Here is a 72,089-nt window from a genome sequence, read left to right as displayed (position 1 = left end):
GATATGAGTGATGCTCCATACACAGTAGATTCTCTCACACACACTACTCTTCTCTCTTCTCTAACTTTCTCTCTCTACCATATGCTCTCTCACATGCATCAACCACTCCTCACCCACCTAACATCTATTTATATACTTATGGGGAACATGGTCCTTAAATGGGTTCACGGCCGTTGGTTTACGGCCGTAAACACTCACTTGGCCGTGAACACAGCCGCAAATATATATTACATTACAGAAAAATATATTTTCCTAGAAAAGTAAAGTATAAACCATATTTTTGACCCAACAACTAACATGCAAGGAAACTACCTTAGGGACTAGGAAACACTTGAAATGAAGTGTTAAAATCACATGTAATTGATCATAGTGAGTTTACGGCCAACGGAAAGTGTTCACGGACCAAATGGATGAATGGTTCACGGCCATGTATGAATTCATGAAGGGTTCACGGCCCTATGAAGGGTTCACGGCCGTGAAGACCTCAAGCTCATGAAGATGGTGATGAAATATGAAGAATCAAGGCTAGGATCTAGTAGTCTTTCAAGTATAACAAGATAAATGATGAAACACTTACGATTTGGGATCCCTTGGGAGTTCACGGCCACCAAGAACAAGTGTGTGTTCTTGGTGTTCTTGGTGAAAGATGATGATCTTGAAGATCTAGACAAAAGTGGTGAATTCATGGATGAAATCATAGGGCTGTACTAGATCAAGAAGGATATCAAGGAACAAATGGAAGAATCACTTACAACTTGGACGAGAAATGAGAGTAATTCTTGATGATACTTGAGAAAGAATGGACGTTCTTGAGTTGGGATTGTGAAGAATGATGAAGAAATGAGGGAAATCTATACATAATGGGGGAAGATCACGGCCAGAAGAGAGTTCACAGCCGTGAACTAGGTTTGTGGCCGTGAACCTCAAATGTTTGGTTCTCTGGTTCGGGTGCAGCCTTCTGATCTCGAGTTAATACTCCCTAACACTCAACCCTTGAGTATACTAGGCTTAGAGCTCATTAGAATGACCCTTAACAAGGCCAAAAGGCATTATAATTAATTCTGACTTCTGGTTGATTGAATTGACTTTACAAGATAAAAAAATTTGGGTTATCACAGGACTATAGGCAAACATAGTGTGCATGCTTGGAGCATGGCATAACTATTGTTTTAATTCAAGTATTAAGTTGATTAATCGAAACATTATACAAGGAATAATGTGTAATCAATATGGTGATTAAATAAAAGGTGTTTTATTTATATTCATAAGTTCTGAGACCATATTGGATTCTATTATTCTTGTGTTTCACTTTGCATGTTTTGACTTCCAGAATAATAAGATTATTCAAACTATCCACAGTCGATCATACTTTGGAAGTACGTATTTAGGAAAGATTGTCATGAATCTGACTGCAGATTGTCTAGGTGTTTTAGACATAGCACAAGTTTGTTGCAGTGTTCATGAGTACTCCTGAAATAAGATTCGAGTATTGGATTAAACCCACGCTCATCTGAATCACTTCTTGGATTTTATCACGAGTGATTATGAGATGATAATATCTTATATTCTTAAAACAGAGACGTATGAGTTCTAGCTTGCAAATCGGTTGCACATTGATGATGCATAAACGCACCAGTAACTTGGTGTTATAAAACACATTGTTGTGTGTGATTTGATGAGTAAATATAGCAAGCATATGAGTCGAAGTTTATCCATTCCTTTTACCCTTAGAGGGATAAAAGCGATATATGTGGGCCCCTCGATGATTTAGTGATGACAACCCTATGCGCTTGGCCAAGCCTGGATTGATTTTATTTGTTCAATTAGCCGATCGTCATAAATCGGAAATCGGGAAACAACATAGGGACAGAGAGAATGATTATAATCAATGTCTTAGACCATATGATATCTTGTAGAATGGAGGAATATATGATCCCTTATCTAATGGGCGCGTCACTGAATAAGTCATATTTTGACAACGGCTTTTAAGAGCTACGATTGCTAGTCGGGTTGTGGAGTCGTACTTGCAATAATAGTTATTAGACTTATCCAAGTGGGAGACTGTTGGATTAGGTGTCTAAGCACATAACTATAATTGGTATGTACTTGACCCGAGTATAGCATGGTCTATTTCGGGTTGCATATCACCAGGACAATGTGATAGGATGGATATTTGAGTAAGAGGTTATTTATGATTTACTAATATATTATAAGTATAATATATTAATGGAGAAGTCATATAATTTAATTATTATTGATCAAGAATTAATTTGGAATTAATTTAGTGATCAAAAGAGACTAATTAAATTAACGGGGACTGATTATGTAAATCAGTGATATATATATATATATATATATATATATATATATATATATATATATATATATATATATATATATATATTGTTTGGGCTATTGATCCATGATGGGCTAAGTTTATGTAAGTATCCATGAAGAGTTAGCCCACATTAGATATGGATCATAACCTAAGTGTATGGATTAGGGTTTACCCATGACCCTTGGAATCCTACACTATATATATGTTATCCCATAGCCTAAAATCGGACACTAGGGTTCTTGTATAGCCGATTTTGTGCCTAGTAACCTCTCTCTCTCAAGTTCTTTGTTTGTTCATGGTGTGTTGTGAACCGTTTGAGGCATCACACTTGCGGTGCTAAGTTCTTAAAGGCCAAAATTCAACAAGCTACAACAAGAGGTAATCTTCTAACTTACTCTTATGATTCATATGCCAAATTGGTTTTAAAATTTGATCTAAATGTTTTTAAGAGTTACAAAAATTGCCATCAAGTTTTGGAACTCAAAAGTTTTTTATGGAGTTACATATCTTGTCATCAAGTTTGGAACTCATAAGGTTTTTAAGAGTTACAAAATTTCCCACAAGTTTTGGTACATGAAAAGTCTCAAATTATGAAACATTGATTTTTAAAACTCTTGTAATTAAAAGGTGCAACTCTTGGGTTCATAACTTAAAATTAATTAAATAGTTTTAATTTTGTATTTATGTTTAGAACCTTAATGTCTTTTAAATAGTTCAAGTGACCTCTTATGGATTGTATTAGATTAATTAAAGTGTTTAATTAAAGGAGAAGTTTAATAAATCCATAACAACATGGTTTAAGTTTAATTAAATTAAGAGTATAATTTATTAATAGAATTAAACCACCAAATATTTTAAAAGTTTAAAATACACCCTTATACTAACATAAAATTAAAAGTTTAATATATTATATATGTATAAGTAAAAGGTCAGTCTTACCGTTAGTAGGCCTCATTCACGAAGTCGGTCTATAAGGGGGTATAAGGTTACTGCCTATAAAATGGTGGTTTAATGGGTGTCCACTCTCACCCATCGCTTCCTTGACTTGTGGAGGGTCGTTAGCCGAACGGGTAGGATAGGACACTAAATCCTCATTAAAAGTATAATGAAATATAAAGTAACTAAACCTTTTATAAATTCCCAATCTTAGTTACTTTAGGAAAAATGTGAATTTGATGCTAACCCATGGAATTGCACTTTGCACCTTGCCAAGTCGTTAGTGGAGCGTGTGTAGTTAACCGACACACTAACTTGGACTAACAAGGGTGGAAAAGGGTAGCTCGATGTTTGTCATAGATCAATGGAGCGTGTGTGGTTAACCGGCACATTGATTAGGTGATAAATGACATCGAGAGTACCAAGATAATTTGCATGGTTATTCACACATTGTTTGTGATCCTTGGTATCCCAGTCACAAACTTGAAGGGCATAATGGAGATTAAACATGCCATTGAAAATTTCAATGAATCTCAAAAGATCTTGGAATTTCAATTCATTTAAAACCTAAAATTTATTTTCGTTTTTCATGGTGGAAATTGGTAAATCGTCATTTACCTACCTTCAAATATTTTGCAATTGGATTACGGCATCCCTCTTCCGAATTATAGAATATTGTGTTGGGTCTTAGCCTTAATATTTCATTTTGGGTGTTATATTAAGGACTTAAATCAACTTACTTCAATTTCTCCCTTGTAGATGCCTAGTTCTGACAACTATGATCTTCCCGAATCTTTTGGAAAAAGCTTTCCTCATGAAGATGATGTCCCAGGATTCGATCGTGGAGATGGAATTCATGCTTCACTTCCTCCACCTCCTCCAATAATTCTCCCTGACCCATAATTTTGTCGACTTGAAAAGTTCAAGGTCACTCAAGCCCTATTGGCTAGCAAACACCAATATGGAAGGTCTGTGTGTGCACATATCTTGGAGATGAAGTCACACATTGACAGGCTACGAATGTTAAGAGTTCTTGTGTCGAGAAAGTTGGCTGTTCACTTGGTTCTTCGGTCACTTCCCAAGTCGTATAATCCGTTTGTTAAAGACTACTATATGACAGACCGCGACGTGACCCTTATTGATCTTACCTATTTGCTAATTGTTGCTGAATCAGAAATGATTTGGCGCAGTGGTCAAGCAAATTTGATTGGAATATCTACCTCCCAAACTTCCATGGACATTGACAATGGAAACATTGGAAGTCCATAAAAGTCTTCTCTTCCCAATGGAAAGGGATCGGCCATGGTCAAGCCAATTGACCTAATGGTAAAGAGAAAGACTAAGTATGAGATTGTCCCGTGTGCCATTCCAAAAGAATATGTTTGCTTCTACTGCCAAGAGAAGGGGAATTGGTTGCAAAGCTGCCGAATTTACTTGAAAGATCGCAAGGATGGTAGAGTCAAAATGTTTGACTCTAGTTCAGGTAGGCCCACTATCTAACTCCATTAAGTTCCTATTTTGAGATTCTTAATACATGATGTAATGTAATTACATTTTGATGTTTTGTAGGATCGAAGAAAAGAAAGGAAGCTTAAAGGAAGAGTAAGCTGATTCTGATCGCGAAGAGATGGATTTCGATCGCATGGTTCGATGATCCAAAATTTTGAGCTGCTGCTTAAGAGGTATGATAGATTGCTTAGGAATAGATAACAACATAGTTTTCATTTGTAATTGCATTGTAAGGAAAAGTTTTTCCTCAATTTTATAAATAAAAGAAAAAATTTTGATTTTATCTTATTTTAAGCTTCCTTGGAATGTCATTTGTGAAAAATTGTTGTTTTTATGTTTCCATTGATAGCAATATTGGAAAAATGGATTTGATTCTTTTGTTTATGGTAGTGTCAAGATTTACCAAATAAGAAAAGATTCTCATCACCCAAGTTTCAATTGGATAGAAACTTGGAATCATGCGACTTGTATTGTGTGAGGAATGAGAACCTTTGTCTTTGGGAAATTAAGACTAATTCCTTGTTCACATGCAAATGTGAGTCAAGTGAAGGACTAGGGGATCGGGTACACTTGGTTGTGCACTGGTCAGGTCCACCACAAAGAACGATAGGACTATTCGTCATGATTTACTAAAAGATTAGTGAATATGATGATGCTTACAAGATTAAGTATAATTCTGAATCATTGAAAAAGTTTCAATGTATATCAGAGCGAATAAGAAGAATCAAATTAGGCAGAAAGATAAAAGTTTCTCCAATCTGAAAGGAAAGGAGAGTACTTGAGTATCGTGTTTTATGATCATCTTAGTGATTATGAAACCATGTCACAATTGATCCTCTAAGAACACCTTAGTGCACTTGTATGGCTAAGAAGAGGAATCAAGAATTCTTTAGATGGTTAAATCAAATAGATGAATCATACTTCATTCCAATATCAAGTCTTAGAGTCATAATCCAAGATTGTACCTTGAGTGACACATCTTAAGTAGGTTTAGAACACATCATGAAATGTGGAGTAAGAAATGGTTCTTGCTCATGCACATTTGAAATTGGTAGTTGTGTTGTTTTGGATAAAACAAAGACCATCTAAGACCAATTATATGAAGTGTTATTCTTGATAAGAATTCGCACTAATTCTTCAACAATTGTTTGTCAACGACAAGATAATCTTATATGTCAAGAGGTCAGTGGGAGTCTTAAAGACCTTGAAAAACTTCAAGACTAGTCAAGAATGAACCTATTGTTTATCACCAGTACACGACTTGAGGTTTGTAACCTATCGTGTTAACATATTCTTGTTTCTGTAACCATTCCAAATGGAAAAAAATTAAGATTAAACAAGTTCAGTCCATATAAGTTTGGATTTGTCATACACCTTGTCTTGTGATAGTGGTTGGGAATGATAGATTTATATGGATAGGAACACATACACCATAAAATCTATGTGTCATAAGGTTTCTCTCCAATTCATGAAAATGATTGTGAGGAAACGCTTTCACTAAGTAGATTTTAAGGAGATATCAATTGTGATATTTGCATTCTCAAATTCTATTATGATTACAGCATCCCTCTTCATAGTTCGAATTGTGAGAAATGGAAAAAGGTCTAACCAGTTGAGACTTATTGATGTAAGTTCTAAAATTGTTTAGACACACATGTGAGCTATATAAGGAAAGGTATATGACTTTGAGAAGCCTAGATAAATTCTTATCGAAGCATTTTGTATCATAAAGCTGAACTTTGGTAAGAAAGTCAATAAGTATTGATTTCTAGAAGTCCAGTTGGTTTCTAGGTACATGTCAAAGCTAGTGGGAGCATAAGTGTTATGCTACTAAAGAAATAATTGTTATGCTAGTGTGAGAATAATCATTCTGGTAAGTCTTGCAAGTTAGCAATGTTAATTATAGAAAACAAAAGTTTAAAATCGCAAATTTGCAGAGTTTGAAAAGTTGTTTTGCTATAATTAAGGGAGAGGAAATCATACTTCATTTCAAATCTAAAAGCTTAGATTGTGAGATTTAATCAAATTTAGTCAAGAACATATATTAATGTTATATGTGGAAATATTATAGTGAGAGACTGGTAAAGTATCATGTCTTTATGTAAAACATTACGTATCGTATCCCATATGCTTCGGGTATAGGATCGATTACGTAAGCTAGAATATTAATCAGTTCTAATTTTCCAAACGCCTAGGGCATTAAGGCCCCGTTTGGTGAGAAGAACAGAATAGAACATAACAGAACTATAATTTTTTGAAGAGTGTTTGGCATACCTAGAACAAGAACTAATTGAAAGTTTGACCAAGTCCAATGGGACAATTCACAAAAAAAATAGTCCCACCCAAAAAGGTGGAACTCAACAGAACACGCATTCCAATTTTTTTTATCTGCCAAAATTAACCGTGGAACGGGTCTTAGGTTGCGTCTCCACCATTATCGTATTCTTATGAAATTATCGGGTTCTTCAAATAGATATCATCGTCTCAGAAACTGATTCTAAATTATTGATTATCGATTTTAGCTTGCGTCTCCACCATTATCGTCTGTGCTCAACATCCCAAGGTACAACTCATTTTTCAAACTTCAGTAGTATCGTCATCTGTTGATTTACTTGAACAAATTATTGATTATTTCTCTCCTAGCTTACCAGCATCTATTTGTTCTTAGTTTTGTGTATTAATTTTCATTAGCTTGAAGTTTTCTATATAATGAAAATCCGATTCTGAAAGTTTTTTAGATTCTTTATCTGCCTATCGTTACCTGCATCTACATATGTTTCTTTAATTATGTGTTTTAACTTCATTAGTTACTTGATTTCTTGATTGTTTCTTGATTAATTTATAATTACCTGTAACAAAATCCTTTTGTTTTATTTGGTGGCTGTAATTCTTGTGACGTTAGTATAAATGGTGGATTCCAATTTTTAGATTCTTTAGATTCTTTATAGTTTTTTAGATTTTGTAACAAAATCCTATCAATTCACATAGTTTTTTAGATTTTTTATCTGCCTATCGTTACCTGTAACTTGGGAATGCATAATTGATAAAGATTCAAAGGCATACTATGTGAATTGATAGGATCATAAGTTTCAAGTCAGGGGTCTGAACACAGGTAAAGTACATATTGCAATAAAAATGATATTTATATATTCAATTTGTTAATATTATTATCCTATTTTCTATAGTAAATAATGCTGGTATATTATTATCTTATGTGTTAGAAATGACAAATGGGTTCCCCTTTAAGTAAAATATGGTAATAATAGTGAGACTTGTATATTCAATTTGTTAATATTATTCTAATCTTCCTGGTACAAAGGTTTTTGACTTCTTGGGAGCCTTAATTAAGCATATTTTCCTGTCCAGATTAAATTATGTCAAGTTTCTGTTGCTCTTTTTCATTTTATGTTCTAGACACTAAATTAAGGACGAAAATATCCCTGCAATTATTTTTTGTTACTACATGTGGAGTTTGTGTTAACAGGGAGTGCATTTGTTAATATTATTATAATCTTCCTGGTTCAAAGGTTTTTGACTTCTTGGGAGTCTTAATTAAGCAAATTTTCCTGTCCAGATTAAATTCTGTCAAGCTTCTGTTGCTCTTTTTTATTTTATGTTGTAGATACTAAATTTAGGACGAAAATGCCCCTGTAATTAATTTTTATTACTACATGTGGAGTTTATGTTAACAGGAAGTGCATAAAAGATGCAATTAGACTGCTAGGTTTGGACTAAATTTGCCCCAAGATTTTGTGTGTGGCTACTTTATTATAATCTTCTTGGTTCAAAAGTTTTTAAATTCTAGGGAGTCTTAATTAAGCACATTTTCCTTAATTCTGTCAAGTTTGTGTTATTCTTGTTCATTTTTTAATGTTGTAGATACTCAATTAGGACAAAAATGCCCCTACATTTAATTTTTATTAATATAATGTTGTTTTTTTGGCTTGTTTTTTATTACTTTTTTTATTATTTTTTTTATAAAATTTGTAAATATGGATCGTAATCATTTGCTCCTATTTATGAAACTATTGGAGAGTTATATTCAGTTGTTGATGTGCCTAGCTACAGTTAGACTTTGGTTAATTGAATGTGAGGAAAAAGAAGCTCAAATGAGAGCTCTAAGTCAAAGTGCATTAGAGAGTAGATTAGACACAATTTCAAAAAGGTCCATAGAAATACAACGTATCACACGTGAAAGTTATGAAAATTGTATAAATGAGTTACGTATGGATAGAAATGCATTTGCACGTTTATGTGAGTTACTACAAACTTGTGGTGGGTTATTAAACGATGGTTTAGTGACCATTGAGGAGCAAGTTTCTATATTCCTAAACATATTAGCACACCACAAAAAAAATAGATGTATTCAAGTTAGATTCTATCGGTCAGGGGAAACGGTAAGTCGGTATGTTCATCGAGTATTGGGTGCTTTATTGCATATTCAAGAGATATTGTTTATCAACCCAACGCCTGTTGCAAATGCTTGTACGGACAATCGGTGGAAATGGTTCCAGGTAACCATTATAACATTATTATGATATATTACAAATTAATATAAGGTTTTAAATAAAAGTTAATATAAGGTTTTAACTAACACCGATTTAATATTTTATTTATAGGGTTGTCTAGGAGCAATTGATGGAACTTATATTGAAGTTAATGTCCTTGACTCAAATAGACCAAGATAACGAACAAGAAAGGGTAATATAGCAATGAATGTGTTAGGTGTCTGTAATCGTGACATGAACTTTGTCTACGTCTTAGCTGGTTGGGAAGGTTCGGCTACTGATTCAAGGGTTTTCCAGGATGCAATTACTAGACATAATGGATTGAAGATTCCAGTTGGTAAGCTAATAAAATAATTACAAAATATTTAAAGTAAATATAGTTACATATTCATATAGAGGATTTTGTTTATTATAGGTAACTATTATTTGGTTGATGGAGGATATATCAATGGTGAAGGTTTTTTGGCACCATATAGAGGTACTAGGTATCATTTACGGGAATGGGAAGGTAGTACACGTGCACCTACAAATAAGGAAGAGTACTTTAACATGAAACATTCACAAGCAAGGAATGTTATTGAAAGGTGTTTTGGTCTACTAAAGAGACGTTGGGCTATATTAAGAAGTCCTTCATTTTATCCGATAAGAATTCAAGGGAGAATAGTCATCGCATGTGCTTTACTGCATAATTTTATTAGGACACACATGGCTCTTGATCCAGAGGAAAACACATCTAACAATTTTGAAGATATGTCTATCGGGGAAGACCAGCCAAATCAATTCCAAATTGTGGATGTTGTTGAATCAAGTAATGAATGGACTCAATGGAGGGATGATTTAGCCCAAGAAATGTTTGAGTCTTAGATGTCAACTAGATCTTAGTAGATTGTTTTTTAATTTTAGAACTTTTATTTTTAAGTTTGTTATTTGTAATTGTTATGAATGTGAACAACTTTGATTTTTGTGTATGTTTTTTTAAAATTTTTAACTAACTTAGTGGATGATTTGTTTTAATATTTTCCATTTATATCTAATTACCTTTGTTATGTATAATATGTCAAAAGCAGATAACAAATCATGCCAGATAGACGTAAATGGACTCAAGAAGAAGAGGATGTGTTGATTACGATCCTTCAAGACATTGTTGTCATCGGTGGCAGAGGTGATAATGGAAGCTTTAGGCCTGGAACTTATGATCAAGTCGTTCTAAAGTTGAGGGAAAAGGTTGTTGGTATTAATATAACAGCAAAGCACGTGCAAAACAAAATCAAACGTTTAAAGGATAAATTTTCTGCTGCATATGATATGCAAAATACAAGTGGGTTTGGATGGGACGATGCTCGTAAATGTGTAGTAGTTGATTCTTCTGAGATATTAGAGGAATATCTAAAGGTTAGTGATTATATATATATATATATATATATATATATATATATATATATATATATATATATATATATATATATATATATATATATATAGTTTTCGTATCAAAGTATTAAATATATGATTTTACATGTAACTTTGTTTGTTTTCCTAGAAACATCCAAACAGAAACTATGTCGCGAACAAACCATTCCCTGCATACGAGCGACTAGCAAATGTTTTTGGTAAAGATCGAGCTACAGGTGGTATGGCTGAATCGGCGGCTGATGTGGCAGAAAATCAAAATATTGATAACAAAGAAGGAGAAAGTTTTCCATCGTCTAATTTTAATCCGCAAAACACTGCAACTTCCTCCAATCCAAATCCCAAAGACTCGGCGCCAAATAAAAAAAGAAAAGCGGCATCTGAAGAAGTAACACATGTAATTCAATTGGGGTTAACTACCATATCCGAGGAAATCCAGAAAATGACTAGGGCTATAACGTCTTCTACTAATGACCTCACGGAGTTAAAAACCATACATGAAGAGTTGAAGACCATGGAGTTGTCATCTTCAGATATCATGCGAGTTTGTTTAAAGTTTACAAAAAACCTGAATTTTTTACCGATGTGGAATAGTTTGGACATAGCTACCAAACCACTTTTTGCGAAGACTATATTGGAAGAAGACAACTGAAGTTTGTTACATTTTTTATTTAAAATTAAGGATTTTGGGAACCATTTTAGTTTAGAACTTTGTTAATCTTGCCGTAATTTTGATTATTTGGTATTAGAACTTGTTTTAATTTGAGAATTTTAAATAATTTTTTTAATAAAAATGTTTATTTTGAAGTTATGTATGTTAATTAAAGTTATTATGAATCTTTTTTACAAAAGGGTAGTATGGTCATTTTTACATCTTGTTCTGTCCAGTTCTATTGTTACCAAACAGTTTCAGACAACTTGTTCTGTTCTGTTCCAGTCTTACCAAACGCTATACAAATTATTTGTCCAGTCCAGTCCAATCCTGTTCAGTCCAGTCCAGTTCAGTTTTGTTCCACCCAGTTCTTCTGCCAAACGGTACCTAAGAGGGAAAAGGGACTAGAATGAGATATGACTAAAATGGTTAAGCAATTGTCGAGGATAATCTGAGGTTTACCAAAGATTGGTTGCTTATGGACAGTTGGAAGCATAGTATAAGTTTTGGAATGTCCATATTGACAAGTTCTGAGAAGAGGTAACTCTTTTTCAGAAGTGCTAGTCATATGTAATTATGGAAATGTTCCATAAGTGGAAGTTAATCATAAAATATGTGTAAGATTAGAAACCATAATGCAAGAAGGATGTTCAAAGGAATGTACTTTGAATATGAGACTTCGCTTCCTTGGAATTGGTCCAGTAACCAAGGTCCAAAGGGAATACTTTGTAATATCATTGGCATAGTCTTGTGACTTTTGTGCATTGACATTACAAAAGGATTATTGCATTTAAGTTTCGAATCTAACAGATTATAGTAAATAGCAAGAATCTGGTATTCTTACATTTACGATAAGGATTTGGAATTGTGAAATGAGCATCATTGAAATGTTGTCAATTGATCTATTTCACAAAGAGAGGACTATAGGCAAACGTAGTGTGCATGCTTGGAGCATGGCATAACTATTGTTTTAATTCAAGTATTAAGTTGATTAATCGAAACATTATTTAATGAATAATATGTAATCAATATGGGAATTAAATAAAAGGTGTTTTATTTATATTCATAAGTTCTGAGACCATATTGGATTCGATTATTCGTGTGTTTCACTTTACATGTTTTGACTTCCAGAATAATAAGATTATTCAAACTATCCACAGTCTATTATACTTTGGAAGTAGGTATTGAGGCAAGACTGTCATGAATCTGACTGCAGATTGTCTATGTGTTTTAGACATAACACAAGTTTGCTGCAGTGTTCATGAGTACTCCTGGAATAAGATTCGAGTATTGGATTAAACCCATGCTCATCTGAATCACTTCATGGATTTTATCACGAGTGATTGTGAGATGATAATATCTTATATTCTTAAAACAGAGACGTGTGAGTTCTAGCTTACAAATCGGTTGCACATTGATGATGCATAAACGCACCAGTAACTTGGTGTTATAAAACGCATTGTTGTGTGTGATTTGATGAGTCAATATAGCAAGCATATGAGTTGAAGTTTATCCATTCCTTTTACCCTTAGAGGGAAAAAAGCGATATTTGTGGGCCCCTCGATGATTTAGTGATGATAACCCTAAGCGCTTGGCCAAGCCTGGACTGATTTTATTTGTTCAATTAGTCGATCGTCATAAATCAGAAATCGGAAAACAACAGATGGACAGAGAGAATGATTATAATCAGTGTCTTAGACCATATGATATCTTGTAGAATGGAGGAATATATGATCCCTTATCTAATGGGCGCGTCACTGAATAGGTCATATTTTGACAACGGCTTTTAAGAGCTACGATTGCTAGTCAGGTTGTGGAGTCGTACTTGCAATAATATTTATTAGACTTATCCAAGTGGGAGACTGTTGGATTAGGTGTCTAAGCCCATAACTATAACTGGTATGTACTTGAACCGAGAGTAGCATGGTCTATTTCGGGTTGGATATCACCAGGACAATTTGATAGGATGGATATTTGAGTAAGAGGTTATTTATGATTTACTAATATATTATAAGTATAATATATTAATGGAGAAATCATATAATTTAATTAGTATTGATTAAGAATTAATTTGGAATTAATTTAGTGATCAAAAGAGACTAATTAAATTAACGGGGACTGATTATGTAAATCAGTGATATATATATATATATATATATATATATATATATATATATATATATATATATATATATATATATATATATATATATATATATATATATATATATATATATATATATATATATATATATATATATATATATATATATATTGTTTGGGCTATTGATCCATGATGGGCTAAGTTTATGTAAGTATCCAAGAAGAGTTAGCCCACATGAGATATGGATCATAACCTAAGTGTATGGATTAGGGTTTACCCATGACCCTTGGAATCCTACACTTTATATATGTTATCCCATAGCTTAAAATCGGACACTAGGGTTCTTGTATAGTCGATTTTGTGCCTAGTAACCTCTTTCTCTCTAGTTCTCTGTTTGTTCATGGTGTGTTGTGAACCGTTTGAGGCATCACACTTGGGGTGCTAAGTTCTTAAAGGTCAAAATTCAACAAGCTACAACAAGATGTAATCTTCTAACTTACTTTTATGATTCATATGGCAAATTGTATGCTAGTTGTAGTCTTCATGCTTTGGAAATTTGTATTGCATGTATAACTAGAGAAAACTTAGATCCAAAGCATTTAGGGTTGTATGTGCACCATAGGATGTTGTAGTATACAAAACCCAACAGATAATGTCAATCCCCCTAGGCTAAGGCATCATGAATCACGCAATTCTAGCTCTAAATTCCTGAAATACCTAGCCTATCATCTAGCATGCAGCTCTAATATCTCATAAATATCTCATAATATAAACAAGTAAGGTATTTTGGGAAATCACTGTTCGGGCTCTGGCTGATTGTACACACTGCTTCATCTCGTTTCCTCTTAAAATCTTTTGCTCGTTTAGAAAATAATCTCTTTTTAGAAAATTTTCTCAAATCCTCAGTTTGAGTCCATACATACCCAAGGGTACATCTGAATCCCTCAAACCAAGGCTCTGATACCAACTTGTAACGCTCTTTTCAAATAAATTTTTCATTTTTAAAACCACCCAAAACACAGTTTCACATTTCTCAAACCCAAATTTATAAGTTGTTCAAAACACAAGATAAAAAAATGTTTGACAATATCCCAGAATCCTCAAAACAAAATCTCTAGCTAGTGTGTACAATCATGTCGGCGTCTTCCCGCGATCCTGAGAAGTACCTGAAACACATTTCACACAACACTGTAAGCACAAAGCTTAGTGAGTTCCCCAAAATACCACACACAAATAATTAGCCTCTCATGGCTATATCTCAATAAGGACCCTCCGGTCATGTGTATCAGTTAGGACCCTCCGGTCTCACAGCTCGGGTTGGACCCTCCAGTCATGTATCTCAGTGAGGACCCTCCGGTCTCGCAACTCGGTTTGGACCCTCTCGTCCTAACTCAATATGGCACAGAATAATATACAGCATAAATCACAAAGACAGAATGCATAATATATCACATAACTCAGTATAAGCACATAAGACCCTCCGGTCAATAACTCAGGCAAGAACCTCCGGTCACACAGTATTACCATTCAGGTAAGTATAGTGAGAAGATTCACCTCGTAAGTAAGCAAATATGTCTCGTACTCAACGGTAGGTCTAGACTCCGCCTACGTATATCATAATCATTTCTAATTAACAATTTATAATAACAACTCCAAGATGTTAAGCTAACTCCTTTTTCTCGGAAAGGGTGAAAGACCATTTTACCCCTCCATGGTCTCCAAAATCCCTAACTTGACCCAACCCTAAAAGTCAACAGAAGTCAACACTCAAGTCAACAGTCCATGTTGACCCAACTCGTCGAGTGCATCTATGCGACTCGTCGAGTTCCTCTTGTTCTCAGAAAATCAGGAAAATCCAACTCAACTTGTCGAGTTTGCACGCGTCCAGGAAAATGGGGAAACCCTAACCAACTCGTCGAGTTGGCTCACCAACTCGTCGAGTTCCTTCAATCCATTCTCTCATTCAGATGTTTTTAAGCAAGGCTAAGGCCCCAAACTCTAGATCTAGCCTTCTAAGGCTGAAATAACACGTAAAGCTACAAGCTTTACGTCCATGCATGGCATCTAGGGCTAAGTTTGCCAAACCAAAGCTCAATAAAGGGTTTAAGGTATGGAAGTTGGCCAAAACTGGATAAAGCTCGAGCCTTTAGATCTGAAGTCTTAGCTCAATAAAGGGTTTAAGGTATGGAAGTAATGTCCAGATCTGAAGTCTTAGCTTCAAGGTAAGCTCAAAGCCAATAAGGACCCAAGGGAAAGGCTAAAAATCTCCATAACTCTCTAATGGAGAGATATAACAATCAAGTGATCAAGTAAATGGCTTTTTACCTCCAAATGACCGCTAACACTGAAAGAATGTCGGATCCAAGGACTCCTTCTCGTTGCAAGCCTTTTGCTTCTCAAGCTCCTTCAAAGAATGCACTAATACACACACTCTTAGCCTCTCTCTCTCTCTCTCTCTCTCATAGATGATAATAGCTCGATTAGGGTTTCTCTCAGGTGTTTAGGTGATGAGAGAGGCGGGGTAAAGGACTTAAGGTTCTTTAAATAGGGTGTAATCCCTGAAAATTAGGGTTTTCATGCTCAGCTCCTACTCATCGAGTTGGGTCCTCCAACTCATCGATTTGACTCTAAAAACCACGCGGCTATCTCAATCTCTACTCGACGAGTTGGGGCCTCCAACTCGTCGAGTTGCCCTGCCAAAATTAATATAAAACAATCTAAATTTGTACCTGGGAGTCGGGATGTTACAAATGGATTTAAGAAACCCTAATTTTTGGGGTTGGATGCTATATAAACACATTATGGCTCATGAAACCCTCATTTCGCAGCCTCCACCGACCTTATAACCTCATACACGAAACCCTAAACCACTCATTTGTGTTTTGAGCTCATTGTGTCCATTTTGGTGTGTTTTGGTCCATAATCAAGAAGTAGAAGCTTGGTGCAAGGTGGTAGATCAAGGAAGAGCTTGTGGATCTTGGTTATCTACTTCATTTCCAACTTGTTTGAGGTAAAAAGCTATGACCTTGCTCATTAGAAGCTTAGATCTAGATTATATGGGTTTTGGACCCTTATTGGCCCCATGAATGAGATCTAGTGGTTTAATACCACTCCAGGAGCTATGAGTTGCTACTCTTGGTGTTTATAAGGTTCAAGGCCCATAAAGTTGGCACCTTTAGGGTTTAGAATCACCCATGCATGACATTATGCCCCTTTATTGAAAGTAGAGTGCTATATCTTTAAGTTGGGACCTTATGGGGCATGCAAAGTCACCAAGTCAGTGACTTTATGGTTCTAGACGCTTATTGGGACTCAGATCTATGGTTTGGACAACTGGACTTAAGCATTAAGTGCTCAAAATGGATTATGGCTTAATGGGTGAGTACATTGCGCGTACAAGTCTGTACGCATGGCGTACAAGCCATATAACGTGTACGCTTAGCATACAACTGAGTACGCCCCGCCTACTTAGTCAGATGAGTGCAAGTGTTTTGGACTAGAAAAAATTGTTGGGCTTTAGGGTAAGGCCCATGTAGTGGTTTGGGCCCAATTTGGAAATTGGGCCATAAGTGGGCCTTGGATGATTAAATGGTCTTGGGTCTTTTAGATTGTGAGTTGGGCCTTAGTCTTGGACCAAACTATGTGAGGGGTAAAATGGTCTTTGATGTGACATGGAGCTCCGACCACCTGCTCTGAGAGTGTGCCTTTGCGCCGAAGAGGATCTGCGAGGTCACAACATATAAGACCGTTAGAGCCGCCCCATGGACTGTGCCCCGGGAGCAGACTCCGGCGATCAAGTTGGATCAGCTGGTAGATCTGTGATGCTTCTCCTCAGCTGGAGAGGACCATCTTGGTGATGGTGGTGGTGTATAGTGGCTGACGACGGTTGGTGGCGGCTGAGCCACCCGGCCGGAGTATAGTGTGGCGGCTGAGCCATGGGCTGAAGTCTAGTGGCGGCTAAGCCACATAGAGAAGAGTCCCCCCTCATGGGGGAGGCACTATTCTATTAATAGGGGACAATTAGGTCAAGGGGAATTAGGTCAGGCCTTGGGCCAGCCCAATTCAGGCCCAACTAGCAAGGAGTTGGGCAAGGCCGCCCGGAGGCGCCGGGTGGGGCTGTCGGGCACGCCCCAGGTAAGGCTGGCAGGTGCGCACCAGGAAAGGCCGACATAGGAGTACTCGGCAAGGGAGCGTCAGGCCGGGCTGGCAGAAGAGTCCTCAGCATGACTGGGAAAGGAGCGCTAGGCCGGGCTGGCAAGGGAACGCCAAGGACGGCTGGCAGGAGCGCGTCAGGCCAGGCTGGCACTCTAGAGCAGTCTAGACCATGCTAGTGGACCATATATCATCAGTCTTCTTACCCCAAGTATGGATTGGTGGATATGGATTGGAACCCAAATGTTAATTGGGTGTTATTTTGTATTGATATCTCGGGGATTCGTCAGACCAGTAGCCAGGGATTTTCAGTGAGATTCAGCAGTCGAGGTGAGTTTCCTCACTGGGTTTAGCGAGTCTAAGGCCCCAACTTCGGCCATTGTTATTTATGTTAGAATGTTAGGAGTCTGCATGACCCCTGCATGTGATATGTGTTGCTATGTCTACCGGGCGGGGCTCGATGCCGGGCGAGGCCCAATGACTGTATCGTATGCTATTGTTTATGATCATTGCATGTGTTATTATGATTATGTGATATATGTCTATGTGTATAATAGGTGGTGCCCGATGTCAGGTGGGGCCTAAGAATAACAGATCTGTATACCGAGCGGGGCTTGAAGTCGGGCAGGGTCCGAAGCCGAGTCGGACTTGATACTGGGCGGGGCCCGATGGAGGGCAGGGGCCCAGTATGTGATTTATTATGTATGGTATGGGGTAGTTTGGGGAACTCACTAAGCTTTGTTCTTACGATTTTCAGTTTATGTTTCAGGTACTTCTGGTTCCAATGGGAAGAGCTTGGGATGACTGCATCGCACACACCATATAGTGTTGTATTTTGTGATTTACTCTGATTGATATGATGTTGATACACTTAGTTTCATTTGGATTGTATTGATGATGTTTTTGGAATACTGTTTTATTTAAATTAAAAAGGAAAATTTTGGGTCATATTTTTGGGATGTTACATGAAATCTGGTTTTCAGGTTCATTTATATTTAGAGATTATATTGAATCATGTATTTCATGTGTTGAAGTATGCTTGGTTTGAACATTATGGCCAAGTTGCAAAACTGGTCAAACTTTAAGAATTCTTTTTCTTGGTGATGGACATGCTTTATAAAATCATAAGTACATTGCTAATATGAGTAATAGAGAAAAATATGTTGCTAATTTCCCTACAAACAAATGAATTTTTACCATAACTATCAAGCTCATTTAAAAGTTCAATGAAATAACCGGTGCCAATTCATCTTCAAAAGCATGAACATTGTCATAAGCTGTCAAAATCAAATCCTTGTATGGCAAGAATTATAAATCATAAATTATCAATCTTATTTAGAAAAAAGAAATAAAGTAAAAAATCTCACCTTACTACATTAGTTTGACACCCTCGTGCATTTTAATACATCAGTTTGACTAAACGCCCGTGCATTTTGTATAAAACAGAAAAAAAAACCCTCATACACAACTCAGGATCCTTCCCAAAATTAGCTAACATATCTCCCTTTAAACCCCACTTAAAATTTAAATCCTTTTTGCCATTAATATTGTTTAATTTCACTTTAAATTCATTTAATCCATCTTCATATTCATATTCATGTTCACTTGAACTATTTCTAGTTTTCTTCAGGTCAAGAATGATCTCATCTAATTTTCTTAGCCTCTTTAAGGCCCACCCCTACTTTCATCTTCTTTAACTTTTTTATGATTGTACAAATTGGAGCATCATCATTATCATCATCACTTGTTAAATCATCGCTTGTAACTATTTTGCAAGATCTTTTTCTTTTTGTAGGAATTCCCTAAATCGCATATCCTGGAAAATGAAAATTACAAAAAAAAAATGAAAACTAAGATGTTCAGTGAAGTTTTTGAGCATTTGACAGAAATTTCTCAGTTCACTCATCTCTATCATATGATTTTTTGGAAAATCAAAAACCTATAGCTCGACAAATAAACATAAAAGGAAGACGGTGAGAAGTATAAAACAGGAGGATATGATCTGGTGTTCATCTGATTGGAAGACGGATAGAAAGGAAGATAGGGTTTTTGGTTGTAGGGTCCACAATCATCGTAAGAAGGCAGGGATCCAACGAAATTAGGAGCAACCAAATTGGATATCCGAAGAGATTTTCGTGCCCTAGGGAAGATGATATGGAATTCGACTCTACTAAGTCAGAAGCAGAAGGCCTATTACGTTGACCCGTCATCTTTCGTCACAAGAAGCAGACATACCCACAAACAATTAGGCAAAAGACAACCAACCAACAAAAAATCCAAACCAAACATCAAATAATGTAACAATCAAAATTACACAGAAGGAAGATAACCCTAAAGGTAGGAAACAAATAAAAGAGCATGGTTGAAGAACATAAACCTGGAGAAGGAATCGTGGAGGAGAAGCGAGGTAGAAGTTTCAACATCACATCACCATAAACGGAAAAAGAGAAAGAACAAAGACACATGGAATAAAAAAAAGGGACAGAAGCGGATGACTAAGCAAAATAAAGTCAAAAAAACACGGGAGAGGCCGATGACTAAGCGACATAAGAAGCAGCCAAAAATTGCAAGCCAATTAAGCAACAACAGTCAGAGGAAAAAAATGTAACAACAAGGGACTGGAATTGTCAAATAATGAAAAATATTAGGGAAAAAATATAAACCTCAAAAGGTTACTATTCATAAGATCAATGAGATTTAATTATATATGTAATAACATAGTGTTCAAAGCTTACTATACAAGATTTGAAAACAATATGGGATGAACAAAACACTAGAGATTTAATTATATATATAATAACATAGTGTTCAAAGCTTACTATACAAGATTGGAAAACAATATGGGATGAACAAAACACTATCTTAGTTTCCTAGTTTATGAATGAAAACATTTGGTCTACAACATATGAAACGTTATTCGGCTTACATGGTAAATTAAACTAGATACCTCAAAACCGATTAACACAAAATCCATTAAAGTAAACCTTATTTGATTTGGTAATGATTAATTTGGATTTTTAAAAACTAATTAAACTTAATTGAATAAAATAAAAAACGATTAAATCAACTGAATGACATCCCTAACTACGCCCTCACATTTGTCCTCTCATAAGTTGTTTTCTCTAAGGTTTCCTTATAGACTCTGAGAAGTTTAATTAAAACATCACTTACATGGCTATTTTAAAATAGATTATAAAAATATAATTTTAATGTTTCATAAAGTTCAATTAATATTCTAAAGACGAAAAATTAGGTCTCAACATCCAATTAAATAATGTTTGTTCGAAAATGTGAGCAACGTAACAATTAACACCAAAAACACAAGTCGCGTATAGACATTACAAATAAATCTCTTCGAAATATTCATAATCCTCTATATCTGGTCTCCATCTAAAATGCTAATATGAGTATGCAGTTATCGCGGTCAAAATTTCAATAGCGGTCACAGGCCGCTATTTGAAATCACGGTTTTCGCGGTGGTATATAGCGGTTCTTTTAATATTATATATAATTTAATAATTTTATATTATATTTAGAATTAATATCATAAAACCTAAAAAGTCTATATAGAATTAATATCATAAAACCTAAAAAGTCATACAAACATAACATAATATTAAAAATATTTTAGTTAATATGTTAGATGTTCCAATCAAACTAATATCATTTATAAATTATAATTATAAAAATACTTGTTAAACATAGATGTAAGAAATAGATCAGTGAAATATATCATATTATATATGTAGAATTGTGTGTATAACAGATTAACAGTATAAAATCAGAGAATGACATCGTGACATCGTGTTGAAACTTGAAAATTGTAAGTGTAAAATACTAAAATCTACTGAATAAGTGAATATACATGTGGGCTGTGGCTAATTCACAAACTATGTTGAAACTTGAAACCGCAATGCAATGTGTATGTCTCTACTCTCTACTGTCTAGAAAAGAAAGCATTAGGATGTGGTTGTTACCTGTTAGGCTGTTGGAAGCCGATTAAGGGAGAATGGAGTCGATGCTATAGAGGTCGATTGAAAGGGGTGAAGACTAAAGACTGAAGAGTGAAGAGTTGAAGACCGAATTCAAGCTTTCTATTTATTGGGCTTCTTAAAATGCAGGTACGGGACTCACTAAAACTTGTTTTTTTCATTTACAAATTAATCAAATGGCCAAAATTTGATTCAAAATCCTCAAATACGAAAGAAAATGAAAAAGCGGCAATATCGGCGCTATCTCGGTCCGGACAATAGCGGTTAATTGCGGCGCAAATTGCGGTACCGCTATTTGAAAACGCTAACTTGAAAATAGCGGTTGTAGATTACCGCGAACCGCTATAGCGTCGTTATAGCACCGCTATTGCGCGCAATCGATAGCATTATTGAGTACATACCAAAATACAAGTGTATTACAATAAATCAACAGTTTAACATTGTTATAAAAAAGTAAGTTTAAACAATAAGAACATATCTTACTCTACCCTCCGTGCTCGGTTTCCTATGTACAAAGGTCCACCACATATATACCATGTGTGGGGTAGAAATTCATATGTATATGTGATTCTTGTCTAGAATTTAATCACCATTAACAGTTTAAACCTCAAGTTCAAGTTGAATCTCCAAGTTTCGTACTTGCCAACCCATCCTAAATGGATTCATATGATCATGGTTAAAACCAAATAAAAATACATAAATTTATCCTTTCTATAATTTTTTTTGATAAAACTCATTTCATGAATGCATACGTGTTACGTGTAATATTCACCTTATGTAGTTTTGATACAAAATGATAGAGAAATCTCTGATAAAATCTTAATATTTTGGGTCAGTTTACGGTTTAATCTCAACATTTATTTTTTGAATAGAAAAGTCATGAGTATATAATATTATACAATAATTTGTCATTTTCTGTTGAAAAAGTTAAGGACGGATTTGTTAATTTGGAAAAAATATAAAATAATCGAGACTTTTCTGTTCAAAAAATAAAGTTTGGATTAAACCGTAAACTACTCCAAAATATTGGGACTTTATTGGAGATTTGCTCAAAAGGATATTACACACGTAACACCTGTGTTTGCAGTTATGAGTTAGTTTCTTGTTGATTTATCTAAGTTTTCAATTTGGCATTTTTGGTATGGTCACGTTGCGGCTTCTTCAGGGTCATCATGCGTGACACATCAATAAGTAGCAATGTGGTACCCATCTGTCCGCGATGTGACACTTTAAGCTCCCAAAACCTAAATCTTCGGCATTGAGCTCTATTTAAGGAATGCTAACTTTAATGGTTTGCCCTATTCTTCAGTCTCCTTCCTCCTAACAAAAACCCTAACCCCCATTGTTTTTTGATAGAGAGTTTTGAAGCTTTTAGGGAGATGATGAAAAAGGAAAAAAAAAAAAAAAAGAAGCTAGTAGAGCTTGGAGAAGTTGGTTCGAGTGAAGTTTCCACCTTGTCACTTCAAGAGCATTGTAAGTGACAAAGTTGACTACTTTATCCGAGTAAGGTTTACATGGGTTTTTGGTTACTTTTGGTCATATTGACCTTATGTTCTTGGATTTTAATCAACTACATAACCATAACTTGCATAGAACACGTTTTTGGCCTATAGGAAGAAGAAAAATGAGTATGCTTGTGTCCTTGTTCAGTCATGCACAAGATTATGAGCTTAAATGGAATTAGTCAAGTTAGGGTTGTAGATAAAAGAAGATTTATCCCTTAGAATGGATAAAGTTGGAAACTTTATCCATTAAAACACTTGAAATAATCATATATGGAAATCTAATTATTGATTTAAAGAGATTAAGTGCTTAATGAATTAAGAATTTTTGCAGAGGAATCACGGTACGACCAAGGAAAGGTCATAACGCGGGGATCGTATGAGATTCGTGACTGATGAGGTTCACGACGCGGGAGTCATATGAATTCGCGACGCACAAGTCGTATCAGGGGCATGAAATTTATCCTATATTTTATTTTATCATATATTGATTTTCAAAACGATACTTATGCTTCTTCAATTTGAAGATACTATGGTTTGCTACGATAATTGTTGAGATATGTTTGATTTCAAATAAATTGATTTTACGAGTGAGGATTTATGTTTTATTAAGATTTTACACTTTGATTTAAAAAATGGATTAAATTTTGGGATGTTACAACATATAAAGTATATCTCATCCAAAATCATGATCTTAGACAGAAACAACACACAAATTAACAATTCGATCTTACACACACAATTTAGAAATCAAAAAAATCACAATCTAAAATTCAATTAAAACAAAATGAAAAGAGAGTACGGCCAAATATATGACATGTACATAAAAGAGGAATGTGTACTCACTTTTATTCTTGTAGATTATTACCACAAATGTTTTTACAAGTATTAGTGAAGTCAAGGAACACATACATTTGAATCTTAAGCATAGTTCAATCATTAACTTAAGTCAAAATACTAAATTAATTTACTTATAACCTAACTATTATCAACTATATCTTACTTCCTCTTAAATTTTCCTTAAGAACATATTAGTAGCAACCAAATCAAACACCGAGTCCAAAATAGAAAAATCATGTATTATGATTAAATATAAGGATACACGACTATGTATGTGACATCCTCTAGTTTTCATAATCAATTAAACTTTTTCTTTACGCTTTTAAAGTCAAAAGATCATTTTGATTATAAATGTTTGTTTCCAAAATGTTAAAATCCTAATGATGTTATAATCAATAAAAATACATAAGTTATAGCGTAAAGACCTGATGGTCCTGAATACTATTGAAAGCTTTCTCTTAATCACTCGACATCTTAATCAAGTTACAGTAGCATAAGTCTTGATACATGTGATGCATATAAACTAAGTGGGTCAGGTTGGGAAAACCTAGTGAGATACATATCGATTTCAATCCCACAATATTGATATGATAATATTACTTAATTATCAGAAGAGCAAAACCAACCGTTACCATAATAAATCTATATAGGCTTACATTCCTACATATCTATTCCTACCGATCCTCACAGATCCTAGTCCAATATTATCAGAGATTATTATCTCTCCAACGAACCATTTAAGGTAAGGATTTGACTACACAGCTAGAGGCTCCTTTGACCGTTGCAAGTCTTAAGGCACCCAAGCCTTCAGAGTAATTTGATGAATAGGGTATTACCTTTCAACTACGTCTGTAGGTTATGAGCCTACACTAACAACGTAATTCACAAGACTTCCTAGAATTATCAAGTGTTGTTACCTACTCTGTGGGGGTGATAAGAAATACCGTTAACAGTTTCCTGATTGAGACCCACCATTTTTGGTCGTCCCGTACGGAGCTACCGTACATCGACGCCTGACACTGTCATGGAACAAAACTTTACTATCTGTTCCTAGGTTACACACATTCTCCTAATGAGACTACCTAATACCAAACTTAATTGAGCTAGTTATATTCCATAAGTCCAAGTTTATCCCTAGACTAGATTACAATATTTGTAACCAACTTTTAGTACCAACTCCATTCTTGGGCGACACTAACCTATCTTAGTTTATATATTCCATATAGAGTGTTAGGTATTATTATTTATTTATCTTCTCAGAAATGCTACTTCTATATTATTATATAACGGTATATATTTATCCTAACATGCAAAATACTACCATATTTGGTTTGCACATAGCACAGTATATATATACACACATGTATCTTAACATATAATCATGCCAATAAGCATATAATTCACATACGAATTCTAGCAAATAAATTATACTTGTATTAAATCATGTTCATGAAAGGGACTGTGCACTCACCTGACTTAGGTGGGTGACTGGTGATCTGGGCAGAGTTTCGCCTAAGACCTTAGATATTCCTTGACATGACCTAAGTAATATTAATATAAAGTTTTAGTCTAATGATCCTGGAGACTAATAATAGTCTAGATCCTCACTAATTCCAATGTCTACATCAAGATCTATGAAGTAAGGATCAGCCAAACATGACAGTTTGGGATGAAGGATCATTTCAGCATAACAACGTTTCTGAAATCAAACAACCAAGCCAACATGACCATTCTTGACACCCCTCCTGTAAGTAGATCAATCAGTATAACGACTTGGAATTACTGATAAATCTTATTTATAGGTTCATAATAATGACTTATGACCATAAATAAAAGTTATAATAAAAGCGATAGAGCGTACCTTACCCTACAGAGATTTTAGCGAAAACCATGAAAACGTGCAGATAGGATCTTAAAACTAAAAGCTTTTATTTTTCAGGCACCTCGATCCCTCAAAACCTTACTAAATACCCCTAGGAACCTTAAGAAAATCTGACTTAAGAACATAGCAAATTGGAGAGTGTTTAGAGTGAAATGAGTGATTAATGAAGTGAAAAACACAACATATATAGGCCAAGGGCATGCGCACCGTGCATAGGAAAGAGGCTTGCCTCACACTATGGGTGTGCTGGCTCTTCTTGCCTTCTGACACGTGTCTTTGCCTCCTTGGTCCACCTCGCCGCTTCTAGAAGGTCTCTATATGGCCTATTCTCGTGATGCCACGTGTCCAAACCTGATGGAGCCATGCCGCCATGTCTCGAAAGAAGGGGGCTGCCCCGACCATGCCACGTGGTTCCCTCTCATGGTGCCACACCATCAACATGCGTCGCGCACTTTCCGACACGGTTTTTCCAAATTTTCAAAATGTCGTAACTTCTTCATACGAGCTCTGTTTTCAATGAATTTTATATCCCCGGAAAGCTCTCGACAAGATCTACAACTTTCATTTAGACTCATTGTGGTAATTTTGACTTTATTTTTAAAGCTATATTTTTAACATGCTTAGACTGTTAAAGTCTATTAAAAATTCATAACTCTCCATATGATAATCGTTCTCAACTATCAATATATCGTCAGAACCATACTGACGAGATCTTCAACTCTCATTTAGGTTGTTTTTCCTAACAATCAACCGATCTCTATTTCGGTTTCTGAGCAGTATACTGATGCGCTGAAACTTCAAAAAATCATAACTTCCTCTTACAAAGTCAGATTTGGACGATTAATATATGCACGCTCTCGGTTTAATGACTAGTACAAATTTCATTTGGACCTATTAGGCTAAAAAGTAATCTATTGAAAATTCACTTTTTACAATATGTAGAGTTGTACGGGTTGAATCGCGAAACTTCGAAGAAGCATAACTTCTTCATAAGAAGTCGGATTTTAGTGTTTTTTATATGTACGACACCCTTGTAACATATGGTTAAGGTTATTTATCCTAAATACCTTCTATCAAAAAGTCATTTTTTATAGCTTATTATATTTAATTGACTAGCCTGAATCTACGGGCGTTACAATTATCTCCCTCTTTAGATGATTACGTCCCAAAATCATCAACAAAACTTGGCTTGTATAATGACTCTACATGTTACCTTTGCATCCCAGGTAATAACTGTAAATCTTGTGTCTTTTATAACTCTTCTCGACTGCTGACGGTACTAAATCCTGCACCTACTCTTTCTTCTAATTTTGATCTTCATTGGAGGCTCTTGCTCCTTCTAGATTTCGACTTACCCTAAGATAAGGTCTTCACTTTGACTATCGTAATAGACTGATGGGTCATGTTCTAATGACCTATTACCATATTATGTAACGGCTAGAATCATGTCTCTTTGAGTCGGATCCTCACATGAAGGATACCTTCCTTCATGTTCTATTATGATATAATCACATTCTAGCAAGTAGCACTTCTATCCACAAGCTGTTTAATCCTAACAGCGACAATGATACTTCTATTGATCGCTTCAATTATCTTTTCCTTCGATCTAAGGTCGGGCGATACGTCGAACTTACTTCGTATATTAGTCAGACTCGATTTGGTTTGACCACTAGGGTCAGAATAGAAATCATCACCGAAACAAAAGGTAATGATGGAAATGAACGATAATGAATGCCATTAGTAGTGTCTTAGTAACCATGTGACTCCTCCTGATCCAAGTACGAGTCCTGTGATTCCGGTAGTACGGGCCTATACTACCTTCCACACCTACTAATACTCGTCCCAAACGTTGTCTTGCAGTTTTCCCAAGTTACTATTTCCTAAGATCAAAAAAGAAATTTAACACATATAGATGTGTCCAAGTAATCATATACAACAAATTTCCTAGACTCCACTAAAATTTCTTCCATGCGTATCTTCAACTGCAATTCTATTTTTCCAACCTTTGGTATAAGTTCTTTCTCGTGTAGTGTCCTGCTTACAGATATTTTATAACTTTTGAAAATGATAACAACATTTATTCATACATTATGCCCCCTTATATTGGGCTTCACATCCTATTGCTATCTATATAGGATGAATACTCTTATATCGATCTTCGGACAAGCATTTTCCTACTCTTGATTTAGTACAATGACATCTGCTTCATCAAGGATTATTTGGTAGCTTCTACCCTTGGGCTTCGCTGGCATGATCCTTAGGGTTTTCTTTTCAGCTTTTGGACACTCCACCTTTATGTGCCCTTCTTTTCCGCAAGTGAAGCATGCATTTCCTTTTACTGGGCAGTTTACAGAGATATACCCCGACTTCTTGCATTTATAGCAGACGACACAGTCTCCAGAATGCCTCTTACCATACTGGTCGCACCACTTCCCTCCCAAGTTACTCCCAGACTCGTTTCTTGGCTTCAAATACTTATTTTTTCTTACGGTTGTTGTTGTTGTTGTTGTTTCCCTCAACTCTCCTCTTTTCACTGAATTCAGCTTTATCGGATATCCTTTTCTTCATCATCCCTTCGATAGAATTTGCAGCCCAGACGGCCACCTCAAATGTACATGCCTGCTTAACTAACATAGTGTACTCCCAAGGTAGCCTCTTAGAATACCTATCAATCTTGGTCAGTTCGTCCAAAATAAGTCATAGGGAGAACTTCATTCTATCAGTGAAGGTGTTGGTGTACTCATCCACTGACATGCTTCCCTTTTTCAAAGCCAGGAATTGATTCTCCAACTCCAACATTATCTTAGTTGAATAGAACTTCCTCTTGAAATGGGTCAAGTTCCACCAACGAAGTGTTGTGCACTTGAACTGCCTCACATCATAGCCGGTTTGTAGCTTACCTATGCATCCAAACATTATGAATGTCGACTCCATCTCTGATATCCAATCCATGAATCCTACAGGATCTTCCTTCCCATTAAATGATGACGGCTTGCAAGTCATGAAATCCTTATACTAGCAGTAGCCTCCGGGTTCATCATTTCTCTGGACCTCTAGTTGCTCCAGTCCTTGATAACTTTATGAGTCATCATTATTTCCTTCCTGGACCATTGTGGCATGCGAAGGAATTGGTATGTTGTTGACTTGTTCCATTACTACAGGTGCTCCTCATCTAGCATTAGCTACTTCCTAAGCTAAGAGCTCCCTAAACTCAAGTCGTTGTTGATCGAGCATTTCTTGAATCATTGCCCGAGCTTCATTCATCAGGATTTGAACAACAACTGCTCTGGCATTCTAAGGTGCAGGACCTCCTTCGTTATTGACGACTCTACCGCTCCTTGTGATTTTCATGATGTTCTATATACCCAAGCAGGAATTTAGCATACCAAAACAAGAATATAGGTAGGGAAGGTTTAGACGCGAAATCCTCCTTATTACTCCGAAAAGTTATATGTCAGTTCTAATACCGTAACTAAACGTTTAGAAATCTGAACACGTAAAATTTCCTAATACTAGGTCGGCAACAAACCTTAACTTTTCCCGTACTTAGCAATCTAGGTAAAAACCTAAGGCATTTTATACATATCATTTAGCTCATATAATGCATTTCTAAAGTATGCTAGTGCATAATATAGCCAATAAATTATTTAACATATGTGATGCTATATATATTAATTTCTTATTTAACATTTAATATAATTTTAAGGCCTATACCCTAAAATATCCTAGTGCTAGTATCTATTCAGGTATACAACCTAAACTATCCTAGACACACACCTTACCATCATTGCTTAACCTCTAAGTTTAATTCTAAAAATACTACCAATTCCTAGTTCGCTTAAACCAATGCTCTGATACCAACTATGACATCCTCTAATTTTCAGAACCAATTAAAACTTTTCTTTACGCTTTTAAAATCATTTATTTATATTTGCGGAAAATTCCAGTACAAAAGATCATTTTGATTACAAATGCTTGTTTCCAAAATGTTAAAATCCTAAGGATGTTATAATCAATACAGATACATAAGTTACAGCGTAAAGACCTGACGGTCCTGAATACTATTGCAGACTGTCTCTTAATCACTCAACATCTTAATCAAGTTTCATTAGCTTAAGTCTTGATACATGTGATGCATATAAACTGAGTGGGTCAGGCTGGGGAAACCTGATGAGATACATAAGGATTTCAATCCCATAATATTGATATGATAATATTCTTTAATTATCAGACACGCAAAACCAACCGTTACCATACTAAATCCATATATGATTTCATTCCTACATATCTATTCCTATCGATCCTCACATATCCTAGTCCAAGATTAACAGAGAGAATTATCTCTCAGACGAACCATTTAAGGTAAGGGTTTGACTACACAGCTAGGGGATCCCTTGGCTGGTGTAAATCTTTAGGCACCCAAGCCTTTAGAGTAATTTGGTGAATAGGGTATTACCTTTCATCTACGTCATTAGGTTATGATCCTACTTTAACAACATAATTCATAAGACCACCTAGAATGATCAAGTGTTGTCACCTATTCTGCGGGGTGACGAGACATACCGCTAACAGTTGCCTGATCGGGACCCACCATTTTTGGTCATCCCGTACGGAGCTACCGTACATCGACACCTGATAGTGTCATGGAACAGAACTTTACTCTTTGTTCCTAGGTTACACACATTCTCCTAATGAGACTACCTAATACCAAACTTAATTGAGCTAGGTATCTTCCATAAGTCAAAGTTTATCGCTAGACTAGATTACAATGTTTGTAACCAACTTTTAGTACCAACTCCATTTTTGGGCGACACTAACCTATCTTAGTGTATATATTCCATACAAAGTGTTAGGTATTATTATTTATTTATCTTCTCAGCAATGCATCTTCTATATTATTATATAATGTTATATATTTATCCTAACATGAAAATAATACCACATTTGGTTTGTACATAACACAATATATATATATATATATATATATATATATAAACACACATGTATCCTAACATATAATCCTCGTAATAAGCATATAATTCACATACGACTTCTAGCAGATATTTGACACTTTAATTATACTTGTATTAAATCATGTTTATGAAAGGGACTGTGCACTCACCTGACTTAGGTGGGTGACTGGTGATCTGGACAGAGTTTCACCTAACACCTTAGATATTCATTGATGTGACCTAAGTAATATTAATACAAAGTTTTAGTCTAATGATCCTAGAGACTAATAATAGTCTGGATCCTCACTAATTCCAATGTCTACATCAAGATCTATCAAGTAAGGATCAGTCAGGCATGACAGTTGGGAGGCATGATCATTTCAACATAATAGCTTTTCTGAAATCCAACAACCAAGCCAACGTGACCATTCTAGACATCTCTCCCGTAAGTAGATCAATCAATATAACGACTTGAAATTACTGATAAATCTTATTTATAGGTTCATAATAACGACTTATGACCATAAATATAAGTTACACCGAAAGCGATAGAGTGTACCTTAACTTACATAGCTTTTAGCGAAAACTGGGAAAATGCGTGGACATGATCTTGAAACCGAAAGCTTCTATTTTCCGGACACCTCGATCCCTCAAAACCTTACTAAACACCCTTAGGAACCTTAAGAAAATCGGACTCAAGAAACAGAGAGAATTAGAGGGTTTTTAGAGTGAAATGGGTAAGAAATAAAATGAAAAACGCAACATATATATAGGCCAAGGGCTTGCGCGACACACATAGGCAAGAGGTGCGCCGCACACTATGGGTGTGCTGGCGCCTCTTGCCTTCTACTACGTTTCGTCGCCTCCTTGGTCCACCTCGTCGCTTCTCGAAGGTCTCCACATTGCCTATTCTCATGATGCCACATGTCCAAACCTCATTGAGCCATGTCGCCATGTCTCGAAAGAAGGGGCTGCCCCAACCATGCCATGTGGCGTCCTCGCTTGGTGCCACATCATCAACGCACGCCGCACACTTCGCGCGCATGATTTTTCTAGATTTTGTAAACGTCGTAATTTCTTCATACGAGCTCCGTTTTTGATTTTTAATATCCCGAGAAAGCTCTCGATGAGATCTACAACTTTCATTTAGACTCCTTCGGCTAATTTTGACTTTATGTTTAAAGCTATATTTTTAACAGGCTTAGACTGTTAAAGTCCGTTAAAAATTCATAACTCTCTCATATCATATCCGTTCTCGTCTGTCTTTATATCGTCGGAACCATATGGACGATATCTTCAACTCTGGTTTAGATTGTTTTTTCTAACAATCAATTGATATCTACTTCGGTTTCTGAGCCGTATATTGGTGCGCCAAAACTTTAAAAAATCATAACTTCATCTTACGAAGTCAGATTTGGATGATCTCTATATGCAAGCTCTCTGTTTAATGACTACTACGACTGTTGTTGGACCTCCTAGGCTAAAATGTAATCTATCAAAAATTCACTTTTTACGATACGTAGAGTTGTGCCGATTTAATTGCAAAACTTCGAAGAAGCATAACTTCTTCATATGAAGTCGGATTTCAGCGTTCTTTATATGTACGGAACCCTTGTCACATACGCTATATGTTTGGTTAAGGTTATTTATCCTAAATAATTTTGTATCAAAAAGTCATTTTTTATAGCTTATTCTATTTAATTAACTAGCACGAATATGCAAACGTTACAATCTATATCTATTATTGGTCATTTGAACAGTTATATAAACCTTCATGTTTATTTTCTTCCATGGAAATACTCCAAAATAACGACTCCTTAAATCTAATTCGATCATAACACTTGGGGAATGATAAATAATGATCTAGAATCGATTTAAGTGTGAAAAATATTGTTGTAACACATAATCCATCCCTAGCATCAATCAAAATCAAATTTATTCACAATCTAATGGTATAATACCATTTGTATTATTTTAAGCTTAAATCTCACCAAATTAGCCAATTGTAATCTATTTGGACAAAATACATTATAATTTACGTCATATTACCTTAGTAATATCAATTTGTTCACCTAATTTGTTCATTTATTTAGACAAAAGACATTATAATCTATGTCATATTACCTTAGTAATATCAATTTGTTTACCTAATTAAATGTGTTGTAGATTAAGGGATGAATTTCTATTAATGAACCTTAAAAACTAAAACCAAACACTTACAATTATAGAGATATGCCATTATGCCTTAGATAACCTCCTTCATGGAATTAATGGAAGATGTCAATTCCAATTTCCGCTGCTTAATTGATGTTTTAATTATAGATTAAGTAATCCTAACCGCATTTAAATGTGTATTAGAAAAAAATAACCAAAATATATATTTAGCAAAAATAATCACCTGGTTCGGAATGGGCATTCTAGACCAATAAAAAATATACTTTTTATGACAAAAAAGTTCATTACAGACTGAATTCCGAAACAACATTCTAGATTCCGGACTGAAATTTCGGATTTCGAAAAAAAACTCCGGAATTTCAAGAACAAATCCGAAATTTGATGAACAATTCCGAAATTTCAAGAAAAAAAATCTGTTTTTACATAAATCTAACAAAAAGTTAAAAAAAACATAGTAATGTGTAACACCCATTTCCCATAATGAATTAGTGTATAACATTAAGGAGTCAAATGCATGTTTTTAGGAAAAACCATGTGTCATGATGTGACCATAGGGAGGTCACGACGTGACGTGCAAAAATGAGAACGTGTATCTGGAAGAATGTTACGACGTGACATGAGTATGGTCACGACATGAGGATATCTGCAACCCAAGCCCATGAATTTAGTGTTTCCTTCGTATTTAAATCACTAATCTCAGATTTAGGGTTTCATTTGCAGCCTCTATCACCCTCTTGAGCCTTGAAGCAAACCCTAATACCCTCATCATCATTTGTGAGCTTAACCTTGGTGTTTTGGAGCTCTTGGAAGGAAGAAGAAGGCCTTTATGGTGTAGAGCACCTCTTGGCAAGCTTGGAGTTTGTATTTGAGCCATTTCTGGACCATTGTAAGTGTTCAAGATCCAAACTTTATGTTGATAGCTTCTAGATCTAGGATCATTGTCCCTTTTTCTTCATGTTGTGGAAGTTTAGATGGAAGGATTCCATAAAGTTTGCAACTTTATGGATCCTTGAGGTCCTTTGAGTGTTATATATGTTGGATCTGAAATTTGGCAAAGTTTTCAAGGCATCCATGCGGGTGTGGTTCCATTTATTTTTATCATTTTGACCAAATATGAGATCAAGACATACATTGGACATGCATGTTTCTAAAGCACTGATTTTTAGAATGATTTTGGAGGAAGAATGCCCTCTGGAAAGTTGGAATGGATGGCTTAAGGGATTAAGGGCTGAATGCATTAACTTGTCACAATTTGTTGTAGTCACGACGTGACCATATGGAGGTCGCGGCGTGACGATGAGATTTTCTCGATTATTTTGGATTGGCACTGTCACGATGTGTGGTCATATGACCATCATGACGTGACGATGGTTTTGATTGCTGTTGAGTTATTCGTATTTGGGGTTGAGCATGTTAGTCACGACGTGACCATGGGTTGGTCACGACGTAAGAATCAACTTTTGGTGATGTTGACTATTGACTTTGACTTTGACCGTTGACTTTTGGCATGTGTTGACTTTTGGTCAAATTTCTAGTTTTAGAAGGTAGACTTAGGGTTTACCTTGTGTTGTTTATTAGGGGGTGTTTAGCATCCATTCGTTGGCTGTGAGAGCTGTTAGTTGTGGACTACATCAACAAGGTGAGTCTTCTCACTATACTATGTATGATGCTAGTTGTCTTTGTGATACTTGCATGGAAGACCAGGTGGTGGCCCCTTACATATGTATGAAAGACCAGGTGGTGGCTCCTGACAATTGTATGCAGGACCAGGGTCTAGCCCCGACATTTATATGTATGATGTTAGTTGTCTTTGTGATGCTTGCAAGGAAGACCAGGAGATGGCTCTTGGCACTTGTACATAAGACCATGATTTGGCTCCTGGTGTAGCAAGGAAAGACCATGATTTGGTTTATGACCGATAGTAATAGTAAGACTTATGAGGAACTCACTAAGCTTTAATTTATGGTTTTGTGGTTTAAACATTTTCAGGTACTTCCAATTCCAAAGGGAAGGGCCCGACTTAACTACACAACATGCCCTGATGGCTTTTTCTGCACTGCTTATTATTGTTTGACTTTGATGTTTGAAAGATTTTTTACTCTGATTAGTTTTGGAACGAACGTTTATATGGATTTGATGTTTTAAAAATAAAAAATTTATTGGTATTTTAGGGACGTTACAAGTTGGTATCAGAGTCTTGGTTTGAGGTATTCATGCGCACTCTCGAGTGTGTCAGAACTCAAACTGAGGAATTGATAATCTTTTGAAAGAAAATAAATTTTATAAAAATATTTTTACAAAGAAAGAGGTACGATGCTTGCAATCAGCCGAGCTCAAGTAGGTGATTAACATAATACTTATACATGTTGATATGTTATATGTGTTATAGAATGTTTTACATGATAGAAGTTAACATAATGATATGTTTAGGGTTACATGCTAGAATGCCTATTAGAAAGGATGCCTTTTGAGAAACTGAAGACATTCTCGAGAACGTGATTATTTTTCAAAAACTTAAAAAAATAGTTATTTTCTTTGAAAATCATTTATAATGAATATATTAGTTAATTTCTCTTTAATTATTTCACTTCGAATATTAGAGGGTGTTTGAGATTACTTTTGAAATGACTTTTGGCTTTAAACTTTTCTAAAAAGTCAAAAAGATGTTTGGTAGGTACAAATGTTCTTTTAAAATAACTTTTGTAAAGAAGGAAAATGTGGGTTTTCAAGTGTGAGTTTTTGTGACTTTCAGCATTTTAAAGCTGAATTACACTCAAAAGTCAAGAAATGCAACTGAAACACTTTTCAAAAACAATTTTTATCTTTTATCTCCTTAAAAGCTAAACTCAAAAATAACTTTTACAAAAATAACTTGGGAAAATGACTTATCAAAGTAATTAACTTTTCGGTATGTTCACATCTGGGTAATTATCTTTTTTTTTTTGTACACATCTAGGTAACAAACTTGTTGGAAATGTTCACATATGACCATTATGACCTGCTGTAGCAGGTTACATCCTAGATGTGAACACTTTCAACAAGTTCGTTACCTAGATGTTTACAAAAAAAGTAGTTACCCAAATATGAACAAAACGAAAAGTAAGAGTAAATTACACGAATGGTCCCTGTGGTTTGGGGGAATTTGTGTTTTTGGTCCCTAATTTATTTTTTTTAACTCGGATGGTCCCTACTGATTATTTTTGTTGCACGTTTGGTTCCTGTCTTACCTAAAAAGACTATTGTTCCCTTATTAATTTATTTTTTAATTAATTTTCTTATTTATGTATTTATTTTTTATATATTTAAAAAAAATTAATAGACCCCACATATCTGTATCTCCTCACCGTAAACTTGAAACCACATTTGAGAAATTTAATTTGGGTCTCACCGGTCACCATCCTATCTCTCATCCTCCTCAACTTCTATTTCCTTTCTATCTTTAGTGACATCGACGTCTTCACCATGCTTCTTTTTTTGGTCCTTCAACTCTGGCGAACCAACACCATAACCCATTGTTTCTTCATCTTTAGTGGGTTCACTGGGTTGTGGTGTTAATTCGACGGAGTTGAAGGACCGAAAAAAGAGGGGATGGTGAAGACGTCGATATCACTAAAGATAAAAAATAAATAGAAGCTGAGGAGGATGAGAGATGTGATGGTGAGGAGATACAGATATGTAGGGTCTATTATTTTTTTTAAATATATAAAGAATAAATACATAAATAAGAAAATTAATTAATAAGGGCACAATAGTCTTTTTAGGTAAGACAGAGACCAAACGCATAACAAAAATAGACAGTAAGGATCATCCGAGTTAAAAAATAAATTAATTAAAAAATAAACAGTAGGGATCATCCGAGGAGATACAAATATGTGGGGTCTATTAATTTTTTTTAATATATAAAAAATAAATACATAAATAAGAAAATTAATTAAAAATAAACTAATAAGGGCACAATAATCTTTTTAGGTAAGACAGGGACCAAAAGTGCAACAAAAATAAATAGTAGGGACCATCCGAGCTAAAAAAATAAGTTAGGGCCCAAAAATACAAATTCCTCCAAACCACAGGGATCATTCTTGTAATTTACTCTTACTTTTGGTTTTGTTCATATTTGCGAACTATTTTTTTGTACACATCTAGGTAACGAACTTGTCAAAAGTGTTCACATCTAGGATGTAATCTGCTACAACAGGTCATAATGGTCATATGTGAACACTTCTAACAAGTTTGTTACCTAGATATGTACAAAAAAAGATAGTTAGCCAGATGTGAACATACCGAAAAGTTAATTACCTTGCTAAGTCATTTTCCCAAATAACTTTTAAGCTCAAAAAGTAATCTCAAACACCCCCTTAATCTTAAACTTTATTTGGAGACGTGTTACCTTGAGTTATTTTAAACATTTTTATTCTTGAAAGACACCTACAATGAAACGTCCGTATTAATCATAAATTAATTATAAATAAATTAATAACTATAAATTTCTAGTTACAATTGTCGGATGTTATAATATTTATATTCACAACATTTATAAAATGAATACATGACAAGATTCTTTTTGATCAATCTAACCTAGATATGAATAAAAAGATCGATCCTAAAAAAAGACTGAGACAAAACCTGTCTAAAACAAGACCGGACCGGCTCGAGACCTTCCTTGACAATTCCGAAACCGGTACCAAAAGAGATCGGGTTGTTCCGAGACTGACATGAGACGAGTCTAAAAAAAGACCGAGTCTATTTTAATCACAAATTACCCAACTTCTTCCTTATTTCTTTAATAAACTTTAGTGCATCATTTTTATTAATTTTAATGTATTATTTTGGTGTTAATCACACATTTTTGATGAAAAAACTCGAAACCGAAACAAAAAAGCTGAGAAATACCGAAACTAAACTGCAAAAGGTACACGCAAAGAACACAAAACCGGACCGAAAAGAATCGAGACCGGTCCCAAAAAGTCTAGTCCAAAAAGGACCGGTAAAAAATCATACTGAGACCGTTTCAAAGAAAAACCGAACCATTTTAAAACCGATCCATAAAAAAAAAAATAGACTGTTTTAAAACCAATCAAAACCAATCAGGACCACCAATTCCGTTCTAATCTAACTTACTTCAATAATGTACGAAAATAACCCATTTTGATTGTTGAATGAACTCGTCAAGCCCACATGTTTTTCAACATCTGCTTCACAGTTGACAGTGACAATAATCATGTTTTTCATGAACTCAGTAGGCCCACATATTTTCCAACCCTTTATACAATTTTTATGACAAATAAATAGGATATTAATGGAATAACCACCACGCACCCAATAAGAGGTGTTTCTACTTTCTAGTTTATAGAAATAAAGTGCACCAATTTTTTGGTTGGGGCACAAGGGCAAATTGCTATTAATAGACATTTTAAACAAAAACCACCACCATATATCCGATACATGTTTTTGAAACTCTAAAAATATGAGTAGAGTTATAGTGAAACTAAGACGTTTTTTTTATTCTATGCAATATTTAAAGAAAACACCAATTTTTTTAATTATATGCGTCTAAGAGATATATGAATTTTTGTTTTGAAAAAAGACAAACTTTGTTTCCGTATATTCATATACATATGTATATTTGTATATGTTGATCATGTTACATATATGGAACCAAAAAAAACAACACCAAACAAACATATAAATTTTGTCGAAGACATTCATTTTTTTTTAAATATGCATATAAAAATGTTTTATTTTTTTGCAAAAAAATCACCGTATCTCTTAGACGATTTGTAAGGGTACTTTTGTTATCATCATTTTTAAAAAAGTTATGTAAAAAAAGATTTACATTTTAAGTGGAGTTTTTAGGATTTATAACTTATTATTGGATGCTAACTCTATAACATATATGCCTTTTTGACTCTTAAGATTGAAGTTCCATGCCTCTTTGAACATATATGTTCTCTCATGATGGTCAAACCCGATAACTAATGTAAACAAAATTTTGAATGATTACCTAAAGTTTGGAAAAACACAACGTGGTGGTCCATTTGAGTTTTGAAAATCCTTTCTTGAAATCACAATCTTCATGGCTAAAAAGGTCTGCCATGTATAAAAGAAGGATAAGTCGACTACTACTTTTAGGGAACATATTTTATTACAAAATTCACACAAAGAGTAAAAGTGAAAACCATTGTCCATAAAAGCATTCATAGTTTACTATTGGGTTTCATTAGAAGATGAATGATGAGGTTTTGGGTATCTCAAAGAGGGACCAAATGTTGTTCCTAACACACTCATTTTGCCTTCAACTTTTTCAATATTCTCAAATGGAGCAACTGTTGCAGGCTGTTTGAGCATGAAAACAGGACCAAAAATGGCTTCACTACTTTTCTAAATCTTGTGTAAAAGCTGCACAAATTCATCAAAAGCCTTGAGAGGTTGTAAAGATTTTCAAGATTTTGTTTTGGGTATTCTCGGAATAATATTATTAAATCATAACAAGTAATGTAATTGAATTCCTGTAAAAAAAAATACTTTTTCCGGTTTCGACATAAAAACGCCACATAATATTAAAGAAAACCCACTTAAGGATTTGCTTCCATATAAACATTTCCGTATTATTTGTTTTTTTCCCCATTTTAGTATTTTTCATCTAAAATTTTTCATTTAATTAGTGATCACAATACAATGAGTGACATAGCAAACGCCTAACAAGCTAACATATTTGTTTCTAATTTGTATTTTACATTTGTATAATTGATTAACTGTATTATCTAAATATATTTACTTTATATATTATGAATCTATAATAAGTTATATTCTTCTTTTACATAACTAATTTGTTAAAGAAGAATATAATTAATTAATAAAAATATATTGCCAATAGTTTTAAAATGATAACAGTATTGAATATTGTTAGTATCTACTTTATTATCATTAAGTTTATTGAAAGAATATATACGTACTTTTTTTTATATAACTTTATTTATTATTTGTTGAATAAAAATAGTTTAATATAGATTTTATGTTTCATTATACTTAATTAATTAATATCTTATTATCTATTTTTTCATATATATTATTCTAGTGTAACTTAATATATGTATGAAAAATAAAAAGTAGACCTTGTGGTAGTTAAGCTTTTGAAAAATATTTAAGTAACCTAATTAGAACAAAACTAAAAGTTTGTTATTATTTAATAAGATTATTGCGAATATATTGACGTATTATTACTCTTAAATTTAGTAATTTTATATGATATTTCACAATATGACAACTTACAAAACAATTTCGATAATATAATTAGGCATACTCGTTCAAATTAACAATAAGAATGTACGAAATTTTGTGATCCAATTTTTTTAATAAATACTATATTGGAAATACTCTATAAAAATTAGCAGCAGTAAAAAAGATTCAAGATGAAACACATAGATAATGTTTCAGAGCTCTAAACAGACAATGTAAAATTGATGTGAAAAAATTATTGTTATAAAACTAACCTAACTAGACCTTATATGATACACAGATAAATATAAGTTTATATTAAAATGGCTGGGCCTCAAACTATTAACACGAGCCCATATAAACCTTTAGCCTATGCTCTAAAACAAACATACAATTGTATCCGGATTTTTTTTGGATCCGAATATCCGACTTGGATTTTATTTTAAAATCCGATCCATAATATTTGGATCGGATATATAAGATCTGACAGATTCAAATTCGGGTTATCCAAATCTGTATCCATCCAGGTATATATACATTTCCAAAAAAAATCTGGTCTGGATTTATCAAATGTCCAATATCTAAAAAAGTGATCCGATTTGAATCGGATATAAAATCTAGTGTCCGACTTTTGTGCACCTCTAGCCAAAGGTACATATACAACAGTTGAAATTGTTATAGTAATAGAAATGGTTGATATACAATAAAAAAAAACATTTGATGAAATTATATCTAAATTACTTCTACAAACATACCTACAAATGCCAAGATTGGGAAAAAAGCAATTTTCCTTTTTAACAATTATCATAACAAATAAATTACATTTACCCAATTTTCATATAAATGTATAAAAATGAAACTTAAGTAGCAAACCTTAACATAACCAAAAATAACAGCAAAAATGACAGACTCAAAAAGCTTACTCTTTGATGCTTGATTACAAGCCCATGCCCAAACATGAATACTTTACCAAAGAGAAAAACATCCATCATTTCCACCATTCTTGACACAAATCATGACCTCTGTTTTCACATGGTAATGCAATATTCATAATAAACCTTAATTTCAACATCCTTTCATCAAAATTCATCAAGTGAAAGCATATAATAATAGGCATATAAAATCATTATTTAACCACACATTACATACACTAAAAGTCTGAAAGAAATGAAGTGAAACCAAACTCCAAAATCACATAAACGATCTTATTTCTCATCTGAAACATGAAATTACCTCTGAACCAATCAAATAACATGGTTCAGAACTCAGAAGAATGCTCTGCTTCCATAAAACACTTTTGGGTTTGACTCTGTAGTATGAGTTGACTCGTTTCCTTTTTCAATCGGAAGTTTCATCTTTGCTAGAGCTTCGGTGAACTGCTTCATGCTTTTCAAGTACATGTTTACAATCTCTTGTTGCATGACTTGATGCTCTGTTTCAGTTTCAGTGTTGTCGTCTTTCTTCTCTGGTGATTTTGAACTGTTTCTTGAAACAATTTCAAGGTTTTCTTGTGGGATACTTGAAAGTAAATGATCCTTTGAATATGAAGTAATAGAATCATCGTTTTCAGTAGCGTGTGAGTAATATTCAGAAACCATGATCTCGTTTTCGTTAATGAGTTTTGGATCTGGAAACTCGATCTTTTCAAGCTCACAAGAAATTTCATCAGATTCATCTGAATCTTGATTACATAAAGAATGAGGAACATAATGAATTTCTGACATATCAAATGGTGAAGATCCGATGTAATTGACGCTTAATTTAACAAACCCAGATGGAGAATGGAGAAGTTCACTCGTTGAGAGTTCAAATTCCTTTTCAAACTTCTGATTTTTGACGATAATTTCACGTAAAGGCACTAATGCAAACCCTAAAAGTTGATCTTCAAGATAGTTTTTGACTCTACTAAGCATCCAAATTTCACATCTCAAAGAACAATCCCCTGTTCGGACATTGATCTTTAGATTTTCGTTAAAAACTGGATTTTGTCCACCCCCGTTGATTGTCTGAGTTGACTCGGTTGATTCCGGGTCACTAGTCAAGAAAATCTTAGCGTAGACATCTTGTTTATGGTAAATACATATATTATGAATATCTCTAGCTTGATGTATGAAAACATCAAGAACACCTATAAATCCGTCTTTTTTCTCCATTATACCATTTGAATTAAATTCTTGCTGACCAACAAATGAGGGGTTTGACAAGACGACATTTTGATGAGAACCCATGAAGATTAACCGAATATAAGATGGGTAGTATGGAGTTTCAAGAAAAAGGAACAATGAACTAAAACCCAAGAGAAATTAACACATTTAGATCTCAAATTGAAGCAATATTGAAATGGGAAGGCTTAAAACTATAACTTACTCAAGTTAGAGGGAAGATCGTGGATCTTTCTCTTCAAGAAATCTTGGAAAACCCATTTGGAATCAAAACCGAATTACTAATGAATGAAGGAGACCCAAGAAAATGTTAAGCGAAAGATCAACACTTTGACTCGTTTTCTCCAAGAAATCTTTGAAAACCAGTTAGAAATGATGAACCCGAAAGAAAACAAACTAAATAAAGAGTGGAATGAATGATCAAGTCTAAGAAAGAGTAATGAGAGTCATGCACGAGGGTTCAAAAAGCAACAAACTTTTTGGGTTAGTTATTAGGATTTAGGACACTTGTCCAGAAAGCATGGCAGGAAGATTATTAAATGGAAGATCTTGGAGAATATTGGCAGAGTTTTTATGACTTTGTTGAAAAGACATGGATACTGGATAGTGTTTTATGACTTGATGCGTAACGGCCCTTTGTGTCCTTTTGTTCAATCAAAGTCAATACTAGGCTCTGCTGTACTAAAAGTTAGTATCTATTCGGGCATATCCCATAATTTTTAAACAATTAAAAAAAATGGTAAATCATATTTTATAGGGTAATTCAATAGGTATCTTCAAATTATTTTGTTGTATAAAATAGAGACGAGAGAGAGCGAGTGGCGTTGAGATCAGGCGAAAAGGCACTTCCAAGGTTACGGCATAGGGCTCTAAGACGGAGGCGGCAACTTTCAAGGCGGCGAACGTAGAGAATCTTACCTCCTTCTACGTTTCTAACCTTCCAGGTGATGCATTAAATAAGGAGATTTGGAAATCTTGTGCTTCGTTGGAAAATCTTTCAGATATCTACATTGCGGGGAGGAGGGACTCTTCGGGTTCCTTCTTCGCTTTGTTCAAATTCGCCACTGTAAAAGATAAGAAGGAGATCGACAACATTGTTAAGGGACTCAATGAAATTACTTGCAGAGGTAGGAAGTTGGTTGCTAACTGTGCGATTCATCCCAAGCGGGCATATCATGTCACGTCCAGGCGATCCTCAGTCATTGCTCCTAGGGTGTTCAAACCAGCCCCTAGAGGAACAAGATCTTTTGCTGAAGTTACAAAAGGAATGACGGAAGTGGCTAAGATGGTTGCAGCTAGTTTGGAGGGGATTTCGGAAGTTCTCAAATGGGCTGACAAATCGGTTTTGGTGGGAGAAGTTAGGAATTACGAATTAATTTGTAACTTTCCTACTTTGTTGGACCTTGAAGGTTATGATGTTTTGGAGGTAAAGTATATAAGGGTAATGCAGGTCGCTGTCAAATTCAGGTCTGAAAGGTCAGTGGAGGTTTTCAAGGCCAATAAATGTATTTGGCTGAAGTGGTTCATTTGGGTTGATTTGTTTGGGAAGGTTCGTTCAAGTCCTGGCAGAATTGCGTGGATTAAAATTGTCGGGGTACCGATTCCGGCTTGGGATGAGTCTAACTTCGCAGCCATAGCCGAGTCTTTTGGAAAAGTTTTGGTCAATGTTGCCCCATTCTGGAACTGTTCCGATGTTTCCAGTGGGAAGCTTTGTATACTTACTCACAGTTTGAAAAGGATCAACGAGGAAATTCCGATATCTTTTGTGGGGGTTATTCAATCTGTAAGAGTTTATGAGGTCGATGATGATTGGGTTCCATTCCGACCCTCCTCTCATTCATCTTCCGACGAGTCTGAGGAGGAATCTGATGATGGTGATGAATTTTCCGTCTCGTCTGATAAGGTCATCCTAGAGGAAGGTAAATTCGTCCCTAGTTTGGGTAGCGGTGGGGCGGTGGCGAACGAACCTCCAGTGGTTGACAAAGAGGGGATACTCAAAAAGCTGTGTGTGGATGTGCATGAAGGAAACAAGGAGGTGCATGGGTTCGATGGGGCGTTGCCTCATGATGACGTGGTTCTCGAGACCGCCTTGGAAATTAATGGGAGAATTAACTCCACTTGTGGTTTGGATCTGGGCGAGAAAGGCGGGTCAGCCGACACAAATTGGGCCAAATATGTTGAACTCCCTCACACTCCTAGGCGTAATGATGAAGCGATCAGTCCAGATTTCGAAATGGGAGGTTCTGGGCTCAAAAGAAGGAGAACCAAATTAAAAGCTTTGTTTTCTTCCTTTGACTCAAGAGTTCGACTTAGAGTTTCCAGGAGCTCTCCTCATGATAACTCGCTTGATCTTAACAGAAGAACTCCTCAATCTCCAAGCAATTATGTGCGTAATGATGGTGTTGGTGTCAATTCTACGGGTAACCCTAATTCACCTTCTCTTTCTTCTTCTTCTATGGAGGTGGATCAAACAATCGAGGTGGGGAAACAAGTGGGATTCCAGATTGCTCGTGGGAATCCGACGCTTAAGGAGACTCTCTGTGGTGGAGGTGTAAAACCAGGTATCCAATGAATGTCCTTTCACTAAACATTAGGGGGTATGTAATTCACACAAAAATGAGTGGTTGGCTAGGCTTAGAAGAGAACTCAGTTTCTCCATTTGTGGGTTGCAAGAGACCCGGGTCTCTTCTCTACCGGTCGGAATCGATAGGTGGTGGGGCTCATGCAGCGTGGGTATTGATTCCGTTAAATCAAATGGCCTTTCTGGTGGTTTGATGTTTTCGAGGACAAAGGAATTTTCTAGGTTATCTCTATTATAAAGAATAGATATTACATGGCGATGGTGGGTTATTGGAATGGAACTGTTTGGGAAACTATCATTGTTAATGTCTATGCGCCTCAGGAAGCTGGAGAAAAGAAACAGTTATGGAAGAATTTATAGAACTTGATGCGGTCTAGGCTCGGTAATTGGGTGTTTTTTGGAGACTTTAATGCCATGAGGAGAGCAGAGGAACGGGTCAATTCTGTTTTCTGTCCTAAAATTGCAAAGGCGTTTAACAGTTTCATCTCAGAAGCTGCGCTTCTAGATCTGAACATAGGAGGGAGAAGATACACTTATTTTAGTGAGGTGGGCTGCAAGCCGAGTAAGCTTGATCGTTTCTTGGTTTGTCCTAATTTTTTATCCGCTTTTCCCTCCGCTTTTGTCACAGCCTTACCTAGGGAATATTCCGATCACTCGTCGATTCTTTTGAGAACGAATTTTTTGGATTTTGGGAAACCTGCTTTCCATTTGTTTAATTCGTGGCTCTTGCGAGATGGGTTTGAGGCGGTTGTAATTAAGGCTTGGAATACTTTTGATGGTAGTAGGGCCCCGGATCTGTATTTGTCTGATAAACTTAAATTTGTTAAGCATGCCATCAAAGTATGGAAACGTGTGGAGTTTGAAAAAGAATGCAAAGATTTGGTTGGGCTTAGAACTAAAGTGAATGACTTTGAGATACTTGCGGAAAGTAGACTCCTTTCTGATTGTGAAATTGAGACCCGGAGTAATTATAAGCAAAAAATAATTGAACTCGGGAAGATGGCGAGATTAGATCTTGAGCAGAAAACAAAAAATAAATGGTTAGCTAATGGGGATGAGAACACATCTTTCTTTCACAAATCCTTAGAAAGAAAAAATAGAAAAAATAATACTCATGGGATGATGGTCAACGGCTTGTGGATTACGGATTGCAACACTATAAAGCAGGAAACCTGGAACTTCTTTAGAGCTAAATTTCATGAAACTTGTCACGACCGCCCCCACTGATTAATCAGAATTTCAAGTCATTGTCTCCGGGGGATCGGGAATTTTTGGAGATGCCTTTTGGTGTCAAAGAAATAAAGGATGCGGTTTGGAATTGTGGGAATGATAAAGCTCCAGGACTAAATGGTTTCACGTTTAAATTTATTAAACATTTCTAGGATTTAATGCTAGGAGACATTATGTGTGTCGTGAGGCATTTCGAGGCTTATGGAGGTTTTTCTAGAGGTAGTAATTCGTCCTTTATTTCTCTCTTGCCCAAGGTGAAAGACCCTATTTCGTTAAACGAGTTTCGACATATAAGTCTTATTGGGTGTGTTTACAAGATCATCAAGAAGACTCTTGCTTCAAGGCTTAAAAGGGTGGTGGGTTCGGTAATTGATGAAGTCCAAACCGCTATCATTACGGGTCGGAACATTCTTGATGATCCTCTGGTTGTTAATGAGGTTTGTGCATGGGCCAAGAAATCCAAACACAAGATCTTTCTCTTCAAATTTTATTTTGATAAGGCTTTAGATTCCATAAGTTGGAATTATTTGGATTCGGTGATGATGCAAATGGGTTTCGGGGAAAAATGGAGATTTTGGATTCGTGGTTGTCTCTCCTCGGCTAGGGCCTCAGTTCTTCTTAACGGCTCGGCTACGAAAGAATTTCAAGTTACGCGTGGGGTGCGCCAAGGGGACCCTCTCTCCCCGTTTCTCTTCATTATCGCCATGGAAGGACTTCACGTGGCTATGAAGTCTGCGGCTCACTCATGTATTTTTAGTGGGATAAAATTGCCTAATAAGGGCGCGATTCTCTCCCACCTTTTTTACGCCGATGACACTCTTTTTTTGGGAGAGTGGTTTAGCTCGAATTTTACCAACCTAGCTCGAATTCTTAAGTGCTTTCATGCGGCTTCAGGACTTAAAGTGAATTTTCATAAATCCAAGGTGTATGGCATTGGAGTTTCTAATGATGAAGTTTCCAATTGTGCTCGTATCTTGGGGTGTGATGCCGCCTCATTTCCGTTTACTTATTTGGGTGTTCCGGTTGGCGCTAACATGTCGCTTAAACAAAATTGGGGTGCGGTTTTGGAAAAGGGTGGATAAAAAGCTCTCTTCTTGGAAAGCTAAGTCCCTATCATTCGGGGGTCGGCTTACGTTGGTTAAATCGGTGCTCGGCAGCCTGCCGATCTACTATTTTCCCTTTTTATAACTCCTTCTTCAGTGGTTGATGTGTTAGAGAAATATAGAAGGCGATTTCTTTGGGGCGGTAGTGCGAACAAAAATAAACTTTGTTGGTGTAACGACCCGATTTTTCAAAAGAAATTTTTTTTTCATTTTTAAATAGTCAAAAACACTTTCCATAAACCATAAAATCTCAATACAATTGTTTTCAAATTCTTAACAATAACAATATTATTTCAAATCATCAGAGTGTCCCATAAAAATGTCGGAGAGAGAGTGCATGCCGCAACATCAAGCCTTGCCCTTGCCCATGGGCTCAGATGTACCTGAAACAAATTCACAAGCTGTAAGCTCATGCTTAGTGAGTTCCCCAGAGCATACCCCACATACAATCCACATAAACATATATCATATTAGCTATAAAAGCTACATATACCACATAAGCCATGCATACAAACATATAAGGATGTCGTGGGCTCCTCCCAAGGTCTTACTCCAGGATGCCATGGGCTCCCCCACATGGTCTTACACCTAAGTGTCATGGGCTCCACCCATGGTTTTTAGCTGGAAGGTCATGGACTCCCCCACATGGTCTTACATCCAAGTGCCATGGGCTCCTCCCATGGTCTTTACTTGAAAATCCATGGGCTCCCCCACACGGTCTTACATCCAAGTGTCATGGGCTCCTCCCATGGTCTTCCCTGCAAGTATCACATATATAGCTAGCATAACACAAAGCATAACTAACTATCATACCATATATCTCTACGAAAACGAGTGTACCACATATCACAAAATGGGTCGGCCTTGGTGCCTTAGACCCATTGGTGTGGTGAGGAAACTCACCTCTCGTGAATGCTGAACTGACAAGCTAAGATCAGATAAATCCCACGTGTTGCTCCAACTCAACCGCCTATAATCATCATGTGATTAACTTGTCACAATCCCGAAATACCATAAATGCCCTCAAAGTCAACCCTGGTCAACCCTAGTCAAATTCAAAGTCAACAGTCAAGGTCAACAATCAATGTTGACCTCAACTCACTGAATGCATCCAGCAACTCGTCGAGTTACCTGAGTAACTCATCAACTCGCCGAGTTACCTTTGTAACTCGTCGAGTTCCTCAATGTCCAGAAGATCAAAAACTCATGTAGACCGAAAACTCCACTCCTTCATTGCACTCATTCAAAAACTCGAAAACGGGTAAACCCTACCCGACTCGTCGAGTCGACTAAGGGACTCGATGAGTTCCTTCAGTCCTTTTTGTGTTCAGTCCTTTTTGTGTTCAGTCCTTTCCAGTGAGATCCAAGGTCCCAAACTTCAGATCCAACTTCTCCTAGTGTAGTTACCACGTAAAGTTGCAAACTTTACGTGTATGCAAGGCCTCACCAGGCTAGAACACCAAAACTAAGGTTCCTACATGGTTTTAGTGCATGGAAAGGGCCTAAGCTAGATAAAGTGAGCAACTTTATGTCATTGAGCACTGTTTTGAAAACCGGACAGGACCGACCAGTTCAACTGGGAACCGGTCACAAATCCGGTTCAAAAGGGCCTAAAAACCGCTTGTTTCGGAACCGGAAAAAACCGTATGGTTCATGAAAAACCGGCAAAACCGGTGCCAGTTTAACTAGCCAAAACCCGGTTTTTATCAAAATTGAAAGCCATCCGGCCACTGAAAGTATGGTACACGCGTGGGTTCCTTTTAAAAGGACATCAACCTTGAACCTTTTTATACACAACCGATGTGGGATAACTTTGCCAAATTCTACTTCTTTCCATCTATTTATTAAGATATAATTTCTTTTGTTTCTTTTCATCTAGTCGATGTGGGAACATGGACAAAAGCAATAACAAATTCACAAGTCGAAAGAAGGTTATTTTTCTTCACATAAATAATAGAGTAATATTATAACCTTTTACTCCCATCTCACCAAAATATGAATCGTAATATATATATATATATATATATATATATATATATATATATATATATATATATATCCGGTTTTTTGGTCCGGTCCGACCGGTTGGACCAGTTGAACCATCGACCCGCTAATGAGACCGGTTCAATGTCCGGTCCGGTTTTCAAAAAATTGTCATTGAGGACCTAGAGATGTCCAGAGCTGGAACCATATCCTTGTGATAAGTCCAAATCCAAGTATGACATCCTTTTTGGCACCAAAAGTGACCATTTACTTCAAAGAAAAGGGATCTAAGCAACTAAAGATCAAGATAGTGACTTTATACCTCAAGATGGTTGCTAATACAGAGTAGATGTCGGATCTACTATTTCTCTCTATACTCCTTCTTATTCAAGCTCCAAAATCATTCACAACCACACCAAAATCACTTTCAAAAGCTCACACACACACACACACACACACACACACTCAAGAAGGTGCAAGGCTCAAACTAGGGTTTCTCTGGCTGTAGGAACGATAGAAGAGGCTGCAAATGAGCCATAAGTTCTTTAAATAGGGTACAAACCCCTGAAAATTAGGGTTTCTCTTTACAGTGCCTACTCTTCGAGTCGGGTCCTCCGAGTCGTCGAGTAGGTCTGAAGTCCCGTGTCCTCATAGTAACCTCTACTCGACGAGTTGGAGTTCCCCAACTCGCCGAGTCCATGCACAAAACCTTAAAAAAATTAGATAAATTAAATAATACCTGGAACAGGTGTTACAAATCTCCCCAACTTGAAATAGACTTCGTCCTCGAAGTCTGCTGACCTAAATAAGTCCGGGTAGTGATCTCGCATCCCATCCTCCAGCTCCCATGTCCATTCGGAGCCCCTTCGGTGCCGCCATTGCACCTTCACTAGCTTCACCTCCTTGTTCCGAAGAACTTTAGTCTTCCTATCTAGAATCGCAACAGGCCTCTCAATGTTGTTCAGGCTCTCGTCCACCTGAATGTCATCCATAGAAACGACCGTGCCCTTGTCGGTGACACACTTCCGAAGCTGTGACACATGGAAGGTGTTGTGAATCTGACTAAGCTCCTCCGGCAGATCCAGGCGATAGTCCACCTTGCCCACCCGGGCCATAATTCTGAACGGTCCAATATATTGGGGCCCCAACTTGCCCCTCTTCCGAAATCTGATGACTCCCTTCCATGGCGACACTTTCAGTAATACAAAATCCCCCACCTGGAACTCAAGATCCGATCGTCGCTGGTCAGCGTAGCTTTTTTGACGGCTCTATGCGACTCGTAGCCTGTCACGCACCTGCTGAATCATCTCGGTCGTCTTGAGAACCACCTCGGTGCTCCCCATGACCCGGTGCCCTACCTTGCCCCAACAAAAAGGGGTCCTACACCTCCAACCATACAACATCTCAAACGGTGGTCGGTCAATACTAGCATGATAAATAATATTGTATGAAAACTCTGCTAGCGGGAGGTATGTATCCCAACTCCCTCCAAAATCTAACACGCATGCCCAAAGCATATCCGCAAGTGTCTGGATCGTCCTCTCACTCTGGCCATCTGTCTGGGGGTGGTACGCCGTGCTAAAATGCAATTGAGTGCCCGGTTCCTCGTGGAACTTCTTCCAGAATCTAGATGTAAATCGAACATCTCTGTCATAGACTACCGACACTGGCACCCCGTGTCTAGCCACCACCTCTCACACATAAATATCCCCCAACTTCTCAGCGGATATACTCTCAGAGATCAAAATAAATTGGGCACTCTTTGTCAATCTGTCCACAATCACCCATATGGTGTCCACACCCCTCGCTGTCCTTGGTAACTTCGTGATGATGTCCATAGTGATCTCCTCCCACTTCCACATGGGAATGGGTAGCGGCTGAACCTTGCCATGAGGCCGCTGATGCTCGACCTTGACCTTCCTGCAGGTCAAGCACCACTCCACAAACCAATCGATCTCCCGCTTCATGCAGGGCCACCAATAGCTCTGTCTCAGATCTCTATACATTTTCGTAGCCCCCGGATGTATAGAGAACTTGGACTTGTGTGCCTCCTCCAATATCTTCTGTCTCACTCCTCCAGTCACCGGAAGCCACACCCGGCCACATTGTGTCAGAAGACCTCGGTTATCCCGAACAAACAAGGGATACTGACCCCGGATCCACTCTATCTTCCAATTATCCTTCTTCACACCCTAGGCCTGAGCCTCCTTGATCGTATCCAACAATGGAGAGATCACTGTCATCCTCAAACAAACGTTCCCAATCGGGGAACCCGCCGTCTTGCGGCTCAAAGCATCGGCCACCACGTTGGCCTTCCTTGGGTGGTACAAGATCTCACAATCATAATCCTTCAGCACGTCTAACCACCTCCTATGCCGCATGTTGAGGTTCTGCTGATCCATCAGATACTTTAAACTCTTATGGTCAGTATAAATAGTGCACCGCACTCCATAAAAGTAGTGCCTCCAAATCTTGAGGGCAAACACTACTGCTCCTAACTCCAGGTCGTGAGTGGGGTAGTTTGCCTCATGAGATCGATGCATCACAATACACTACCAAGTCATCCATCCCCTCAGGTAGCACTAGAATCGGAGCCTTGCATAACCTCTGTCTCAGGGTCTCAAAAGCCAATTGTTGATCCGTGCCCCACCGAAATGTCACATGCTTCTTGGTCAAGCGTGTCAAAGGCACGACGACCTTAGAGAAATCGTGGATGAATCTCCGATAGTACCCCGCTAAACCCAAGAAGCTACGAATCTCAGATGCATTCTTCGATACTTCCCACCGCATCACAACCTCAACCTTGGCCGGATCAACCTAAATACCCTCCTGATTGATGATGTGCCCCAAAAACTGCACCTCACGTAGCCAGAAATCACACTTTGAGAACTTTGCATAAAGCCTTTCCATTCTCAGTGTCTCCACTACCTCCCTCAGATGCTGCTCATGCTGCTCCTTGGTCTTAGAATAGACCAGGATATCTATCATCAATGAAAACGATCACCGACTGATCCAACATCGGTCTACACACTCTGTTCATGAGGTCCATGAACGCTGCTGGGGCATTGGTGAGCCCAAATGGAATCACCACAAACTCCTAGTGCCCATACCGAGTCCAGAAAGCCATCTTCAGTATATCCACATCTCGAATCCTCATTTGATGGTACCCCGACCGAAGATCAATCTTGGAAAACCAAGACGCACCCTGCAGCTGATCGAACAAATCATCGATCCTTGGTAGCAGATAACGGTTTTTCACCTTTAGTTTGTTCAGCTCCCGGTAATCAATGCACATCCTATAGGACCCGTCATTCTTTTTTACAAACAGGATCGGGGCTCCCCACGGGGAACTGCTCGGACGGATAAACCCCCGGTCTAGCAGCTCCTGAAGCTGCATAGATAGCTTCTGTATCTCGGGCGGAGCTAGCCGGTACGGTGCGTTGGCTATCAGAGCGGCACCCGATACCAAATCCATGCGAAACTCCACCTGCCTCTCCGAAGGCACTCCAGGTAACTCCTCGGGAAAAACATCCCGAAACTCCTGTACAACCGGTACACTGTCCAAATCCTTCGGGGTCTCAACCCTCGTATCCGTGATATATGCCAAAAACCCCGTACAACCATGTTATAGAAATATTCTGGCCCTCGCAGCTAAACAAAGGGTCGGCCCCCGCGAGGCCCTCTCTTCATGAATCACCAGTTCTCCCCCACTTGGGGTTCGAACCCTCACCAACTGGCGCTCGCAATCTATCATAGCCCCGTTGGCTCCCAACCAGTCCATCCCACCGATCACCTTCATCTCTCGCAACAGTATCGGGACTAGATGTTGGGTTTTAGTATACTACAACATCCTATGGTGTACATACAACCCTAAAAGCTTTGGATCTATGTTTTCTCTAATTATACATGCAATATTGTTTCCAAAGCTATAAGCCTACAACTAGCATACAAATGATATAAACAACATAAAATACTAGTTAGGAGTTTACCTCTTTATGTAGCTTGTAGAACTTGTTGTATTTGGCCTCTTAGAACTTAACACCAATAGTATGAAATGCATCAAATGGAATCACAACACATCTAGGACAAAGGATGACATTTGAGAGAGAATACTAGCCACCAAAATCGTCCATAGTTTTCTAAGAAAAAATTAGTCCTCATTTTGGCTATGGAGTAACATATTTATATGTGGAATTCCTGTAACACCCTGAATTTAGAAGGTCGGAAAAGAGAAGAAAACCTCAAATGAGGAAGTAACTCGTCGAGTAGATGGGTGACTCGATGAGTAGGAGCGCGATTTGGTCGTGGGTTTAGTGACCTACTCGACGAGTCAGAAGACTGACTCGGCGAGTTGGCCAGGTTTTGGGAAAACCCTAAATGCGGGACTTGCACCCTATTTAAGGAACATTATAGCCTTCATCAGCCCCCTTTATACTCTCTCAAGTACAGAACGAAAACCCTAGAGCCTCCCTTGAGTTTGTGAGCCATTTTGTGAGTTGTGAAGCATTTTGAAGCTTGGAAGAACAAGAAGAAGGTTGGAGGTTCAAGGAGTAGATCCAGAAGATTCACTCCATTTGCTGCTCATTTTGGTAATCAAGTTCCTTCCTTGACTTCTAGTTTGATTAGATCTATTTATGTCCCTTTTTATGAAGTTATGGACCAAGAATGATGCCTTGTGGGATTTGGACGTCCCCAAGCTAGATCCCTTCAGATCCAGAGGTGTTTAGAGAAGTGAAGGCATAAAGGTGGAAGCTTTATGCCATTATACCTCCTCATGCAAAGATTAAGTGGTTTTTATGGTCTTTTGAGCAAAAAGGGCCATGTATGGGTGCAAAGGTAGCAGCTTTGTGTGACATCCCGACCCTAGGAGGCTAGATCTGGGTCTTGGATGCATTGTGCTTATCTGAAATCGTCTGAATAGAGTTAGACATTGAGAGGCTCGGCGAGTCAGTTATGGGACTCGGCGAGTCAGGCCAGTTCTTGCCCCAAAACCCTTCTGTTAAGGGTATGAGTTGAGTTTGGAAAGGGACTCAGTCAGTCTGAGTTGGTAGAACAACTCGGCGAGTCAAGTCAACTGGAAGTTGACTTTGACCAAGTTTAACCAGGGTTGACTTTTGGATTATCGCGGTCTAAATGTTGTTTTGGGTATTGATAGTTCGGGAAGCCGAAAGGTCAGCGGTTCAGAAGTGCCGGTTAGCAGTCAGAAGCGTTCAACTAGCCTTCAGCAGTGCGAGGTGAGTCTCCTCACTGTGTGCATGTGTCTACGGCCACAATGCCGGCCCATTATGTTTATGCGTATGGTTATGGTTAGTAGGAAGACCCGGGGGTTAGCCCTAGGCACTTATTGTGATTTGTTCGGATTTAGATCCGTTACCGGGGTTAGCCCGATGCAGCTTGTATGTTCCGGATTTTGGTCCGATGCCGGGTGGTACCCGAGGCAGTAGTGTATGTGTAGTTATACTTGTTATCTTTGTGATACTTGTATGTGCCTGGTAGGGAGGTGAGTCGAGCGAGGACCCGTATCTCATCACTAGCCGATTATGGACAGGGTTTCGTATCTCATTAGTAGCAAAGCAGGGGCGAGGCCTGAGTTAGTAGGGAGGTGAGTGTGGGCGGGGGCCCGTATCTCACTATCAGCAGGAGCGTGGACGGGGTTCCATGACTCACCGGTAGCAGGACAGGGGCGGGGCCCAAGATAGGCGAGGCCTTAGATCAGTAGAACAGTAGAGTATGTTTATCTTTACGATATGTGTTATGTTATATGCTTGTATTTGTTGGTAGCGGGCGAGGCCCAGAGACAGGCAGGGCCTAATAGAACAGATCTGTATACCGAGCGGGGCCTGATGCACTGGGCGGGGCCCAAGTAAGTCCGGACTTCGGTCCGATGCCGGGTGGGGCCCGATGCAGTAGGCTAGGCCCAGTATGTGGTTATGTATGTGGTATGTGGTAGGTTGGGGAACTCACTAAGCTTCATACTTACGGTTTTCAGTTTTGGTTTCAGGTACTTCCGGTAGCGGAGGGAAGAGCTCGGGATGATCGCATTGCACACACCAAGAAGTTTTAGCCTGGGATGTTTACTCTGATAAAATGAACTAGTGTTTTGAATTGATACTTTGATTTAATATAATGACTTATGATTTGGATGAATGATAATATGATTATGGTTTAGTTAATGGTTTTAAAACGAAATTTTTGGGCCGTATTTTTGGGATGTTTCAAGTTTGTATCAGAGCCTTGGTTTGAGGGATTCGGATACACTCTCGGGTGTGTCTGAACTCAAACTGAGGGCTTGGTATGAAAGTTTTCAAAGGAAAATCATTTTTGTAACAGAGCTTTGAGAAAAGAAAAAGGATTTTTGAAAAGAGAAAAGAACTTTGAAAAAAAAGAGAAAAGGGGTGTGGTGCATGCAATCAGCTGAGCTCAAGTAAGTTCTACCAAATTACCCATACAAGTTATGTTATGATATGTGCTTTAGAACTGCATGCTAAATTAGGACTAAGGATCTAGGAAGATGCCTTATGTTCCTGCTTTATGTGTATGAGCTTTATGAACTGCATGCTAGTACAGATTCCTGATTAGAGGATAGAACAACTTGATTGTATTATGTGGTTAGCTTTCCGAATGCCCGAATGCTGCTTGCTTTGTGCTATTAGGAGTTTTAGTTATCTCTAATTAACTAGTAAAGGAATATGTTAAGTTACATATTGGAAGGACTAAATAATTTCAGAAGGTTAGGTCTAGCCCTATTTCGCAGCTCTCGTTTGAGTCTAACCGTTGTAGGGTAGGACCTCTCATTCGAAGAATTATCTAGTCTAAGAAATATGTAATGGTATTCGCGAGTTAGTTAAGGGGAGATAACAGGGACTTCTTATGCAGCTGATGGCACTTAGTGAGTTGGAGGTTACCCTAGGGCAAGCCTAGGATGAGAGTAGTGCTGGGAGCAGTGTTAATAGTAGTGAAAGGGACTTGGTGTAATCGAGGAAATTCTTGAGGAAAGTACGGATAGATGTGGAAGGTAGTAGGGGCCCATACTACTGAAAGTAGAGGATCTATACTCGATTCAAGGAGGACTGAGATGAAACCGGGCAACTTGTAGTGTGAGTGTGATCCCTCAGTAGAGATGTGTATGTTAATGATAGTTATGATATGTTGCAGAATGGTGACACTACGGGGTAGACCAGTTGGCGGATCAGGCGCCGGAGAGGGATCAGGCTCGGGTTCAGGAACCGAGCAGCTCAAGGAGCGTATGAGGGAGTTTGTATCAGCTGAGGTTACGCGCAGTATTTTAGATCAGACTCCTGTGATCTTTGGCACTGTCAAGAAGGGCATACTGGAGATATTGGATGAGAGGCTGGGAGCCTTCCGCGCCGAGATGGTGGCCATGATGGGAGCGCGTACTTTGACATTTCGAGAGTTTAGAGCTTGTGGCGCACCAGATTACCATGGGGCTCGGGACCCCATCGCTAGCAGCAGGTGGTTGGCCGATGTTGCCAACGCCTTTCGTACGAGCCGATGTCCCGAGGGGGACAAGGTCCGACTTGCCTCCTGTGTTCTGAAGGAAAGAGCACAAGATTGGTGGGAGGAGGTTGGACACGCCATTGGAGATGATCCCGTGTTGGACGCGATGACATGGACTGATTTCTCAGCTAGGTTCAGGGCCGAGTTTGCAACAGTGATCGAGGTGCAGCAGCTAGGACGAGAGTTTCAGTATTTGAAGCAGACGACTGAGACTGTGGCGGAGATCACCGCCAATTTCAGAGAGAGAGCCCTTCTCGTGCCGCAGTATGTGGCAGACGAGGAGATGAAGAAGGCTCGGTATCACGAGATGCTGAGATGTGACATCAGGCAGTTTGTGAGCAGGTCCAGCTGCAAGACACTGGAGGATATGATTGCTCATGCCAGAGAGAGAGATTGATTTGGAGTTAGAGAGGAAGAGGAAACCGGATGAGATTCAGGTAGCCATCGTTTCAGGCAAGAGACCCAAGGGGTCAGACTCGAGATCGAGGGATTTCCAAAGCCGCAGCCGATGCGGGAAGTGTGGCAGGACACACGAGGATGCGTGCAGGAGTGGCAGTGGTGGGGATTCAGGCTGCTTCAAGTGAGGCCAGACTGGTCACTTTAGTAGAGATTGTACAGCCACCACCACTCAGGGATCAGACATGATATGTTTTCATTGTAGTCAGAGGGGCCACAAGAAGGCCCAGTGTCCGAGTTTGTTTCCAGCAGGACAGGTGTTGGCACCTTCCCCTGCGACTTTGAGGATCACCGACGGGCGGCAGGGCCGAGCAGAGGCGCCTACGGCACGAAGCAGGGCGTACCAGTTGGTTTCAGATGACATGCGAGCAGCCCCAGATGTGGTGGTGCGTATCCTTTATTTGTTTGACAGTTTTATTGCGATGTATTTGCTATGGTACTGCATCGATATTAGTGATTGTACTTTGGATTTTGTTTCCTGCTTGTGATTGAGTTATATGCTATCTGCATACCATGGGTTTTAGAGTGGTAGTCCGTAGTTGTACCCCCGTTTTAGAGTAGGTTTCTCTGGATGCAGTCACTGTAGCAAGCGTGAATTGGGACTCTAGAAGTACTTCGCCAACTTACAAGGACGGTAGCCTCACGATATTGGTTAGCTTTGGAGCACTAGCAGCAGTAAGCATCACTTCTTAGCAGAACAATCGGGGAGTGGTAAGAAGAATTGGGAATCCTTTCCAGGTAGTAAGCTGCAAGGAGCTAGTTGAGTCAAAGTGGGGGAGAACCCTCCAAGTATTCAGGAGCAGAAGTAAGTGAGGAGTTGGAATGAGTCGCAACCTTGTTGAGCAGGGTAATAGTCCGAGTGGTTGTTCAGAATTAGAAACGCGTGAGTTGGGAGTTTGGGAAAATTCCCATTGTTGATTCCGTGTAATAGTGAATAGTTGATGATTGGTTTGGGAAACCAGGTTGAAGATTTTCTCGACAGGACGTGATTTTAGCCAGGATGTAAGACTACGGGACAGCCGTAACATTCACCAGCTGGTAGACAGTATGGAAAGTGTAGTGAGGCTACGGGATGACCGTAGTGATCACGATAGTTGATAGCTGGTTTTGGAAACCAGGTTGGAGGATCGCCAGCAGGACTCGAGTGAGTCAGGATACAGACTGAGTAAGTGTCCGGCATGGGATGCTTTCGGATTAGTAGTCAGTGTAGAGACAGCATGGGGAGTGTGGTAAGACTGCGGGATAGCCGCAACATTTGTTAGTAACCAGTTAGGAGTGTGGGCGAGGGCCCGTATCTCCTAGATAGAGGAGTGTAGGCGAGGGCCCGTATCTCCTAGTTAGCAGAGTATGGGCGAGGCCCGTAACTCCTAGTTAGTATGATCAGGATCAGGTAGACATAGTTCGTTGAGATTCAGTATGGAGGCAGGCCTGCATAGCCCTAGATAGGTGAGACCTGAGGGAGAGGCCACTCCAAGGTACAGTTGGGTGAGACCCGTGGGCGAGGCCCGTATATTAGTAGCAGTACAGGTGAGACTAGAGGGAGAGACCGCTCTAGATCTAGTTTGGGTGAGACCCATGGGCGAGGCCCGTAAGATTTTAGCAGCGCAGGTGGGACCTGGTAGAGACCTTAGAGTCAAGATTGGGGATCGAAGATCCCATAATTTAGAGAGCCATAGTGGCAAGGTAGACAGAGCAGTTTTAGATAGCCGAAGTTTTCTCCGGAAGTCGCTGAGAGTGACTGAGCGTTTGAGTTGGGTGCAGTAGCCGGTGGGAGTCCGGTAACCCAGATTGTGGCAGATTAGTCGGGACCAGGGTGGTCTCGGTTCATCCGGAGAGCAGATCAGAGACAACAGAATCTTCGGACAGGGACAACAATAAGAGGATCCGTGAGTGGTTAGTTGACTGAGAGGTGCTAGGCCACTAACATCAGGATTAAATAATCTTAGAGTGAGTGATTTGACTCTGTTGCACAGCTCTCGTATGAGTCTAACCGTTGCAGGGATGATTTTATTACTCGAAGGGTTATCTAATCCATCCGTTGGGAGGGGTTTTTAGCATCAGTATATAGAAAGAGAAAGCACTCAGTATGTATCAGCGAAGTGACCAGCACTGGGAGTGGCTGGGAAGGTAGGTTCAGCGAAGGGTATATCCTTCATATAGTTAGAGGAGGTTGTTGTTTATGGAAGGTTGCCTTGGGAAGGCTAGTGAACGTGCAAGGAAAAAGGGGTGAACCCCTAGGTTGACCAGCATAAGTACTCGAGGAGTACCGAAAGGATTATCAGTTGGGAAAGAGTCGTGATCTCAGGATTGTTGGTGAGCATAGTGCTCTCGAAGTTCTTACCCTCAAGGATTAGTTTTGGCTAAATGACTGGGCGGAAGGTCAATGAAAGTGATCCCTCGAGGATCGGGCTCAGTAGGAGAGGTATTCACCGAGCAGAAATGTTGTGAGCAGATTGCAAGATTGTTAGCCGTAGCGGACTTCGAGGACAAAGTCTAGTTTAAGTGGGGGAGAGTTGTAACACCCTGAATTTAGAAGGTCGAAAAAGAGAAGAAAACCTCAAATGAGGAAGTAACTCGTCGAGTAGATGGGTGACTCGACGAGTAGGAGCGCGGTTTGGTCGCGAGTTTAGTGACCTACTCGACGAGTCAGAAGACTGACTCGGCGAGTTGGCCAGGTTTTGGGAAAACCCTAAATGCGGGACTTGCACCCTATTTAAGGAACATTATAGCCTTCATCAGCCCCCTTGATACTCTCTCAAGTACAGAACGAAAACCCTAGAGCCCCCCTTGAGTTTGTGAGCCATTTTGTGAGTTGTGAAGCATTTTGAAGCTTGGAAGAACAAGAAGAAGGTTGGAGGTTCAAAGAGGAAGGAGTAGATCCAGAAGATTCGCTCCATTTGCTGCTCATTTTGGTAATCAAGTTCCTTCCTTGACTTCTAGTTTGATTAGATCTATTTATGTCCCTTTTTATGAAGTTATGGACCAAGAATGATGCCTTGTGGGATTTGGACGTCCCCAAGCTAGACCCCTTCAGATCCAGAGGTGTTTAGAGAAGTGAAGGCATAAAGGTGGAAGCTTTATGCCATTATACCTCCTCATTCAAAGATTGAGTGGTTATTATGGTCTTCTGAGCAAAAAGGGCCATGTATGGGTGCAAAGGTAGCAGCTTTGTGTGACATCCCGACCCTAGGAGGTTAGATCTGGGTCTTGGATGCATTGTGCTTATCTGAAATCGTCTAAATAGAGTTGGACATAGAGAGGCTCGGCGAGTCAGTTATGGGACTCGGCGAGTCAGGCCAGTTCTTGCCCCAAAACCCTTCTGTTAAGGGTATGAGTTGAGTTTGGAAAGGGACTCAGTCAGTCTGAGTCCATAATGGTCATGAAATTCATCGTACTCGACGAGTGCCAGGAAGGAACTCGGCGAGTCCGAGGCAATCTCCTTAGTTATGAAGATGGACTCGACGAGTTGTTCATACAACTCGGCGAGTCACGGTATAGACACATTCATATGTGGATGATGAACTCGACGAGTTCTTCATACAACTCGTCGAGTCCGTTGAGAATGGTCCCGATAGAATGGTTGAAGGAGAACCCGTCGAGTTCTTGCTAGACTTGACAAGTTAGGTCGGGGGTTGTAATGGATCGGAGGAGTAAGGACTCGACGAGTTGGTAGAACAACTCGGCGAGTCAATTCAACTTAAAGTTGACTTTGACCGTTGACTTTGACAAGGTTTAAGCAGGGTGGACTTTTGGATTATCGTGGTCTAAATGTTGTTTTGGGTATTGATAGTTCGGGAAGCCGAAGGGTCGGCGGTTCAGAAGTGCCGGTTTGCAGTCAGAAGCATTCAGCTAGCCTTCAGCAGTGCGAGGTGAGTCTCCTCACTGTGTGTATGGGTCTACGGCCACAATGCCGGCCCATTATGTTTATGCTTATGGTTATGTGTAGTAGGAAGACCCGGGGGTTAGCCCTAGGTACTTATTGTGATTTGTTCGGATTTAGATCCGTTACCGGGGTTAGCCCGATGCAGCTTGTATGTTCCGGATTTTGGTCCGATGCCGGGTTGTACCCGAGGCAGTAGTGTATGTGTAGTTATACTTGTTGTCTTTGTGATACTTGTATGTGCCTGGTAGGGAGGTGAGTCGGGAAAGGACCCGTATCTCATCACTAGCCGAGTATGGACGGGGTTCCGTATCTCATTAGTAGCAGAGCAGGGGCGAGGCCCGAGTTAGTAGGGAGGTGAGTGTGGGCGGGGGCCCGTATCTCACTATTAGCAGGTGCGTGAACGGGGTTCCATGACTCACCAGTAGCAGGACAGGGGCGGGGCCCAAGATAGGCGAGGCCTTAGATCAGTAGAACAATAGATTATGTTTATCTTTACGATATGTGTTATGTTATATGCTTGTATTTGTTGGTAGCGGGCGAGGCCCAGAGACAGGCGGGGCCTAATAGAACAGATCTGTATACCGAGCGGGGCTCGATGCCAGGCGGGGCCTGATGTCGGGCGGGGCCCGATGCAGTGGGCGGGGCCCAAGTCAGTCCGCACTTCGGTCCGATGCCCGGAGGGGCCCGATGTAGTGGGCAAGGCCCAGTATGTGGTTATGTATGTGGTATGTGGTAGATTGGGGAACTCACTAAGCTTCATGCTTACGGTTTTCAGTTTTGGTTTCAGGTACTTCCGGTAGCGGAGGGAAGAGCTCGGGATGATCGCATTGCACACACCAAGAAGTTTTAGCCTGGGATGTTTACTCTGATAAAATGAACTAGTGTTTTGAATTGATACTCTAATTTAGGATAATGACTTATGATTTGGATGAATTGATACTCCAAAATCCCGACTAGCAATTGTAGCTCTTAAAATCCGCTGTTGAACTCTGACCTAGTCAATGACACGTCCATTAGATAAGGGATCATATATTCCTCCATTCTAAAAGATATCATATGGAATGAGACATGGATTATAATCATTCTCTCTGTCCATCTGTTGTTTCCCGATTTCCGATTTATGATGACCGACTAATTGAACAAATCAAATCAGTCCAGGCTCGGCCGAGCGCTTAGGGTTGTCCTCACTAAATCATCGAGGGGCCCATAGATATCGCTTTTATCCTTCCAAGGGTAAAAGGAATGGATGAACTTTGACTCATATGCTTGCTCTATCTACTTATCAAATCACACACAATGATATGTTTTATATCACTGAGTTACTGCTGCGTTTACATATCATCAATGTGCAACCGGCTTGTAAACTGCAACTCATACCTCTCCGTTTAAAGAATATAAGATATTATCTTCTCATGATCACTCGTGATAAAATCCATGAAGTGATTCAAATGAGCGTGGGTTGAATCCAATACTCGAATTTTATTCCAGGAGTACTCATGAACACTGCAGCCACCTTGTCCTAGGAAAACTACAGACCCATTCATGACAGTCTTGCCTCAATACCTACTTCCAAAGTATGATCGACTGTAGATGGTTTGAATAACGTAGTTATTCGGGAAGTCAAAACATGCAAAGTGAAACACAATATTAATACTAATCCTATATGGCCCAAAAACTTTTGAGTCATATTGATTACTCATTATTCATTGTATAATGTTTCAAATAATCAACTTAATACTTGAATTAAAACAATAGCTATGCGATGCTCCAAGCATGCACACTATGTTTGTCTATGGTCCTTACTTTGTGAAATAGATCAATTGAAGACATCTTCAATGAAACTCATTTCACAATTCCAAATCTTTATCACCAGTGTAAGAATTCCAAATTCTTGTCACTGCCAGAATGTGTTAGACTCTAAACTATCATGCAATGAATCCTTTGTAATGTCTAGGTACCAAAAGTCACAGAGACTTGACCAACGATATTACAAAGTATTCCTCTGGAGATTGTTACAAGACAATTTCATGGAAGCGAAGTCTCAAATCCAAACTACATTCCTTTGAACATCCTTCTTGCCTTAAGTTTTCTAATCTTACACAAATTTAAAGAATAACTTCCACTTATGGAAAAATTTCCATATTCCCATTTTGACCATCACTTCTGAACAAGAGTTACCTCTTCTCAGAGTATGTCAATATGGTCCTTTCCAAAATTTAAAATATACTTCCAACTGTCCATGAGCAATCAATCTTTGGTAAACCTCAGATTGTCCTCGACAATTGCTTAACCATTTTAGTCATATCTGGTTCTAGACCTTTTTCCCTCTTAATGCCCTAGGCATTTGGAAAATTTAGAACGGATATTATAGCACATGTAATCGATCCTATACCCGAAGCATATAGGACATGATTCATGATGTCTTACATAAAGAGATGATACTTGACCAGTCGTTTGCTATAATATTTCTATTTGCCATGTTCTCATCATTCGAATTATGAAAAGGGATGCCGTAATCATAGTCGATTTTTGAGAACGCAATTAACACATCCATATATAGAATTTCCTTATGTTAAGCCATTCCAACATAACATTCATATATATATTTGACTAAATCTGATTAAAATCTCAATCTAAGCTTTTAAATTTGAAATGAAGTATGAATTCCTCTCCCTTAATTATAGCAAAACAACTTTTCAAACCCTGCAACTTGCAAATTGAAACTTTTGTTTTCTATAACTAACATTGCTAACTTGCAACATTCAACATAATTGATTATGCTCCCACTAGCATAATAATCATTACTTTTACTAACATAACATTTATGCCCCCACTAGCTATGACATGTACCCAGAAACCAGCTGGACTTCTAGAAATCAATACTTATTGACTTTCATTACCAAAGTTCAGATTTCTGATACGAGATGCTTTGATAAGACTTTATCTAGGCTTCTTAAACTCATACACCTTTCCTTAGATAGCTCACATGCGTGTCTAAATAATTTATGAACTTACAACAATAAGTCTCAAATGTTTAGACTTTTTGTCATTCCTCACGATTCGAATTATGAAAAGGTATGCCGTAATCATAATCAAATTTGAGAATGCAAATATCATAATTGCTATCTCCTTAAAATCTACTTAGTGAAAGCGTTTCCTCACAATCATTTTCATGATTTGGAGAGAAACCTTATGACACTTAGATTTTATGGTGTATGTGTTCCTATCCATGTGAATTTGTCAAACCATAATCAAAAGACAAGGTTAGTGACAAATCCAAACTCATATGGATTGAACTTGTTCAATCTTAATTTCTTGCCACTTGGCAGCACAAGGGCCTACCATTGCTTCCAAGTTGTTATGCAAACAATTGAGAGCTCATAGAACTCACATGCATAGTCAAATTAACCGGAATGGTCATAGAAATAAGAATATGTCAACACGATAGGTTACAAACCTCAAGTCGTGTGCTAGCGTTTAACAATAAGTTTATTATTGATTAGTTCTTGAAACTTGTCAAGATATTTAAGACTCCCACTGACCTCTTGACATATAAGATTCTCTGTCAAAAACCATTCCTTGACAAAACAAATATTCAAGAGTTAGTGCGGATTCTTATCAAGATAAACACTTCACACAATTAATCTTAGTTGGTATTTGTCTTTACCAAGACATCACAACTTACCAATTTCAAATGTACAAGAGTAAAAACATTTAACTCTACATTTGATGAGTGTTATAAACCTTTCCTAAGATTATGTCACTCAAGGCACAATCTTGGAGTATGACTTTAAGACTTGTTTTGGAATGAAGTATGACTCATCTTATTGATTTAACCATTTCAACAATTAACGATTCCTCTTCTTAGCCAAGCAAATGCACCAAGATGTCCTTAGAGGATCAATTGTGATATGGCTTTTCATAAGCTTTAAGATGATCATAAAACATGATACTGAAGTACTCTCCCATCTTTTCAGATTGGGGAAACTTTTATCCTTCTGCCTAATTTGATTCTTCTCATTCGTCCTGCCATACATTGAAACTTTTCCAATGTTTCAGAATTACACTTAAACTTGTAAGCATAACCATATTTACTAAACTTTAGTAAATCATGATGAATAGTCTTATCGATCTTTGTGGTGGACGTGACCAGTGCACAGCCAAGTGTACCCGATCCCCTAGTCCTTCACTTGACTCACATATACATGTGCACAAGGAATTAGTCTTAATTTCTCAAAGATGAAAATTCTCATTCATCACACAAGTTGCATGATTCCAAGTTTCTATCCAACTGAAACTTGGGTGATGAGAATCTTTCCTTATTCGGCAAATTCTCGACACTACCACAAACGAAAGAATCAAATCCATTTTCCAATATTGCTATCAATGGAATTATATAAACAACAATTTTCACAATTCTCATTGTAAGGATACTTAAAATAAATAAAATCAAAAATTTTCCTTTTATTTTAAAAATGCAGAAAAACTTATCCTTACAATGCAAATACACATAAAAACTATGTTGTTATCCATTCCTAAGCAATCTATCATAACTCCTAGCAGCAACTTAAAATTCTGATCTTCAGATCATGCGATCGAAATCCATATCTTCACGATCAGAATTAGCTTATTCTTCCTTTAAGCTTCCTTTCTTTTCTTCGATTCTACAAAACATCAAAATGCAACCTAGTCACATCAAATAATAAAAATCTCCAAATAGGAACTTAATCGAGTTATATAGTGGACTTTATCTGAAGCATAGTCAAATTTTTTTTTTGACTTTTACCATCCTAGTGAACTTTCAGGTAAATAGGGCAGCTTCGCAACTAATGCCCCTTCTTTTAGCAATGGAAACATATGAACTCTTTAGTAATTATACACGAGACTATCTCAGACTTAGGCTTTCTCTTTACCATTTGGTCAACCGTGTTGACTATGGCTGATCCCTTTCCATTGGGAAGAGAAGAATTTTCTGGACTTCCAATGTTTCCACTATCAATGTCCATGTAAGTTTGAGAAGTAGATCTTCCAATCAAATTTGCTTTACCAATGCACCAAATCATTGTTGATTCGGGAGCAACAAGCAAATAGGTAAGATCGATAAGGGTCATGTTGTGGTCTGTCACATAGTAGTCCTTAAAGAACCCGCTATATGACTTCGGAAGTGATTGAAGAATCCAGTCAACAGTAGACTTCCTTGAGACTTCGACACCCAACTCTCCCAGCTTGTCAATATGTGACTTCATCTCCAAGACGTGAATACATACAGACTTTCCTTCTTGACAATAGGGCTTTGAGTGACCTAGAACTTGTGGGTTAGGGATAATAATTGGAGGATGTGAAGGAAGTGAAGTTCCACTCAAGCACAAAGAAGGGATTAATCTTTCACCTTGATTACCTTGTGGAAATTCATCTTTATAAAGAAAGCTTTTTTTCAAAAGATTCAGGAAGACCATAGTTGTCTGAACTTAGACATTTATGAGGGAGGATTTCAAGTTTAGTTGATTTTAGTCCTTAATATAACACCCAAATGAAATATTAAGGCTAGAACCCAACACAATATTTTACAATTCGGAAGAGGGATGTCGTAATCCAAACTGCAAAATATTTGAAGGTAGGTAAATGACGATTTACCAATTTCCACCACGAAAAACGAAAAGGAACTTTAGGTTTTAAGTGAATTGAAATTCCTAGATCCTTTGAGATTCATTGAACAAATCAATGACATGTTTAAATCTCGATTGTTCCCTTCAAGTTTGTGACTGGGATGCTGAGGATCACAAACAAGGTGTGAATAACCATGGAAATTAGCTTGGTACACTCAATGTTACAACCACCTAATTAATGTGTCGGTTAACCACACACGCTCCATTGACCTATGATTAACATCAAGCTACCCTTTGCCACACACTGTCAGTCCCAGATTAGTGTGTCGGTTAACCACACACGCTCCACTAACGACTTAACAAGGTGCAAAGTGCAATTTCATGTGTTAGCACCAAATTCACATTTTCCTAAGTAACTAAGATTGTGAATTTATAAGTGTTTAGTTACTTAGTATTTCATTATACTTTTATTGAGAATTTAAATGTAATGTCAAACCCGTTCGGCTAACGACCCTCCACCAGTCAAGGAAGCGGTGGGTGAGAGTGGACACCCATTAAACTGTCATTTTATAGGCAGTAACCTTATACCCCCTTATAGACCGGCTTCATGAATGAGGCCTACTAACGGTAAGACTGACTTGTCTTATACATATATATAAGTATTAAATTTTAATATTATAATAGTATAAGGATGTATTTTACACATTTAAAATACTTGGTGGTTTAATCTATTAATTAAACTGTACTCTTAATTTAATTAACCTTAAACCATGTCATTTATGGAGTTATTAACTTTCTTTTAATTAAACACTTTAATTAATTTAATAAAGTCCATAAGGTTTGAATTTTAACCTTTTAAAAATTCTAGGATTTGAAATTAAAGTGATCATGAGAGAGACTTTACAAATTCCAAAACTTGAGGGCAGGTTTTGAAACTTGTCAAAACTTTTCAAATCCATAACTTATGAGTTTAAAGTGGTTTAATGAAAAAACTCTTCAAGTTCCATAACTTGAGGACAAGTTATGGAAGACTTTGAAATCATTTATGAAAATAAGACTCTTCATTTTCATAACCTATGGAACTTTATGAGTTTTAAAATTCGTGAATGAGACTTTTCATGTAACTTGAGGACAAGTTACAAAACTCATATAAAAAATATTTTAGATCAAACTTTGAACAATAACTATCATCATACAACTTTCTATTAATAAAAAACAAACTCATAAATTAAGATAATTCATATCAAACAAATTTTAAGAAATTAGCCTAATCATATAAACTAATAAAAATCTTAAAACTTTGACAATTATCTTGTTTTTGGATGAGGATAATCATTACCATAGCATCAAAATCAAATTTTATGAACAAAAACATTTTGTGGTAATGATCCTAATCCAAAACAGGCCAAAAAAAACTTGAAAATCTGCATTCAGGACTGCCAACTCGTCGAGTCCCTTGATGCACTCGACGAGTACAAGAAAATATTCAAGCAACTCAGCGAGTCACCCAGTGGACTCGGCGAGTTCACTGGGCAGAAGACAAAAAAATCAATTTTTTTTTTGCTTTGAAAACCTATAAAACATCAAGTATATTAGAAAACAACCCATGGCTCTGATACCACTGTTGGGTTTTAGTATACTACAACATCCTATGGTGCAGATACAACCCTAAAAGCTTTGGATCTATGTTTTCTCTAATTATACATGCAATATTGTTTCCAAAGCTTTAAGCCTACAACTAGCATACAAATGATATAAACAACATAAAATACTAGTTAGGAGTTTACCTCTTTATGTAGCTTGTAGAACTTGTTGTATTTGGCCTTTAAGAACTTAGCACCAATAGTATGAAATGCCTCAAATGGAATCACAACACATCTAGGACAAAGGATGGAATTTGAGAGAGAATACTAGCCACCAAAATCGTCCATAGTTTTCTAAGAAAAAATTAGTCCTCATTTTGGCTATGGAGTAACATATTTATATGTGGAATTCCAAAGGTCATGGGTTAACCCTAACCCATACCCATTGGTTTATGATCCATGGTTCATGTAGCCCAACTCTTTTTGTATCCATATATAAACTTAGTCCAACATGGATCATAAGCCCAACATATAAATATAACTAATTTACACAATTAGTCCCCATTGATTCAATTAGTCTCTTTTGATCAGTAAATTAATTCCAAACTAATTCTTGATCAATACTAATTAAATCATATGATTTCATATTAATATATTAGAACTTATAATATATTAATAAACCATAAATAACCTCTTCTCAAAAGTTCATCCTAACAAATTGTCCTGATGATATGTAACCCAAATGGACCATGCTACTCTCCGGTCAAGTACATACCAATTATAGTTATGGGCTTAGACACCTAATCCAACACTAGATCAACACGAAACCTCTCCCCAAGCACATTCAGGACACAATCCCGGTACACCCTCGTAGCACTCACAATGCGATCATCGGCAATCTCGACCTCAAGCGGGGAATCGAGAGTCCCCGACGCGTCCCGAAACTTCTTGCTAAGCGCAAGAGATACAAACGATCGGATAGCTCCCGAATTCAAAAAAATGTGGGCAGATGTAACAACCCAAATTTTCAAAAAAAAATTTCATTTTTAAATAACCAAATATATTCCCATGAATCAAGAAGTTCCAAAACAATTGTTTCAAATCCATATTCATAACAGCTTTATTTTTCAGTTTATCAGAATGTCTCGTAAAACATTCACGTGAGAGTGCACGCCATGCCATCAAGCCTTTCCCTTGCCCTTGGGCTCAGATGTACCTGAAACAAATCCACAAACTGTAAGCTAGTGCTTAGTGATTTCCCCAGAGCATACCACACATACAAATCAGTTACCACATATCATATTAGCCCTACGGCGACATACATCACATAAGCCATGCACACAACATATAGGGATGCCCTGGAAACCCTCCAAGGTCTTACTCCGGGTGCCTCGGGAACCCCCCGAGGTCTTAGCCCATGCGCCTCGGGAACCCCCCGAGGTCTTTACCAAGGATGCCTCGGAAACCCTCCAAGGTCTTATACCAGATGCCTCGGGAACCCCCCGAGGTCTTTACCGAGGATGCCTCGGAAACCCTCCGAGGTCTTATACCAGGTTCCTCAGGAACCCCCCGAGGTCTTTCATGCAAATGCCACAAATAATCAAGCATAACACATCACATAACAATTAATGGGCCGGCCTTGGTTCCTTAGACCCATTGGTATGGTGAGGAGACTCACCTCTGTCTGCTGAATACAAAAGCTGCTCTCCTAACAGGCTGCAACCTCCGGTGCTGAATAATAATATGAGATAATGTTAGGACTTGAATCATCAAGGGAGACCCAAACTCCTAGCCCTTCCTTAAGGCCCAATTATCAATTCCTTGTTATTGGGCCCAAAGTCCAAGTCCAAAATCCTTAATGGGCCTCTTGGCCCACTAAGGCCCAATCAATATGTCAATGACCCATAATAGGTGATAGGACTTCTAATTCTTAGAATACCACCATGTCCAATAATCAAATGAGGCCCAAATAGCTCAAAAGCCCAAAACGGATTTGGCCCAACTGAGATGCGTACGCGCAACGTACTGGGTTTCTAGGGCTTACGTGCAACGTACACTGGGTTACGCCCAGCGTACTAACAAATTAAGCACTTTTTCCATTAAGTGTTTAATACTTGATCCTTTTACGTCCAGAAGTCAGATCCAACCCTATTAAGACGACCTAAGGCATAAAGTTGGCAACTTTATGCCTTTGCATGTCTTAAATGCTCCCTACACCCTCATTAAGTCATGTGTAAAGCTCTTAGCCCATGCATCAGGTCAAAATACCCATCAAGACTCCATTTTTATGTTGAAAAAGTACTAAGGGACCTCAGATCTGTCATTTCCATCCTTGGAGTTGCTTAACTCACCAATGGAGATCCAAACTCAACCAAAAAAGGGACAAACTAGAAAACCCTAGCTAGATCTAGAGATTAAGAAGGAAAGGTCCAAGCTTTTTACCTCCAGGAGCTCCTCAAGGTCGACAATGGTCAGATCCTTGAAGCCAAATGACACTCCTAGCTTCCTTGGCAACTTCTTCTTTTTGGATGAACACTAAAAGAACCACCAATGCACTCTTAAGCTCAAGCTACACTCACAAATGGTATTACGGTTTTTAGAGACGTTTGAAGGTGAAGGAGGCTGTTAAAGATGAGGTCCAAAGGAGTTAAGGATGTTTATATAGGGCTCAAGTCTGATTTTTAGGGTTTGAACAAGCTGGCACGTACGTTCGGCGTACTCCTGGTACGCCCAGCGTACGTGCTGCTCCTCCGCGTTCCTCCTCACCAAGTACGCTAAGCGTACTCTTAAGTACGCCCAACGTATTTAAGGGTCTCTTATGCCAAAATCAAGATACTTCAAGGGCTATAAGGTCATACCTGATTTTGGGTGTTACAACTCTCCCCCACTTGAACTAGACTTCGTCCTCGAAGTCCACTGCTGTAAACAATTCGGGGTAATGCTCCCGCATCTCCTCCTTGGGCTCCCAAGTCCATTCGGAACCCTTCCCGTGCTGCCATTGTACCTTCACCAACTTCACTTCATTGTTCCGAAGACCCTTCGTCTTTCTATCTAAAATGGCGACCGACTTCTCGACATAATTTAAACTCCCATCCACCTGAATGTCATCCAAAGAAACAACCGCGGACTCGTCAGCAACACACTTCCGAAGATGGGACACGTGGAACGTATTGTGAATCTGACTAAGCTCCTCAGGGAGTTCTAAGTGATATGCCACCTTGACCACCTGGGCCGTGATCCTGAACGGGCCTATGAACCGAGGCCCCAACTTGCCCCTCTTTTGAAACTTGATAATCCCTTTCCAGGGCGACACCTTCAGTAATACAAAATCCCCCACCTGAAACTCGAGATCCGAATGTCGTCGGTCAGCATAACTTTTCTGACGGCTTTGTGCGACTCGCAACCGGTCATGCACCTGTTGAATCAGCCCGGTAGTCTTGAGCACTACTTCAGTGCTCCCCATGACCCGGTGCCTAACCTCGTTCCAACAAACCGGGGTCCTGCACCTCTGACCATATAACATCTCGAATGGAGCTCGATCAATACTGGCATGATAACTATTATTATATGAGAACTCTGCCAGTGGGAGGTATGTATCCCAACTCACTCCAAAATCCAACACACATACTTGAAGCATGTCCTCCAATGTCTGGATCGTCCTCTCACTCTGACCGTCAGTCTGAGGATGGTACGCTGTACTGAAATGTAGCTGAGTGCCCAGCTCCTTGTGGAACTTCTTCCAAAACCTGGAAGTAAACCGTACATCCCTGTCGGAGACCACAGACACGGGTACCCTGTGTCTAGCCACTACCTCACG

At 38.0% G+C, this 72,089-nt stretch overlaps 2 protein-coding genes across 2 annotated transcripts; one reads left to right on the top strand and one right to left on the bottom strand.

Annotated features, from left to right (window-relative positions):
• Positions 1–41,213: 41,213 nt before the first annotated feature.
• Positions 41,214–42,681, bottom strand: LOC145138133 (uncharacterized). Its single transcript, XM_079072273.1, has one exon. It carries the CDS (start codon positions 42,393–42,395, stop codon positions 41,433–41,435), a length of 963 nt encoding a protein of 320 aa, XP_078928399.1. The 5' UTR covers positions 42,396–42,681; the 3' UTR covers positions 41,214–41,432.
• A 2,643-nt stretch (positions 42,682–45,324) lies between these two features.
• Positions 45,325–46,137, top strand: LOC145140057 (uncharacterized). The gene has a single exon (XM_079073671.1). The coding sequence runs from the start codon at positions 45,325–45,327 to the stop codon at positions 46,135–46,137; it is 813 nt and encodes a 270-aa protein (XP_078929797.1).
• Positions 46,138–72,089: the final 25,952 nt, after the last annotated feature.

Source organism: Lactuca virosa, chromosome 9, assembly GCF_052849685.1.
Source record: "Lactuca virosa cultivar CGN04683 chromosome 9, Lactuca_virosa_CGN04683_v6, whole genome shotgun sequence".
NCBI lineage: Eukaryota > Viridiplantae > Streptophyta > Magnoliopsida > Asterales > Asteraceae > Lactuca > Lactuca virosa.
Note: the sequence above shows the minus strand (reverse complement) of the source record. Positions and strands in the feature narration are given on the sequence as shown.

What these genes read in the sequence shown, in the direction of transcription:
- LOC145140057 (XM_079073671.1), top strand. Translation starts at nt 45,325, where the DNA reads ATGAGGAGAGCAGAGGAACGGGTCAATTCTGTTTTCTGTCCTAAAATT.
- LOC145138133 (XM_079072273.1), bottom strand. Translation starts at nt 42,395, where the DNA reads ATGGGTTCTCATCAAAATGTCGTCTTGTCAAACCCCTCATTTGTTGGT.